The sequence below is a fragment of the Lethenteron reissneri genome, chromosome 5 (assembly GCF_015708825.2).
Source record: "Lethenteron reissneri isolate LAM-NWPU_2019-01 chromosome 5, ASM1570882v1, whole genome shotgun sequence".
In the NCBI taxonomy this organism is placed as follows: Eukaryota; Metazoa; Chordata; class Hyperoartia; order Petromyzontiformes; family Petromyzontidae; genus Lethenteron; species Lethenteron reissneri.
This window is the reverse complement of record NC_083783.1, coordinates 5,015,941-5,088,029: the sequence shown is the minus strand read 5'-3', so window position 1 is coordinate 5,088,029 and position 72,089 is coordinate 5,015,941. Positions and strand designations below refer to the sequence as shown.

The 72,089-nt window shown below is 52.1% G+C and overlaps 1 protein-coding gene across 1 annotated transcript; it reads left to right on the top strand.

The window, feature by feature from the left end:
* The first annotated feature begins 14,012 nt into the window (after positions 1 to 14,012).
* Positions 14,013 to 37,487, top strand: LOC133352882 (DNA-binding protein RFX6-like). The gene is made up of 19 exons (XM_061568872.1): positions 14,013 to 14,236; positions 15,460 to 15,583; positions 16,000 to 16,061; positions 17,455 to 17,532; positions 21,416 to 21,443; positions 22,216 to 22,323; positions 22,977 to 23,054; positions 24,325 to 24,438; positions 25,843 to 25,892; positions 27,409 to 27,568; positions 27,879 to 28,029; positions 28,673 to 28,782; positions 29,801 to 29,918; positions 31,476 to 31,598; positions 31,736 to 32,074; positions 33,075 to 33,154; positions 33,210 to 33,759; positions 34,486 to 34,716; positions 36,496 to 37,487. Exons 1-19 carry the CDS (start codon positions 14,013 to 14,015, stop codon positions 36,675 to 36,677), a joined length of 2,910 nt encoding a protein of 969 aa, XP_061424856.1. The 3' UTR covers positions 36,678 to 37,487.
* Positions 37,488 to 72,089: the final 34,602 nt, after the last annotated feature.

The following is a 72,089-nucleotide window of genomic DNA, read 5'->3' as shown; positions in this document are numbered from 1 at the left end:
ACACATTTATAAATGACCTTACGTGCCCCCTGGGGACATCGCCACGCACCCACAGAGGTCCGTCCCGTCTCCCCCCAAATTGAGAACCACCGCTCTATCCCCACACAAATCTGGGACAGGTGGAAATCCCCCGGCGTTTGTTGATGCACTCTAACGCCTCCTCGTGGCGAGCCAGGCCCCACGGCTCTTCCTCGACTCGCAGCGGGGAACGAGGGGAGAGGGGGGAGTCTCTCAGCATCGGTGCGTTGATCGGCCAACCCTCGCGCGCGCCAGCTCTGTGCTGAACTCCACTCCACAAGCTTCTTGGTTCTTTCGGTAAAGTCACGTAGAAGGGAAGTAATAAAATAATAAAAATAAATTAGATTTTTCGATTTAAAGCTTTCGTGACTGCGGGGATTCATCTTCTTGGTTCTTTCGGTAAAGTCACGTAGAAGGGAAGTAATAAAATAATAAAAATAAAACATAATAAAATTATTCTCACGACGTTTCGGCAACAACGCAAGCAGCCGTCTTCAGGTGGAGAACAGGTCTGTCAAGTAGACAGAGTCTGAATGGCACGCTGCTGGCTTGGAGCGACTATTTATGCTGGGATGGAAGGGGCGAAGAGCGTCTTGACAAAATAATTTGCATATGCCATTCAGACTCTGTCTACTTGACAGAGCTGTTCTTCACCTGAGGACGGCTGCTTGCGTTGTGGCCGAAACGTCGTGAGAATTATTTTATTATGTTTTATTTTTATTATTGTATTATTTCCCTTCTACGTGACTTTACCGAAAGAACCAAGAAGATGAATCTCTGCAGTCACGAATGCTTTAAATCGAAATTCGATCATTACCGGCAACGACTAGCAGCGGTGGCGAGGGTTATCCGAGCCGGTCCTGACTCACCCGCCCAATGCAATCACGCACCACCACTTGCAATTGCAATGCAAATTGGAGGAGCGGTGGCGCAACGGTTAGCGCGCTGCGCTATCGATGCGACTCCAGGCCTCCAGCCGTCCGGGGTTTGCTCCCAGGTTACGGCTAAGCGTGGGTGGTGAGTGATTATCAGTAGCTTCAACTAACTAGCGTGGTGAAGTATGGTCAACCCCCCTCCCCTCCTATACGGATACGTTATGGGGGAGGCCTTCATCCAACAGTGGATACAAGTTACGAAAGAAGACTGATGAATGATGCTCTACTGCCCTCTGCTGTAATTGACTAAGCTCAACACAAGTCGCTCTCTTCCCACATCTGTGGGTCTCCACGTGCAAAAAAAATTGTGTACCATTCATCTTTTGCACGTCTCACTCCCTCGTGTCAAGGCCACACAGTGGCATTGACGGATTTGTCGAGATGTCGTTTTGTCGGCACTCACAGAGGCGACACTGAAATCGTTCGCTATACCAAGCGCGTTTGTTGATGCCTCGCCGCTGCAGAGGGCGCTGTGGTTAAACAGAACGGAGAGCGAACACACCCCGACCTCTAACCCCACCCACACTAGGCAACCTGTCTCTAGCCCTGCCTCTAACCCCACCACACTCACCAATCCGTCTCTAGCCCTGCCTCTAACCTACCCACACTCGCCAACCCGTCTCTAGCCCTGCCTCTAACCCCACCACACTAGGCAACCCGTCTCTAGCCCTACCTCTAACCCCACCACACTCGCCAACCCGTCTCTAGCCCTGCCTCTAACCCCACCACACTAGGCAACCCGTCTCTAGCCTTGCCTCTAACCCCACCACACTAGGCAACCCGTCTCTCGCCCTGCCTCTAACCCCACCACACTCGCCAACCCGTCTCTAGCCCTGCCTCTAACCCCACCACACTCGCCAACCCGTCTCTAGCCCTGCCTCTAACCCCACCACACTCACCAACCCGTCTCTAGCCCTACCTCTAACCCCACCACACTAGCCAACCCGTCTCTAGCCCTGCCTCTAACCCCACCACACTCACCAACCGGTCTCTAGCCCTACCTCTAACCCCACCACATTCGCCAACCCGTCTCTAGCCCTGCCTCTAACCCCACCACACTCACCAACCCGTCTCTAGCCCTACCTCTAACCCCACCACACTCGCCAACCCGTCTCTAGCCCTACCTCTAACCCCACCACACTAGGCAACCCGTCTCTAGCCCTACCTCTAACCCCACCACACTCGCCAACCCGTCTCTAGCCCTGCCTCTAACCCCACCACACTAGGCAACCCGTCTCTAGCCTTGCCTCTAACCCCACCACACTAGGCAACCCGTCTCTCGCCCTGCCTCTAACCCCACCACACTCGCCAACCCGTCTCTAGCCCTGCCTCTAACCCCACCACACTCGCCAACCCGTCTCTAGCCCTGCCTCTAACCCCACCACACTCACCAACCCGTCTCTAGCCCTACCTCTAACCCCACCACACTAGCCAACCCGTCTCTAGCCCTGCCTCTAACCCCACCACACTCACCAACCGGTCTCTAGCCCTACCTCTAACCCCACCACACTCGCCAACCCGTCTCTAGCCCTGCCTCTAACCCCACCACACTCACCAACCCGTCTCTAGCCCTACCTCTAACCCCACCACACTCGCCAACCCGTCTCTAGCCCTACCTCTAACCCCACCACACTAGCCAACCCGTCTCTAGCCCTGCCTCTAACCCCACCACACTCGCCAACCCGTCTCTAGCCCTGCCTCTAACCCCACCACACTCACCAACCCGTCTCTAGCCCTGCCTCTAACCCCAGCACACTAGGCAACCCGTCTCTAGCCCTGCCTCTAACCCCACCACACTCACCAACCCGTCTCTAGCCCTGCCTCTAACCCCAGCACACTAGGCAACCCGTCTCTAGCCCTGCCTCTAACCCCACCACACTCGCCAACCCGTCTCTAGCCCTGCCTCTAACCCCACCACACTAGGCAACCTATCTCTAGCCCTGCCTCTAACCCCACCACACTAGGCAACCCGTCTCTAGCCCTGCCTCTAACCCCACCACACTAGGCAACCCGTCTCTAGCCCTGCCTCTAACCCCTCCACACTCACCAACCCGTCTCTAGCCCTGCCTCTAACCCCACCACACTCATCAACCCGTCTCTAGCCCTGCCTCTAACCCCACCACACTCACCAACCCGTCTCTAGCCCTGCCTCTAACCCCACCACACTCGCCAACCCGTCTCTAGCCCTGCCTCTAACCCCACCACACTCGCCAACCCGTCTCCAGCCCTGCCTCTAACCCCACCACACTCGCCAACCCGTCTCTAGCCCTGCCTCTAACCCCACCACACTAGCCAACCCGTCTCTAGCCCTGCCTCTAACCCCACCACACTCGCCCACCCGTCTCTAGCCCTACCTCTAACCCCACCACACTCGCCCACCCGTCTCTCGCCCTGCCTCTAACCACACCTACACTAGCCAACCCGTCTCTAGTCCTGCCTCTAACCCCACCACACTCGCCAACCCGTCTCTAGCCCTGCCTCTAACCCCACCACACTAGACAACCCATCTCTAGCCCTACCTCTAACCCCACCACACTAGACAACCCATCTCTAGCCCTGCCTCTAACCCCATCACACTAGGCAACCCGTCTCTAGCCCTGCCTCTAACCCCACCACACTAGACAACCCGTCTCTAGCCCTACCTCTAACCCCATCACACTAGGCAACCCGTCTCTAGCCCTGCCTCTAACCCCACCACACTAGACAACCCGTCTCTAGCCCTGCCTCTAACCCCACCACACTCGCCAACCCGTCTCTAGCCCTACCTCTAACCCCACCACACTCGCCAACCCGTCTCTCGCCCTGCCTCTAACCACACCTACACTAGGCAACCCGTCTCTAGCCCTGCCTCTAACCCCACCACACTCGCCAACCCGTATCTCGCCCTGCCTCTAACCCCACCACACTCACCAACCCGTCTCTAGCCCTGCCTCTAACCCCACCACACTCGCCCACCCGTCTCTCGCCCTGCCTCTAACCACACCTACACTAGCCAACCCGTCTCTAGCCCTGCCTCTAACCCCACCACACTAGGCAACCCGTCTTTAGCCCTGCCTCTAACCCCACCACACTCGCCAACCCGTCTCTAGCCCAGCCTCTAACCCCACCACACTAGCCCACCAAACTAGAGCCCTGCCCGACATCATCATTATCCACCGCTTGATGATGAATGTGCTGTAAGCAATCCACCCATTAAAGTTATTTATCAGGCGAATTGTTGCATCGCAGGATGTGTGGCGACAGATTGGGAAGGACGTTGATCCAGCAGTGGACCGAGCATGGCTGCTGATGATTACGACCATATCCTTGAATCCACAAAGCCAAAGGTGCAGCCATATAGCCTGCATGGAGTGCTGGGGTAAGTACTATTAAAGTCATACCTCCTAATGCACAAAGATAAAGCTGCGCCACATAGCCCACATTCACTCATGGGGCAAGTGCTGTTAAGGCCGTAACCCCCAACACACACAGGAGCACTCTAAATGCTCCCAATCGCACACGTGCGCGGCTCTCGTGCGTTCGCTGTCGTCACGCAGAGCTCAAAGTCCCCCCCCCCACGACGTTTCGTCTATTGGAGGGATAAGCAAACACAGCAGTCGCAGGGGCTTGAGAAGCCGTCCACACCGAGACCACGCACTCAGCACGCTACAGCTCACAACAACAAGCTCACCCAGCCACTCACACACTCATTCGCTCACCCAATCGGTCACCCACTCGTCCACTCGCCCACTTATTCGGTCACCCAGCCACTCACCCACTCATTCGCTCACCCAGCCACTCACCCACTCATTCGCTCACCCAATCGGTTACCCACTTGTCCACTCGCCCACTCATTCGCTCACCCAATCGGTCACCCACTCGTCCACTCGCCCACTTATTCGCTCACCCAGCCACTCACCCACTCATTCGCTCACCCAATCGGTCACCCACTCGTCCTCTCGCCCACTCATTCGCTCACCCAATCGGTCACCCACTCGTCCACTCGCCCACTCATTCGGTCACCCAGCCACTCACCCACTCATTCGCTCACCCACCCGCTCGCATACTCATTCGCTCACCCAATCGCTCACCCACTCGTCCTCTCGCCCACTCATTCGCTCACCCAATCGGTCACCCACTCGTCCACTCGCCCACTCATTCGGTCACCCAGCCACTCACCCACTCATTCCCTCACCCATCCGCTCGCATACTCATTCGCTCACCCAATCGGTCACCCACTCGTCCTCTCGCCCCCTCATTCGCTCACCCAATCGGTCACCCACTCGTCCACTCGCCCACTCATTCGCTCACCCAATCGGTCACCCACTCGTCCACTCGCCCACTTATTCGGTCACCCACCCGCTCGCACACTCATTCGCTCACCCACTCGCCCACTCATTCGCTCACCCAATCGGTCACCCACTTGTCCACTCGCCCACTCATTCACTCACCGAATCGGTCACCCACTCGTCCACTCGCCTACTCAGTCGGTCACCCACCCACTCACCCACTCATTCGCTCACCCACTCACCCCACCGGCTCGACCCAATCACCCAATCAGCCACCCGCTCTCTCACCCGCACCCACTCGTCCACTCGCCCACTCGCTCGTTCACTCATTCAGGGTGGCATCAGCTTCGGAGCGTCACGTGTGTATGTTTTTTTCTTTCCACGTTTGTCTGATTTATGGGCCCAGGAGGAGCCGCCTGGCCGCTCGTTAATCATTGACGAGGACACCGAGACGAGGGCTTGTTTTTTTTTCTGTTCGTGGAGCGAACCTCTTTACAGACAAACAGCACGCGAGCGTTGTGACGTCAATGATAAGGTGGGGGGGCTACAGCTGTTTGGGCTGGGGGGGGCCGCCTCGGGCGTGGGGGAAGAAGGAGCCCTACCCCCCTCCTGGGATCGAGCGTTGCCACCTTGCACGCGTGGGCTTTGCCTCTGGTTGCCTCGCCGCAGCGCCGCGCGCAGTGTAAAACAGCGCTCGTGATTTGGCCGAAAACATCTTCACCTGTTACGCCACCTTCATGCGCGTCGTTGATCGAGCGACTTTGCATGATGCGGTTTGCACGAATGGCGCCACTGTGTACAGAGTCAATGTTACGACTGTTTTACTATCGTGAATATGATTATCATTAAGATGGTAGGAGGGAGGTAGGCGAATACGATCAGGAAGGACTAGAGAGAGGTGTGAGAGATGGAGGTGGTAGGAGGGAGGTCGTTGGGGGGGGGGGTTCTAGGGAGGACGGAGGGAGGAGGGATGGAAAAGGGATGGAGGGAGGGAGGAGGGAGTGGAGGGGAGGAGGGAGAGGAGGGTGGAGGGAGGAGGAAGAGGAGGATGGAGGGAGGGGAGGAGTGAGATAGGGTGGAGTGAGGGAGTGTGGTCGAACGAAGGGCAGAGTGGGGGAGGAAGGGGAGGATGGAGAGAGAGAGAGTGGGGAACGGGGGGAGGGATGGGAGGGAGGAGTGATGGAGAGAGGAGGATGGAGGGAGGAGTGGGGGATGCGATGGGAGCTTCAGAATGACTTTGCCAGGCGTTGTGCCGCGTGTGTCTCAGGCGGCGCACTGCGAGTTCGTCAGCGGTTTCCGTTTCGTGTCCACGTCTGCAACAACAAATCTTGTTGAAAATTGAGTGAATTCTACAACAACACCACCATCACCACCATCATCACCACCGCCGCCGCTCGTGCATCAACCACAATCCACCTCTCCGAGTCGAGGCACCACTCGCAATAGCGACGTCACGGCGAATTCGTGAACACTATCAGGAGGCACTTCGTGGGCCACCTGTAGCGTCATCTGTCTCCTATGAAGAAGACACAACTGCCCGCAAAGTAGTCTTCTATAGGATCCATATTCTTTGGTTTTTTCGGTAAAGTCACTTGATACAGCTATCGTGCTGTGACGGTTCCACCTGAAGACGGAAGCTTGTGTTGCCTCCGAAACGTCGTGATTTTTATTTTATTTTTATTTAACTTTTATCAATTATTTTTTTTTACCTACGTGACTTTACCGGAAAAAACCTAAGAATATGAATCCTTGCAGTCACGAAAGCTTCAAATCTAGAATTCTATAGGATCCCTTTCCTCGCGGGGCATTGCTATTGACGAATGCGTGCATTCATCACTTCGTTTGTGCCTGTGCTGTTGCACCACTACCAACTCAGCACCACCACCAGCACCACCACTACCAGCAGCAGCAGCGAATTTTCCTGAGCTTCGCGGAGTACTCGCTCACTCTCATCCGTACGCCACGTGGGTGAGGATCCAACGACTTTCACTCACTCACTCGCCCCCCCCCCCCCCCCATTCTCCCAACCAACTCCCTGAACTGTGCCTAAGACCGGGCGACATGAAGATGCCTTTGAAGAGGCGACGAGGTGAGGACCTGGTGACGCGTCAAGATGATGACGAGGATGAAGCGGCGATAGAAGACGACGACGACGATGATGATGATGATGAGGAGGAGGAAGATGACGAGGAGGCATCGCGCATGGCTTCTGGAAAAGCCCCCGGCTACCAGAATTGCATTAAGTCCGGTAAGTTTGTCTTTCGCGTCTGCGCTGTCTTTTGAACTTCTTTCGCACCGTACGTAGCCAGCCGCGCTAGTCGGATGTGCGGGAGGGAGCAGGGAGTGAGGATATTTAACCCGAACCGACCATCGACTCGTTGTGACGAATACGATAAGCGGGGTTTTGATCCTGTTGAGTAGTTATATTGGAGACTGTTAGTCGCCTGTGGTGCAGACTTTGGTTGCTAGTTCACCAGATGGCAGGATGGCAGTGGATCCTTGAATCTGTCTGTGCGGGGATTTGAACGTTACCAACCTCGCATGAATGAATGAACGCGCGGTGGATCGGGATATCGGGGTTCGCTGGGTTTTCGCCACAATTATCATCCATAATTGATGCGCTGTATTAACGCCCTCCTGATAACGAGTCTTGAGACTCAGCGAGGCTTTTCCTGGGCAAGCGGTGCCTGCCCTGACCCTGTCGGAGGAACGGATCAACGCGAGTGAGTGACTGCGAGCGTTAACGGGTGCTACTCGCTAACAGCACTTGCCCCAAAAAAGTCTGTAAAGGCTACACGGGGATCTTTGTCTCTATGTGAGTGAGTAAATGAGTGTGCGTGAGTTCGATTCCCTCTGACGACCAACACCAGGGACGATGATCACAACCGGTCCTGGGCCTTCCCTAGGTCGACTCGGCCTCAAATGAGTACCTGGTGCGGTGTGTAAACGTCGCCACTAGGGAGACAAAGGCGGCCGGGCGTGGTGTTCGTCACCTACCCCATTTTGTGCCGTGCCGGCCTTCATAGGTGCTGCTCGCTAACAGCACTTGCCCCAACAGTCTGTTAAGGCTACACGGGGGAGCTTTTGTCTGTAGGTGAGTGCGTGAGTCTGTTTTTTCGTGATAGTGTGTGCGTGTGTGCTCGAGTTAATGAGTGAACGTGTATGCGTGTGTGTGCATGAGTTAAGTAAATGTGGTTTGTGTGTGTGTGAGAGAGAGTTAATGAGTATATTCGCGTGTGTGGGGAGCGGTGGCGCAGTGGTCAGCGCGCTGCAATACGAACCCGGCGACTTTAGTTCGATTCCCGACTACGGCTCTCATCAGTGGCGCGTGATATCAAGATCGGGTGTTGGCCTCACCTAGGTCGACGTAGCCAGAAATTTTAACGTGGCTGGTTTAACAAATAACGAGCAGTGGGGGAGACAAATGCGGTCGGTCGTGGTGCACACCACACCGATGCCTCGTGCGACTTTCAGACCTTTCGGAGAATATTTGCATCCGTGTTAGGTGTAGTTTTTGCACGAATTCATCACATTAAATAATGTACATGATCTAGAAACATTCACAAAATATGCACGGTGTGGACATGTTTCGCTTTTCTGTCAATCCACTGCCCTGTCGGTTCGGATGTGGGGGTTGTTTGACCATACTTCACCGCGCTGGTCAGTGCGTGTTTGGTGATGATGGCTCACCGCCGACGTTTGCCGTGACCGAGGATCAATGCTCGCATCGCTGGAGGCGCATTGATAGCGGCAGCGTGCTAACCACTGCGCCACCGCTCCTCCCGTTGGCATGGTCGTGGCGGTGAGGGCGACGGTTGTGGTGAGCGAGCGATGTGAATCGTGGGTCACGCTTTAAGCACTGCCACATCAAGACCCGTCTGTTCAACACGTAGTGGTAGTAGTGGCAGTCTTTTGCGACCAATATTATTCATAATAAAGGTGGGTTTTTTAAGGTTAGATCACGGAAATATATGAATGTGTCGTTAAACCCGCCACCACCCGACGCAGACAATTGTTAAGGTTTGTCGCGGAAACAAAGCGCACCAATTAGTGTACACCGGTGTGTTGGAGAGTAAACCCACAACTCTTTGGTTCTTTCGGTAAAGTCACGTCGAAAGAAATTTAATTCTACTCGATGACGACTGCTTGTGTTGCGATCGAAACGTCGTCTTCTATTTAATTTATTTTCTTTCCACGTGACTTTACCGAAAGAACCAACGAGCAATTACTGCAGTCACGAAAGCTTCAAGTCAAGTTTAAACCCACACCATTAACAAATCGAGCACGACGTTTCTCTGCCTTTTATTGCAATCAACCCATTAACTATCGCGCGTACTTCTGAAAAGAACGCCTATTGTACTGCTGGTCGCTATCTCATCGTGGCTCTGCATTGGATAGCAATCAATCACTCAACCGCACCCAACGGAGCGACACATCCCAGCCTCCCCAAACCCACGGATGGGTGACCGGGTTCAACATGGCCATGCTTTGATGGATTCGGTCTGTAGTCCCTTAGGTGGTGAAGGTGGTAGTGGCTGACGTCCCATCAAAGCACTAAGCAGGCTCAGTGATGCTTAGCTTCCAAGATCTGACCGAGGTCAGTTTCACCAAATGGGTCTCTTGCAGGTTTCATAATGGCCGTGCTCTGGGTCTGGGTGTCTCTCTGAGCATTTGAACCTCATGGTCCCATAAGCCCCCGGCTCTTGCATAAACATTATATTATAATGTAAACATAAACTTTGCTCTTTTTTCACCAATGGGTTTGAAGGATGGTGGAAAGTGTTGTCTTGTTAAACTATGCATTTAAACTGGAAACTACTTACCTGCAGTACGTCTATTTAAATACACTATCGAAAAAATAATTTACAGCCCTCTGTCAATCGTCGCGTTCCTCAGTGTGGATTTGTGAACACACTTTGTAAACAGTACGTAAAAGAGTACGCGTTTTCAATGCGCTGTTCATATTGTAACAGGCGTTCATACCAATGCTACTCTACAGAGTCGTGGGTCGCCGCTCCTCTTATCCGCATCGATACGAGCGGTATGTGGGGACTATGTGTTAACCGCAAAAAAACTATCTGCACAGATGCATACGGACAAGAGAAGTATTATCAAACAGGAGGAATTAACGGTGCAACGCATCTCATCTGTTAAATATCTGCAGGTAATAGGATTGTCATCGATTGTTCCTGGCAGCAGACATTAGTAGGTCACAAATAATAATGAAGATATGAGAGCAATTTCAATGTATTATGCATACCGTTATGACAAATAAAGGACTTAAGTAGTGTAGGCAGTTTGAGCAGCTTTGGATATTACGACTCATGATCCGGTCCATACCCGAGCGTGGAGTGCATTCGCTTGTTCAGCTCTTCTGCGCATTCGTCCTCGCTGCTGCTGCGTTTGGACACCACGTGACAACAGAACGATCCGTGCCAGGCGGGTAGCGGCGTTTGTGTGCGCGGTGGGACGGAGTCGCCAAAAATAAACTAATTAATTACGATTTTGACTTCCGTGCAATCGGGACCCCGGGGTCCCGCCACAAGGTTCATTTGGCTGTTCATCGTGAGACAGGATACCAATAACGCATTAGTTCAAGCCCTGGTTCTGGGTGTCTCTCTTTCTCAGTGGGTTCATAATGGCCATGTCAGGGTCACTGAGCCAACACCGCTGAGAACCAGGGTTTGAGCCCTGGGTATGGGTGTCTCAGTATTTGGCCATTCATCGTGAGAGATGTTGCTAATAATGCATTGCTTCAAGCCCTGCTTCTGGGTGTCTCGCTCTCTCCCTGTCAGGGGGTTCCTAATGTCAGGGCTACAGAGCCAGCACCGCTAAGAACCTGTGTTTGAGCCCTGTGTCTGGGTGTCTCTTTCTCGGTTAGTTCACAATGGCCGTAATACTGCTCACATTCTGAATGTCCCACAAAGCGCTGTCACAGGGCAGCCCGTTCCTGAACGCAACTCTCACGCGTGCTTCTAAAGAGGGCGCCTATTGTGTTTTGGTCGCTATCGCAGTGTGTGGCTCGCATTGCATAGCGATTAATCACAGCACCGCACCCACCGAAGCGACACAAACACTCAACCTCCCTAACCCAGATGAGGTGGTCGGGTGACTCAGAGCATGGCTTAATTGCAGCCGGAGCTGTCCAGGGCTGAACTCCGGAAAAAAATCCCGGCCCTTCTCCGCCCCGCCCTGCCAGTCATCTCAGTCAGTCAACCCGAATCAGAATCTTTTATTGAGACTGGGGGAATCCGATGAGCTATGAAGCTCTAACTCACACATGTCCGGTAGTTTTCACAGATGTATGTGTGTTGAACCTCTTTCGCACCGTACGTAGCCAACCGTGCTGGATGTCCATGGCAAGTGGGTCCGTCCCGTGACCTCCTGCCATTGTCGACACATCACGTGTCCTCTAAGTGCACCTAGCCTGGCACAAGCGCCGCGGTGTTGTCACCGCCACTTGAGTGGCGAATGGCGGCCGTTGTTGTTGTTGATGTTATTCTTGGAAATTTGTCGCCGGTGTTTTTGGTAAAAGAAACTTCTATTGGCAACACTCAATTGGGATTATTACACGGCTGCACATTGCGCAACACACGGGGACAGCTGCCACTGGGGGTGCCCTTTCAAATGTGTTGAGACGAGGTGTTGATGTGACTAGGAGGGCACTCTGTCAAACACTCACCGTAAGTCCTAATTGGCATTACATTATATGGGATAGGGGTTGCATTGCTTTGTTGAGATATATAAAATTAAACGAAATGTCTCGTATTCTTGGCTCTTTCGGTAAAGTCACGTAGAAGGGAAATAATCAAACAATATGAATATAAAACAATAAAAATTCTCACGACGTTTCGACTGCAATACAAGCAATCGTCATCAGGTGTGAAATCCACAGCAAGAAAATTTTAAAAAAGTAGCGGTTTTTTCCTAGCGTCAGCAGTATCTACGTGACTTTACCGAAAGAACCAAGAATATGAATCCCTGCAGCCACGAAAGATTTAAATCGAAATGTCTCGTGTTTGATATTATCTGAGTGTTGGGCATTCATGTAAATCGCGGTTTATGTGAAGCACTCTTATTATGTTTTATTTTTATTATTTTATTACTTCCCTTCTACGTGACTTTACCGAAAGAACCAAGAAAAAGACACTCTGACACTCATTTATTGGTGTGCAGTGCCCTCTGTAAGTGAATATCGCTTAAGCAGCAGATGCAGAGAGACTTAAATAGAGAGAAAAAATACCCGAATCGCATTACGAATAGAATGTGTATGTGGATGATGTCATAGGCTCAGGCGTGTATAGAGAAAACTCTCCCGATTACTGGAGAGGGTCGATGTGGGTGGTTGATCACCTTCTGTTCGGTATTGCCACATTGTCCATCAAACACCGATTAGTCTACCCACCTCGTGTGTGTGTGGGTGCCTCCTTGCAGTGGTGAGATGTTAACTCCCTCGCCTGCTATACAGGAGGGTCGTGGGTTCGATCCCGACCCTGACGCCTGCTGTTTATTTGGAGTTTGCGTGTCTCTCTCTCTCTCCCCACGTGTCGGCGTGGACTTATCTCCGGGTCCTCCGGTTTTTCCTTGCACATTTGTAATCAACATCATGCGTTTCGACTATTTGGCTGCGATACATTTCCACGTGATGACAAAGCCACTTCGTTGAGCTATCATTTGTGGCCAGGTCACTTTTGAAAAAAAGCTACATAGCTCAGTGGGCTTTGCTGGTGAAAAACAAAAAACAGGGTTTTTTAAATAGTTAGTACAACTCATTGTGTCTCTCCTAATGTCCGTGTGTCTCTCTTTGTCTCGCCTCATGTTTCCCTCTGTCTCTCCCCCCGTGTATTTTCCCGCACGTGTGTCCGTGTCTCTCCGCGTCTTCCCTCGTGTGCCATTGTGTCTCCGTGCATCTCAACGAGTGTCTCCCTCTCCACGTGTCCACGTGTGCGTGTCGCTGTCCGCGTCTCCATGCCTCTCTCCGCGTCTCTCCTTGTCCGAGCGAGTACCTCCCCTCGTGTGTCATCGCGTCTCCGTATTCATCTCCGCGTGTCTCCCTTCGTGTCTCCACCGTCTCTCTCCCCACACTCCCTCTGCCTGCTCCTCCTCCTTCTCACCCAGACCTCCCTGCACCAGTGGCGGCTCCTGCAAAATCTCTCAGGGGGGGCAAATGTCTGGATGATTGATAAGGATAAGGTCCACCCATGCAATGGATAAATTAACAGCTTAAGCATGTAAAGTCAACTTCACTTATTCTTTGGTTCTTTCGGTTAAGTCACGTCTAAAAATAAAATAATAAATTTTTAGACGTGACTTAACCGAAAGAACCAAAGAATAATTCCTGCAATCACGAAAGCTCCAAATTAAGATGCAACTTCACTTCTTTAATATTAATGAAAAATAAAGTGACTCTTACAATACATCTTGTTTGTTTCTATACTCACTATTATTACAATCCACTCAGTTTCTTTTATTAAAGATTCCACTAGGTGGCGACAAATAATATTGTTGACTGAAACGTGCTTACGTATGATGACGTAAGCACGTTAGTGCGAGCCCTCCCGGAAGCCATAGAGAATGCATTGGAGCGCCCGCCGTTCGAAAAAAAACATCTTTGAATGTAAGTCTATGGGAACACTCTGGGCGATTCTCAGCCAGAGTGAAATCGCCCAAAAAGAGGCGGTACTCCACAGAACGTGACATGACGCTGATTGGACTATATCCAGAGGCACAGTGACGGCTAGCGTAACTCTGTGGTTGAATGACATTGGTGGTGCGTCGCCCAATCGCCCTAATGAAGAAACCGCCCCTGCCCTGCACCCTTCCCTGGAGCGCAGAAGCGCACCCGACACGACCAGCGGCCCACGCGCGCTGGGACGCGGGCAGGGACAACGGCGGGGAGACAAAGACGGACGGGGAGATGGAGCAGTCCACGGGAGGCGTCGGCCCGGACCCCAGGAGCTCTCTGGCGCAAGCGGGACGGGACAAGAAGAGGCAGAGCCTCCTCACGCTGCACTGGTGCCTGACGCACAAAGGGGCCGTCCATAAATGACGTCACCCACCTGGAGGGAAGGGTGGGGGTCAGACATTTGTGACGATGTGTGACGAGCGGGGGGGGGGGGTTGAGAAATGTGACGTCACATCAAAATGCGCAACTTTAAGTAAATATAGACAACACGTTCTACCTAATTAAATAGACTTTTAAATAAATGTTTTCTCTTCTTGGTTCTTTCGGTAAAATCACGTAGAATAGAAATAATAAAATAATACAAATAAAACATAATAAAATAATTCTCACGACGTTTCGGCCACAATGCAAGCAGCCGTCCTCAGGTGAAGACCAGGTCTGTCGGGGAGACGCTGTTATGTTTATTTTTATTATTTTATTATTTCTCTACTACGTGACTTTACCGAAAGAACCAAGAAGATGAATCCCTGCAGTCACGAAAGCTTTAAATCGAAAAATGTTTTCTGCTACAACATCAGAGTGCAGCGCCACATTAAATAGTTGAAAGCGATTTGAAGCATGTTTTATTTTTGGGGGGGGCAGAGCTTTGTGACGTCATATTTGAGGGGTGGTAAAAAAATCGTCCAAAATCGCGTGACGTCATTTATGGGCGGCCCCAAAGGCAAAGGTCTCCCGCGTAGCCTCCGCCGGGGGGGAGAGCAAGTGCGGTCCAGCGGCTGTCTCTAGAGGGGGGAACTCAACCTGCAGTGAGAGCCCCGAAGTCACGGGGAGGCTGCCGCTTGTGGCGTCGTGCTCAGGGCGTTGAACGTGCCACGTAGAGGGGGGGGGGGGGGGCAGGGGGTTGAGATTACATCTCACGGCAGTTGAAACAATGTGGGCAAGGTTCTTAAACCCCCTCTCCACACCCCCCCCCCCGCCGTACCCACCATACCTCTAGCCATGGAGCAGTGTGAGTGTGGGGAGCGGTAGCGCAACAGGTAGCGCCGCACTGCGAACCCGGCGGCCCCGGTTCGATTCCCGCTCACGGCCAACGCCGGTGACGATAATCTGAACCGATCCTGAGCCTCCCCTTAGGTCGACTCAGCCTATAATTAGTACTTGGTACGGCATCGCCACTAAGGGAGACAAAGGCGGCCGGGCGTGGTGCTAGCCACCCACCCCCTCGCGCGCCGTGCCGGCCTTCGTAGGTGCTACTCGCTGGCGGCACTTGCCCCAACAGTCCGTTAAAGTTATACGGGGGATCTTTGTCTTTGTGGTGTGTGTGTGTGCCAAGGCTGGATGAGAACTACATGGTGTGTGAGGGCGTGTGCCTGCCGCGCTGTATCCTCTACACTCACTACCTCGACTTCTGCCGCAAGGAACACCTGGAGCCCGCCTGCGCCGCCACCTTTGGCAAGGTGAGAGACACCCCACCCCCTCCCCCCTCCCCCCCTCCCCCCCCCCAAAAAGACAAAGATCCCCCGTATAGCCTGAACAAACTGTTGGGGCAAGTGCTGTTAGCTTGCACCTCTCAAGGCCGGCACAGCGCACGAGGGGGTGGGTGGCCAGCACCACGCCCGACCGCCTTTGTCTCCCCAGTGGCGATGTTTACACACCGCACCAGGTACTCATTTGAGGCTGAGTCGACCTAGGGGAGGCTCAGGCTCGGTTGGCAGCGCGGCGTAGTGCTACTCCACCGCTCCCCACATGCTCACGCGCAAAACGCCTTCACTGTGCCTTTGATGACGATGATGGTTATGATGATGATGAAGATTATGATGATGATGATTATGACGACGATGATGATGATGCTGATTAATTTGTTTTGCCCCAGACCATCCGGCAGAAGTTCCCGCACCTCACCACCCGGCGACTGGGCACGCGCGGTCACTCCAAGTAAGATCTCCTGCGGTGCATTCAAACGTGCTCATCGTCATCATCATCTTCTTCTTCTTTCCTGTGGTGGGAGGGAGAGGGGCGGGGGGGGGATGTCCCCATGACCATGCCGAGGTTGGCGAGTGAGCCGCTGGACGGCTTCAGGAGGAGCCTCGTGGTGAACGTGAGAAGCGCTGCCAGCGAATGGTCACAGTGGGCAGTGAGTGGCCTTACCACGTGGGCCATCGTCTGAGGTATAGGCCCACATGCAGGAGATCCATAGACTCACCTAGAGACTCATGGACTCACGTAGACACCCACAGACTCATGTAGACACCCATAGACTCACGTAGACACACACAGACTCACGTAGATTCACATAGACACCCACATACTCACGTAGACACACACAGACTCACGTAGACTCACATAGACTCGCATAGACTCACATAGACAACCATAGACTCACGTAGACACCCATAGACTCACATAGACTCACATAGACACCCATAGACTCACATAGACACCCATAGACTAACACAGACACCCATAGACTCACATAGACTCACATAGACTCACATAGACTCACGTAGACACCCACAGACTCACATAGACACCCATAGACTCATGTAGACACCCATAGACTCACATAGACTCACATAGACACCCATAGACTCACATAGACTCACATAGACTCAAACAGACACCCATAGACTCACATAGACTCACATAGACTCACACAGACTCACGTAGATTCACGTAGACACCCATAGACTCACATAGACACCCATACACTCACATAGACTCACATAGACTCACACAGACACCTATAGACTCACGTAGACACCCATAGATTCACATAGACACCCATCAATTTACATAGACACCCACAGACTCATACACTCACGTAGACACCCAAAGACTTACATAGACACCCATAAACTCACAGAAATTCATAGACTTGCAGAGACACCCATAAACACTCACAGAAACCCACAGACTCACATAGAGACTCAAAGACTGACACAGAGGCCGATAGACCCACGTAGACAAACATCGACAACCCATAGACTCACACAGAGGCCCATAGACTCACATAGAAACCCATAGGTGAAAATAATTAAGTGGGCCGTGGTATTACTATGTGGGACATAGTGTGATCTGTAGACTGACATTGATATTCATAGTCTCTCACAGAGATACATAGATTATTTAGAGACCCTTAGACTCACATAGGGACCCATAGCTTGACATTTATTTAACACACGTCGGGTTAGTTGATCCGCAGGGTCCATATGTTCACATTGAAGTCGGTGCAGGCATTTATCCAGCAAGGCGCCCTGTGGCTGCACATTTCTGAAGTGTCGCGTGCCCGCCCCGATCGTACGGTTACCTGTCTGCGCGACCACCACAGGTACCACTACTACGGGATCGGTATCAAGGAGAGCAGCGAGTACTACCATGCCGTCTACTCGGGGAAGGGCCTCACCCGGTGAGCATCTTGAATCCACAGCGTGGGTTCGTTGTTTCAGTGAATTTCTCCATCCAGCCCGGATATCTTGGTCGACGGATCTCCGATTGCCTGGTGACCATTCCTCAGAACAAGAACTCAGCCTGGTGCCAAGGCCTTGACTTGCACAGCACCCAAGCTAAACTAAAACGAAACATTTTTTTTATTTGACCAGGTAAGGCCCCACTGGGGCTAGGACACCCCACACCCGTTGGGAGGGGTCCCGGGGGATCCCAGGACAGCCCACAGCTCATTTACGCCCCGACAGATGTAATGTTGTCCTGTACATCTATGGTTCACCCGTCTGTGCTCACCCTCACTTCAGCGTGGTGGAGATTACTCGCCCCTTTCACATATTTGTCTCTCGAACCTAAAATATGGAAGTTCTATTTTTGGCACATCCCATCAGCCACACGTCCTCCTTGATTTGTTATTTTAAGCAGCAAACTCTGGACATGATTCGACATTCAGTGTCTCATCAGCTGGTGAACTGCCGGATATTTCTTGACAAGGACCCTCCTTCTGTCAGATAAGGGGCGCCACGGTGGCTAGGAGATGTTAACTACCTCGCCTGGTATACAGGAGGTCGTGGGTTCGATCCCGACCCTGACGCCTGCTGTATATTTGGATTTTGCGTGTCTCTCTCTCTCTCATCATCATCACGGTGGCTAGATGTTAACTACCTCGCCTGGTATACAGGAGGTCGTAGGTTCGATCCCGACCCTGACATCTGCTGCTGTATATTTGGAGTTTGCGTGTCTCTCTCTCATCATCATCATCACGGTGGCTAGGAGATGTTAACTACTTCGCCTGGTATACAGAAGGTCGTGGGTTCGATCCCGACACTGCCGCCTGCTGCTGTATATTTGGAGTTTGCATGTCTCTGTCTCATCATCATCACGGTGGCTAGGAGATGTTAACTACTTCGTCTGGTGTACAGGAGGTGGTGGGTTCGGTCCCGACCCTGACGCCTGCTGTATATTTGGAGTTTGCGTGTCTCTCTCTCATCATCATCACAGTGGCTAGGAGATGTTAACTATTTCGCCTGCTATACAGAAGGTCGTGGGTTCGATCCCGACACTGACCCCTGCTGTATATTTGGAGGTTGCGTGTCTCTCGCTCATCATCATCACGGTGGCTAGGAGATGTTAACTACCTCGCTTGGTATACAGGAGGTCCTGGATTCGATCCCGACCCTGCCGCCTGCTGCTGTATAGTTGGATTTTGCGTGTCTCTCTTTCTCCGTGGTCGCGTGGATTTTTCTCCGGGTCCTCCGGGTTCTCCCCTCCACGTTTCGAATCAACGTCACGCGTTTTCGAGTATTTGGCTGCGAAAGAATGTCCACGTGATTAGCCCACACTTCGTTGAGCTATCATTTGTGGCCAGGTCGCTTCTGAAAGAGAGATGTGTTATAGCTCAGTGGGATAAAGCGTGGTCAAGTGTGGTGAAGAAGTGTGGTGGATTTATGGTGAAGCGTGGTGAATTTTGGTGAAGTGTGGTGAATTTTGGTGAATTGTGGTGAAGCTTGACTAACGGGACAGGCCTCCACGACCCACAAAGGGGCGTGTTGTTGTGGGGGTAGGGGGCAGGAGGCATCCCTCCAGCAGTGAATTGACCAGTTTTGTTGCCAGATAGAAGGGTAAAAAAAACAATTATCATATTTTTTACTGGCAAATGAGGTTCCCATAGAGCTGCCAATCACCATCACTTTCTCCATCTTCAATGAGCCACGGCGGGTTAATGATGCGGAGGTAGCTGTTAGGCTAATCGAGTTGTAAATGAGCTGGGCGGACTCAATCGAGGCAAGCAAGCAGCCTGCTGCTGCCGCTTGCTAATGGCTCCGTGGTTTCTTGTAGTAGCGCCGAGCGGTGGCGGATGTGGGGGGTGGCCGATGTTGGGGCTGGTGGGGGGTGACCGAGCGCCAGGCCAGATGGTGAAGATAACGGGGGGGGGGGCAGGCGAGGGTTGCTGCTGCTTGTTAGGGGCACTCAGTGCAGTGCAGTGTGTGCAGTGTGTGTGTGTGCAGTGTGTGTGTGTGCAGTGTGTGTGTGTGCAGTGTGTGTGTGTGTGCAGTGTGTGTGTGTAGTGTGTGTGTGTGCAGTGTGTGTGTGTAGTGTGTGTGTGTGCAGTGTGTGTGTAGTGTGTGTGTGTGCGCAGTGTGTGTGTGTGTGCAGTGTGTGTGTGTGCGCAGTGTGTGTGTGTGCGCAGTGTGTGTGTGTGTGCAGTGTGTGTGTGTGCGCAGTGTGTGTGTGCACAGTGTGTGTGTGTGCAGTGTGTGTGTGCGCAGTGTGTGTGCAGTGTGTGTGTGTGTGTGCAGTGTGTGTGCAGTGTGTGTGTGTGTGCACTTTGCGTGCAATGTGTATGCGTGTGTGTGAAGTTTGCGTGTGTGTGCAGTTTGCGTAGCTGCAGTGTGTGTGTATCTGTATAAAAAAATAAAGTTGAATTTTTTTTTAATGATAGAAAATAATATTATCATCATTGTGACACAAGTATACCAAGTTTGCAGTCGATACCGCATTGGGAAGTGGGTTAAAATCGAGTTACAAGATTTGAGGATACAACAACAACAGACAGAGTGAGTTCAATGAAAGCGTCTAAAAACATCTTTGGATTAATTCGCGTGAATATAAATGCGTCGTTCAACCCGCCACCACCCGACACAGCCAATCAGTGCGGTCTTGTGACGTTAACAGAACGTGGCCAATTCGTTACTAACTGCAGCACCTCCAGTGTGCTGGAGAGCAAACCCACAGCGTTGACAATCCGAGTCCTGTTGTAATAACAGCCATAGAGGATTCACGTGGGGATTGGCTTGCCTGTCCCGCTTTGTAGCCAATAAGGGATGAGCCAGGGAGCATGGCCTCGGCGTGATCACGGCATGTTAGCAGGGGTGATTGGCCTGGCCAATCGGGGCCTCAGCTAATGGGGAGCCGGATCAGAGGCGTGGTCCCGGGATTGACAGGGAACCTTCTGGAACGTTCAACGCTGTCTATAGAGGATTGGCTGGGGGGTACCACGTGACGAAGGGATTAAGAGAGAGAGAGAGGGAGAGAGAAGTCGGGAGCAGACTTGGAAACGAGCAGAGCGGGAGTCACGCGCGTACGAGGGCTCCGGGTGCCACGTGCGCGGTGGGGACTTGGCGAGAAGTCTGCCCTCTCTCCGTTGTCTGCCAGCAACGGAGAGTGTGTGTGTAAAGTGTAACTGTGAAAGTTGACAATACAAATGACTGATTCCGGAAGCCGTCTCAAGAAGGTTTATTACACTGTGAAGAAAGTTGTGCGTGTGTCGGTCTCGAATATGATGTCGTTACCAATGGCGGAGCCAGGATTTTCAGTTGGGGGGGGGGGGCAACTCTTCCAGCAATGAAACATGATAGAGGAGTTGTTAGTAAGTAAGGAGTTGCCCCTTGCTTTGTATTCGACGCGTGTGCGGCGATGGCGCAGCCATCGATCGAGGGTAGAATTCGAACCGCGTTGTGTGATCGGCATCGCGCTCGCTGAAGGTGAATGCCTTCAGGGAAGTCGTGGACTGTATAGGCGCAACTGCGCACAATTATGTGAGTCACTTACAACTGCTTTGCCGCTACTTATTGCCAATTATGGACTCAGACTATTGTCCTATCATCTCCTAGAGTCCCTGGCGCGTAATAATATACACAGCGGCAGTGGGGGTAGCAAAATGCAGATTTATTACTAATAAACCCCAATGATCTGATCGAGATTAGGGATTTCGATCAGATCATTGGGGGGGGGGGCACGTGCCACCCCCTCCCTCCCGATGTGACATGTTCGGATCAATTTAAGATCACTTCGCCTCCCTGTGCCTTCTCAGCATTGGCTGCTCTGTCCCCTTTTTGTGTTTGCAGGTTTTCTGGGAGCAAGATTAAGAGCGAGGTAAGTTTAGCACGTGGCAAGAGGCTTCACGCGACCAATAACAGCCATACATACGGGTGTTTTTTGTTTGTTGGGTTAGATCGCGTAAGTATATATAAATGTGTCGTTAAACCCGCCGCCACCCGACACAGCCTGTCAGTAAGGTTTGTCACGTTAACAGAACTTGCCAATTCGTTACGAGTACAGCAACACCGCTGATGGATGCCCATTGTAATTTATATTCATTCATTAATCTCCACACAACTTAGCACGTGAAGGGGTCTCAAGTGACGTCCTCACATCTACCCCCTCTATTTAAGGAACGAAACAGGAGGATTTCTCCACAAATCTGGCTGTCTGCCTGATGAAGCTGGTTGTAATTACTGGCGAAACGTCGTGCTCAGAGTGTAAGTGTTGTAGCTTGGCTGTCCAACACACAACCGGTGTTGCTACGTGTCTGTGTGTGTCTGTGTGTATGAGGAGCGGTGGTGTTTTGTTTAAAGCGTTGCGATACAAACCCGGCGACCTGAGTTCGATTCCCGCTCACAGCCAACACCAGTGACGATTATTTGAACAAGTCTTTGGCCTCCCCTAGGTCGACTCGGCCTCAAATGAGCACCTGTTGCGGTGTGTAAGCATCGCGGCTGGGGAGACAAAGGCGGCCGGGTGTGGTTCTGGGCACCCACTCCAATTGTGTGCCGTGCCGGCCTTCACGGGGTGCTACTCGCTAACAGCGCTTGCCCCAACAGTCCGCTGAAGGCTACACGGGGGACCTTTGTCTGTGTGTGCACAGGGAGGCTTCACGCGTAAATACTCGCTGAGCTCCAAAACCGGCACTCTCCTTCCAGAGTTCCCCAGCGCCCGCCAGCTCATCCTACCTGCGTCCGTGTCCAGAGACAAGGTGAGAGACAGGGACACACATAGACACACAGAGACAGAGACACACAGAGACAGAGACACACAGAGACACACAGAGACACACAGAGACAGAGACACACAGAGACAGAGACACACAGAGACAGAGACACACAGAGACACACAGAGACAGAGACACACAGAGACACACAGAGACAGACAGAGATAAGCTGAGAGACAGGGACACACAGAGACACACAGAGACAGAGACACACAGAGACAGAGACACACAGAGACAGAGACAGACAGAGACACACAGAGACAGACAGAGACACACAGAGACAGACAGAGACAAGGTGAGAGACAGGGACACACAGAGACACACAGAGACAGAGACACATAGAGACAGAGCCACACAGAGACACACAGAGACAGAGACACACAGAGACAGACAGAGACAAGGTGAGAGACAGGGACACACAGAGACACACAGAGCAAGCGACACACAGAGACAGACAGAGACAACGGGCGGGGGGGGGCACATTCCGCGTTGTGCGAACATCGTTCCCGAGTACACGAACGGCGTCGTAGCGACAACGCGCTGAGCGGGGGACTCGCCCCCCCTACCCAGTTGAATCCACGGCGCTGTGACGCACGCGGTGACCTCTCGCCCCTCCTGTGCGTGCGTGCGTGGGCCAGGCCGACACGCTGATCACGATGTACAAGACCCACTGCCAGTGCATCCTGGACAATGCCATCAACGGCAACTTTGAGGAGGTGAGCTTAGAGCGTGCATCGTCATTGTCGTCATCATCGTTATTATCATTATTTCACGCACCTCCGATTAGCATGGTTGGCTACGTACGGTGCGAAAGAGGTTCAGCGTACATCATTATCAGCAGCAAGAGCAGCAGCATTATTGTCAAACATCATCATCACGATCTCCAGCACATTCATCATCATCAGCAGCTGCACCAATCATAATCGTTAGCAGCTGCAGCAGCAGGATCAACATCGTCCGTGGCATATTCATCAGATCGCCATAGTCGTTCATTATTGTCACATTCATCATCATGAACCGCACATCCGGTTAGCGCGGTTGGCTACGTATGGCGCAAAAGAAGTGCAACATACTGTACATACATACACGAACGTCGTCAATAACGTCATAATTAAAAACATAGTAAAAATATAAATATAGCAGAAACTATATTTTGCCACTGGTAAAGGAGATCTCATGATTAAAAATACCTTTTCCAAAACCCGATCGTTCAACACATCGGCTGACATCATCACGATCATCACCACCAACACCAACACCATCAACATCACCACCAACACTACCAACAACATCATCATCGCCATCGCCACCGCCAGGGTCACATTGTGGTCACCGTCGCTACCACCACCACCAACATCATCATCATCATCACCACCAGCAACATCATCATCATCATCGCCGTCGCCACCACCACCAACATCATCATCATCATCGCCATCGCCACCGCCACGGTCACATCGTGGTCGCCACCACCAACATCATCATCGCCATCGCCACCACCACCAACATCATCATCATCATCATCGCCATCGCCACTAACATCATCATCATCATCGCCATCGCCACCAACATCATCATCATCATCATCGCCACCACCACCAACATCATCATCATCATCGCCACCACCACCATCATCATCATTGCCATCGCCACCACCACCATTATCATCATCATCATCGCCATCGCCACCACCACCAACATCATTATCATCATCATCGCCATCGACACCACCACCAACATCATCATCGCCACCGCCACCAACATCATCATCGCCATCGCCATTGCCACCACCACCACCAACATCATCATAATCGCCATCGTCACCACCACCAACATCATCATCATTATCGCCACCACCAACATCATCATCGCCACCGCCACCAACATCATCATCATCATCGCCACCGCCACCACCAACATCATCATCGCCACCGCGACGGTCACATCGTGGTTGCCGTCGCTATCGTTTGGCCTCCTCGTCCGCAGATCCAGAACTTCTTGCTGCACTTCTGGCAGGGCATGCCCAGCCACCTGCTGCCCCTCTTGGAGGAGGCCGCCGTGGTGGACGTCGTCTGCGTCTGCGACTCCATCTTGTACAAGGTCCGCCCGGCCGAGACAAGTTTGTTCCGTTGCATCGGTCGAGGGCCGACATTCATCCAGCAGTGGGTAGATCACGGCCGATGTGACGATAACCGTGATGAGACATGATGTGGCCGGGTGGTTACATTTTATTTTTTTACTCTTTTGTTTTATTTTACCAAGTAAGGCTCACTCGAGCAATGTAGCTCTTTTTAACACGCGACCTGGCCACAAATGATAACTCAACGAAGTGGCTTATCACGTGGATATTTATAGCGGACAAATTATCTAAACGCGTGGGGAAAAACTGGAGGATGTGGAGATAATTTCACGTAGCCACGGGGAGCACATGAAAACTCCAATTATATACATTTTGATTTAAAGCTTTCGTGACTGCAGTGATTCATATTCTTGGTTCTTTCGGTAAAGTCACGTAGAAGGGAAATAATAAAATAATATAATAAAATAAAATAATAATATAAAAACACAAGCAATCATCATCAGGTGTGTTGCAGTCGAAACGTCGTGAGAATTTTTATTGTTTTATATTTATATTATTTTATTATTTCCCTTCCAATTATATAGTTTAGCAATGTTGTGGATTTACTCTCCAACACACCGGTGGGCTGAAGTAGTCACTAATTTTGCACATTTTGTTTACGTGACAAACCTTATTAATTGGCTGTATTGGGTGGTGGTGGGTTAACGACACATTTATATATTTACGCGCCTTAACCCAAAAAAAACTTTCATATGAATCCAAATATACAGCAAGCGTCAGGGTCGGGATCGAACCCACGACCTCCCGCATAGCAGGCGAGGTAGTTAACATCTCCTAGCCACCGCGGCACAATTAAATAACCCAGGAAGCTGTGCTTACACGTTCCATGGCGTCGCAGGCTTTTGTCCGAGCGTGTGCCGCTGGACGGGAGGTGGGGGGGGGTGCTTGGCGACGCGGTCGGCACCGTCAGCCTCGTCGCGCTGGGCGTGGCTTGCACGGGGGGGGGGGGGTTTCCCACCTTCGGGAGGCAGCAGCAGCAACAGGTTATAGGGGCGGCCGTTATAGGGGCGGCCGTCAATCCTTTTTGAACGGGGCCACAAAACGCCGACCGCTTGCAGGAGGGGTTTCCCATGTTCGGGAGGCAGCAGCAACAGGTTATAGGGGTGGCCGTTATAGGAGCGACCGTTATAGGGGCGGAGGTTATTGGGGGAGGCCGTTATCGTGGGCGGCCGTTATAAGGGTCGACCGTCAATTTTTTTTTTAACGGGGCCCAAAAACGTCGACCGGCCGAACACACGATTCAATGGTATGAAACCGTCGGGGTTGCGGACTTCCCAGTGGAGCGACGGACTGCACCGAGGGATCGTCCCCCGCACCGACGCCGTTGCCCCCCTCCCCCCCCCCCCCTGTGCCGTCGTCTGCAGGTCCTCACCGATGTCCTCATCCCGGGAACGATGCAGGAAATGCCGGACAGGTTCGTGGAGTTTTCCCACCTCAACATCCATCACCACCCCCACCGCAACCACCACCCCCTTCCCCCGGGCCCCGTCAACCGCACGTTGTCCGACGTTTCGCTCCACACCCTCCGGAGGAGGAGCTGCCGGCACGTGGGGGATAGTTTGCGGCGGGTCTTTGGCACTCTCTACCCTCTTTCTTTCTCTTCCTCTCTCTTCTCCCTCTCTCGCACGCTCCCTAGATCATATCCTGGGTTCACTCGCTCGCATCTCCCGTTACTTGGGAGAGCAGTGCACCCCGGTTATTTTCTGTTCCTTCACTGGCTGTTGTTTCCTGCTGCTGCTGCTGCTGCTGTTAAAACTATATAATAACGGTAGTAATTGTGGGGTCAGATCTTGCCACATTTGTTGCTTTGCTTTAACATAAACGCGCTCAATATTTGACGTCTTGCGTGTCTCTGCGTCTCTTTTCTCTCCCGGGCTGCTGCCCGTGCTGCTGAGCGGCAGAGTAGCGGCGAGCGCTGCGCTGCGCTGCGAACCCGGTGACCCGAGTTCGATTTCCGCTCACGGCCAACATCGGTGACGATTATCTGAACCGGTCCTGGGTGTGGTGTGTAGTAAACATCGCCACTGGGGAGACAAAGGCGGTCAGGCGTGGTTCTCGCCACACACACTCGGTCGGCCTTCATATGTGCTCGCTAACAGCACTTGCCCCAACAGTCCGTTAAGGTTATATGGGGAAGGGGGGGGTCTTTGTCTTTGTGCATGCGTGTGCATGCGTGTGTGTGCATGCATGTAGCAGAGCCGTTGTACGCGTGGTTTTGTGACAATCGCATCGAAAGTTGAGCGGCCACCAGCCCCTCGCAACCGTCCAGAGCCCCCGTTGGCCGCCGCGGCGGCTGCGAGCGTGCCGCGAGGATTACCAGCCGATTGGCATCGTGCAGGGAGGGGCTGGGTGGGGAGGGAGGGGCTGGGTGGGGAGGGGAGGGGAGGGTGGGGAGGGGCTGATCACCCCGTGGTGCCCTTATAAAACTCAACGTTTAACCTACTCACGCCGGCTTGTGCCCGCCCTCACAGTCGGCCATATTTGCGGAATACACCACGCCGCCGTTGACCCTGGCCATTGACCGAGCAACCCAACGTTCCTACCAGCTCCCTCCACAGGAATGTGTTATTGCCGGCGATCTCAGTCGGTCGTCGCACAGCACCTGGGTCTGTTCCCTGACCTCATGCACTTCGCTTGGCACATCAGTTACGCTCGTCTACGTACGGTGCAAAATGAGTTTGATGTGCATACGTGCACACGTGCGTGGCGCGCCTGGTGTGCACCCCCCTGGCCTCGTCCTGTCAGCGGCGAGCCTTCCGCACGTCACGTGACGGCGTCAAGGTGCACCCAGCCTGGCGCAAGCGCCGCCGCCGTCGTCGTCAGCGCCGCTTAGTTTGGCGAACGGCGGCCGCCGTTTGACGTTGCTGTTGTTGTTGATGCCGAGGCAGTTGTTGATGATGCCGTTGTTGTTGTTTTCGTTGTCATCGCAGCCTGCTGGTGGACGTGCGGGGGCTGGCGCGCCACTGGGACCGCTGGGCCAGCTCGTCGCTGGAGACGCTGCCAGCGCTGCTCTCCGAGCGCAAGCTGCCCATCGCCAGACGCTTCTCGGCGTCGCTCAAGCGGCAGACGTCGTTCCTGCACCTGGCGCAGGTGAGGGCAGGAGGGCGGGTAGAGGGATGTGGAGCTGAACCCCCAGGGGGGGTAGAGGGGTGTGGAGCTGAACCCCCAGGGGGGGTAGAGGGATGTGCAGCTGAACCCCTAGGGAGGGTAGAGGGATGTGGAGCTGAACCCCCAGGGAGGGTAGAGGGATGTGGTGCTGATGCGAGGTGTGTGATCGCGCGACGTGGCGTGCCGAAACGCTTCTCCGATACGGTCCAAGCCGCCGTCGTTCCAATCATTTTGCCGCCTCCCCCTCCCATGCCTCTCTGCCCTTCCTTCCCCCCCCGCCGCCACGGGTCAGATCGCGCGGCCGACGCTGTTGGACCAGGCGACGGTGAGCGCTATGGTGCGCGACGTGGAGCGCGTGGACCTCAACTCGCTCGGCTCGCAGGCGCTGCTCATGCCGCCCGGCGGCGCCGCCGACGACCCCGAGTTCGACTCCGACCCCGAGTGTGGGTTGCGGCGTTGCTTCCGCCACACGCGCGACACCCCCCGTGACGATCGTTGACATCGTCGTCATCGTCACGATCCGCAGGCGGACGGCCTGTATGTGTCCGCTGCGCTGTTTCGTAATGACGACGATTTCACGCGTCGTCTTGAAGATGTGTGGAATGCGATGCGGTGACCACCGACTTTGTTCGATGGCCCAGCCGTCCTTTCCCAATGGATGCCGGATAACAGAATTTCTGCTGAAATATGATGATGATGACGGCTATACGGATTTTTTTTTACTGGTAGGAACCTCCTGGTTACACTAGCCCACAGGGGATTATTGTGTCCGTCGTGCAGGGAGGGGCTGGGTGGGGAGGAGAGGGTGGAGAGGGGCTGGGTGGGGAGGGTGGGGCTGGGTGGCGGGTGGGGCTGGGTGGGGAGGGGCTGGTCACCCCGTGGTGCCCTTATAAAACTCAACGTGTAACCTACTCACGCCAGCTTGTGCCCGCCCTCACAGTCGGCCATATTTGCGGAATACACCACGCCGCCGTTGACCCTGGCCATTGACCAAGCAACCCAACGTTCCTACCAGCTCCCTCCGCAGGAGGAATGTGTTATGTGTGTGCGTTACGTGTCTCCCTTTGTGTACCCACGTGTCTACAGATGACTCGGTGGTTGTGTTCCAAGAGTTGAGGGATCTGCTGAAGAGCGGTGCCACGGTGGAGGCGTTCATCGAGTGGCTGGACCAGGTCCTGGAGAACCGGGTGATCAAGGTCCCCTGACGCACACAAAGACAAAGATCCCCCGTATAGCCTCAACATACTTTTGGGGCAAGTTCTGCAAGCGAGTAGCGCCTGTGAAGTCCCGCGCAGGTACGCGAGGGTGGTGGGTGGCCAGCACCGCACCCGACCGCCTTTGTCTCCCCATTGGCGATGTTTATTACACACCGGACCAGGTACTCATTTGAGGCCGAGTTGACCTTGGGGATGCCCAGGACCGGTTAACTGGTGTTGGTGGCCGTGAGCGGGACTCAAACTGGGGTCGCCGGGCTCGTAGCGGAGCGTGACAACCACCACACCACCGCTCCCCGCTGATACACACGCACGCACACACAGTACACACACACACAGTACACACACACAGTAAATGCACACACAGTACACGCACACACACACAATACACGCACACACACACAGTACACGCACATACAGTACACGCACACACACACAGTACACGCACACACACACAGTACATGCACACACACACAGTACACGCACACACACACACCGTACACACACACACACTACACGCACACAAACAGTACACGCACACACACACAGTACACGCACACACAGTACACGCACACACACAGTACACGCACACAATACACGCACACACAGTAAACGCACACACATTCAGTACACGCACACACACACCGTACACACACTACACGCACACACACAGTACACGCACACACACAGTACACGCACGCACACCCACGTGTTTATTTGAGTCCACTCGAAAAAAAAACACAGAGGTCACGTCGAAAACCCATACGGAGCAGGGGGAGAACACACGAACTCCGCACACGGTGTCACGGTCTGCACCGGGACCGCAAACCCAGGCCCCCCTCCTCCCCCCTTCTCGCCGCGCGACACAATCATCACCACCGCCACCCTGGTGCCCCCTCGAGCCTTTCCGCAGCGGGCAAGGCTGGCGACGCGGGTGAGCAGCGGGGGGGGGGGGGGTCACAGCTTTGCCATCGCCCTCGCCTCTGTGTCGTTCGAGCAGCCGAGCAAGCAGAACGGGCGCACGCTGAAGAAGAGGGCTCAGGACTTCCTGCTGCGCTGGAGCTTCTTCGGGGCGCGCGTCATGCACGGCCTCACGCTCAACAACGCCTCCAGCTTCGGTGAGCGCGGGCCCATCGTCGCCGACCCCGGCAGCGAGGCCGGAGGGAGAAGATAGCCGAGCAGGGAGGGAGGTCGGTCGGTCTGTCGCGGTGCCAACGTTGGCGCAGCGTGGTTCAGATCGTTGGACCATAATAGAGGTTTTTTTGGGGGGTTAGATCGCGTAGATATAATAATGTGTGGTTAAACCCGCCACCACTCGACACAGCCAATTTAATGAGGTTGTGTCACGTGAACAGAACGTGGCCAATTCGTCACTAGTACAGCACTAACCGGTTGTGCGTTGGAGAGCCTAGCCACAACATTTACCATCTGAGTACGACGTTTCGCCAGTTATTACGACCGGCTATCACCAGACGACAGCCAGATGGTCGGACCCTACATTTGGCACGCCATTGGCACGCGTTCGCGGCCGCTGGCCTAATGTTGGCCCAAAGTCGCTACGTGGTTTGAGATTGATGGACCTACAGTGGCTCGACGTCGCCCCAACATTCGCCCCAACACGTTACGCGTTCCGCGAGCATCGCGTTCAACCCGCGCCGAGCAGCGTGCCCGAGTGCTTGCGGGGCGAACCTTCATCCGGCAGCGGATCGATAAAAAGGGGAGGGCGAACGTCGCATCCGTCCGACGCGTCGGCGCAGTTCGCTCGTGTCGTGGGCCGCCCAGAGTGTAGGTCGGTGCAACTGCGGCCGCGGCCAACTGGGCTGGAGGGTCCATGGCGCGCCACGTTACCCCACCGGTGTACCCGTGTGCGTACGTGCGGCGGCGGGCAGCGATCGAACGCGACCGCCCGCACCGAACCCGTCCTGGGGCTTCCCCGAGGCAATGCGTCTGCGCGGTGAAGTGGCGGCGATTGTCTGCACCAGACTTGGGCCTCCCCTAGGTCGACTCAGCCGACGAGACATCACGAAGCAGCAGTGCTTGAAGAGCCACCGCATGCGGCTGTGGAGCCGCGGGGTTTGCTGACCTCTGCTGTAGGTAGCCTCAAATGTGTACCTGGTGCGGGATACACCGCAGTCAACCCGTGCGGTTTATACCCCGTGTTCTTGTACAGGGAAATTGAGTTTTCAGGTCCATACGATGTACAGCCGTTTCAATAGGGGCAGCAACATTTTTTTGTCTATTTGTTTGTGTTTCTCCCTCGTGATGGGGACTTCGTAGGATGAATTTATCAAGAAGGAGCAGTCCTTCAAGAGCTGCATGCAGCCGCAGGTTGCTGACCTCTGCCCGAGGTCGACTCAGCCTCAAATGTGTACCTGGTGCTGTAAATAAAACGTCAGCTGTGGGGAGACAAAGGCAGCAGGGTGACGGTGCTGGCCAGCACCCGCACCACGAGCCGCGACCGCTGGCACCAGTTGGTATCGATGTTCTGCACTGGCCTTGCGCCTCCCCTAGGTCGACTCGGCCTCAAACGAGTATGTGGTGCGCAGCTCGTGCGGCCACCCACGCTCCGCGCGTGGCACGCCGGCCTTCGTAGGCGCCGCTAGCTCAGGGCACTGCTAAAGGCTACGCGGGGGGCGGATGGGGTGGGATCGTTACCTCTGTGTGTGTGTTGGCAGGCTCGTTTCACCTGATCCGCATGCTGCTGGACGAGTACATCCTGCTGGCCCTGGAGACTCAGTTCAACAACCACAAGGAGCAGGAGCAGCAGAGCCTGCTCGACAAATACACGCGCAACGGAGGTGTCTGTCTCGCGCTCACACGGACACACGCTGTCTGCCTTCGATGCACATGGACACACGAGTCTGTGATGCAGGCATAACGAATCTGACCCCTGACCTTCCTTGCCACCCCCCTTCTCCCCCCGTGCACCTCCCAGACGCGAGCCGCACTACCCTCAGCGCCACCCCCAGCTCGTGCTTTCTGGCGAGCCGGGCCAAGGCTTGCTTGGCCCTGACCCCAGGGCCCGAGAGGGTCAAACGCGAGACCACCGCTCCGGCTCTGCTGCAACCTTTGCAGCAGCAGCAACAGCAGCATCAGCAGCACGCGTACCACGACCAGCAGAGGCACCACCACCACCACAACCACCACCACCACGAAAGCCAACAGCATCATCATCATCAGCAGCAACAGCAGCATCATCATCATCAGCAGCTGTCACCCATGAGATGCGGCCTCTACTCCTCCATGCTGGGAAGCCACGAAGCGACTCTTGCAGGTGAGGTCCCTTGGAATCATTGTCGTCGTCATCATCGTCGTCATCGTCGTCGTCATCGTCGTCATCGTCGTCATCGTCGTCGTCGTCGTCGTCATCGTCGTCGTCGTCGTCATCGTCGTCGTCATCATCATCGTCATCATTGTCGTCGTCATCATCATAGTTGTCATCGTCGTCTTCGTCGTCGTCGTCATCATCGTCGTCATCATTGTCGTCGTCCTCATCGTCGTCGTCATTGTCGTCGTCATCATCGTCGTCGTCAATGTCGTCATCATCATCATCATCATCGTCGTCGTCATTGTCGTTGTCGTCATCATCGTCGTCATCATCGTCGTCGTCATCGTCGTCGTCATCATCGTCGTCGTCGTCGTGAGCCATGGTCTATCCACTGCTGGATGAAGGGCTCCCCATGCCATCGTGGTGCATTATAAACGTGCATCGTGGATGCAACCTCGGCATCACTCAGCTGTCACGCATTAACGCTCGTCCCGTCCTTACGCCCGTCGCGTACTAACACCTGTCGTGCACTCACGCTAGTCTTGAACTAACCCCCGTCGCGTACCAACGCCGTTGTGTACTAACGCCCATCGTGTACTAACGCTAGTCGCGTACTAACCCCCGTCGCGCACTAATGCTAGTCGCATCCTTACGCTGGTCGCGTACTAACCCCCGTCGCGTACCAACGCCGTTGTGTACTAACGCCCGTTGTGTACTAACGCTATTCATAATCAACGTTTTTGGGTTTAGATCGCGTTATTTATAAATGTGTTGTAACCCTCCACCACCCGACACGGCCAATCAGCAAAAAAGTGTCACGTTCACAAAAGACAAATAGTTCACTGCTTTAGCCCACCGGTGTGTTGAAGCCACAACATTTACAATTTGAGTACGACGTTTCGCTGGTAATTGCATCCAGCATCATCGGGCAATTCGCCAGAATGGTGAGGCTAGTCGCGTACTAACACCCGTCGCGCACTCACGCCCCCATGGTTTCGTCGCCCAGACTACCCGGCAGGTCACCCGGAGCTGTTGCTGAGCCGCGGCAGCGTCATCATGAACCAGCCGCCGCCACCCGCCCGGCCGGCCCGTGGCCCCCTCTGAGCGCGGCGGGGGCCGCTGCGGCCCGGGGCCCCCCCAGGTCGCGCCAGCCGCCCCCCCGCCGGCTCACGGCTACGCCGAGGCGGCCTATGACAACTCCCTCGACTACTATCCCGGCAGCAGCTACGGACGATCCCACCACCACCACCACGAGCAGCAGCAGCTACAGCTGCACCACCACCAGCAGCAACACCACCACCAGCACCACCACCAGCACCAAGACAGCAGCAATGGCAACAACAGCCACCACAATCGTACGGGCAACAGCGTCTGCAGCAACAACATCATCGTCGTCGACAGCAGCAGCAGCAGGAGTCATAACAACACCAACAACAACAGTAGCGGTGGCGGCGGTGGCCGCGAGGCCTCGCAAGGCAACGTCTACGCCACGTCGCCGTTCCGCCAGCGTGGAGGCTACGCGCCGCCGCCGCCATTCCACGCGGGGGCCGCGTACGGCCACGCGGCGTTCGCGACGGGGCCGCGTGGAGGCTGCGGAGTTGACGGCGGCTACGGCTACGGGCTGCCGACGGGCGGCGCGGGGGGCGATGGCGGCGTGGACGCGGGGTTCTCGTGCGCCGCCACGGGCCCAGGTGACCACGCGGAGGGCGCGGTGGTGGGGGCTGGGGGGAGGGGTTAGGCATTGAGGTTCAGGGGGTCACGGGGTTAGAGGCAGAGGCGTAGCTAGGGGGGGGGGGGGGGGCAGGGGGGTACATGTGTCCCCGGGCGCCAAGGTAAAGGGGCGCCAAAATGAGGCTTACGACGTTACATTATAACTTATTGCGGCGGGCGCGGCAGCCTGAAACTACCGCACAAATCTACACCTCAACCTAAAAGTTTATATATCCCGCCACACACTGTCATGTAATTACATTTTGGTTTGTGATTAAACGGGAGGGGGGGGGGTCGCCAATTTTATAGTTTGTCCCCGGGCGCAAAATATCCTAGCTATGTCACTGGTTAGAGGAACACGGGGGTTGTGCGTTAGGGTGGTGAGGGGGTTTGGGGTTCGAGGTGTTGGTGCTTGAGGTGAGTGGTTAAGGGGTGTGCCGTTTGGGTTTACGATTTTAGGTCGACTCGGCCTCAAATGAGTACCCGGGTGCGACGTGTGAACTTTGTCACTGGGGAGACAAAGGCGGCCGGGCGTGGTGTTGGCCACCCAACCCCCTCGTGCGCCGTTCCGGCCTTCATTAGGTGCTGCTCGCTAACAACACTTGCCCCAACAGTCTGCTAAGGCTATACGGGGGTCGGATCTTCGTCTTGCGTGTGCGAATAAAGTAATGGTCGACCCGATGATGCCCCCTCCCCTTCCCGCGCAGGCTTCTACGGCGCTGGCGCTCTAGCCGGCCGTGCCGTGCCGGTCATCAGCTGCCACGGCGCGTCGCGGGCCCCGGAGCGGCCCGACCCTCTGGGGCTGCTCTGCGGCGGAGAACCCCCCGGTTACTACGGCGACGGCAAGCATCACGGTTACTACGGCGACCACAAGGCTGACGACGGTTGCTACGGGGCGAGGAAGGCGGAGGAGGAGTATGGCTGCTGCTCGTCCGCGGGTGAGGAAGGGGTACCAAATGCGGTGGCGACGATCACGATCCGTGTTGCGTGCGCAGGCTGTTGGGGCCTTGACACACACACACAATGGGGCCGTCCATAAATGACGTCACGCACCTAGGGGGGGGGCGGGGTCAGACATTTGTGACGATGTGTGACGAGGGGTGGGGGGTTTGAGAAATGTGACGTCACATCAATATGCGCAACTTTTAAATAAATATAGACAACACGTTCTACTTAATTAAATAAACTTTTTAATAAATGTTTTCTCCTACAACATCAGAGTGCAGCGGCACATTAAATACGCACTATAATGACAATAGTTTAAAGCGATTTGAAGCATATTTTTTTTTTTGGGGGGGGGGGCAGAGCTTTGTGACGTCATATTTGAGGGGGGGGGGTCTGACTTTTTGTGACGCCATGTGACGAGGTGGTGAGGTGGCCAGAACCCACTCCCGACCGCCTTTGTTTCCCCTGTGCTGATGTTTGCACGGCGCACCGGGGGCTCGTTTGGGGCGAGCATCTGAACCAGTGCTGTGCCTCCCCTGGGTAGATTCGAGTCGGCACACACAACACACAAGACAAAGATCCCCCGTGTAGCGTTAATAGACTGTTGGGGTAAGTGCTGTTAACGAGCAGCGCCTGTGAAGGCCGGCACGGCACACGAGGGGGTGGGTGGCCAGCACAATGCCCGGCCGCCTTTGTCTCCCCAGTGGCGATGTTTACACAACGCACCAGGTACTCATTTGAGGCTGAGTTGACCTAGGGGAGGCCCAGGACCGGTTCAGATAATCGTCACTGGTGTTGGCCGTGAGCGGGAATCGAACCCTGGTCGCCAGGTTCATAGCGCAGCGTAGCCCTAACCGCTGCACCACCGCTCCCCCCACGCACATTAACAGACACACAAACATATACCTGGCTACTTTCATCTTTAGGCCCATCTCTTTAAAGTGGCCTTCCCTCTACAGCTTGACCCGTTGCCCCAGGTTCTGTTTTCGTTTCCTGCTTTTCATTCCTTGCGTATTGGGATCTTAGGATGGAATGCGCATTATACATTAGAATTATTGTTATATTATTTTCTAATACGTGTATCTCGGTCACATGACTGCATGTGTCTATCTAACAGGTGCATGTCCATCTAGCGCGTGTGCGTCTATCCAACACGTGCGTGTGCGTTTATCCAACACGTGTGCGTCTACCTAATACGTGAGTGTGCGTGTGCGTCTATGTGTGTACGTTGAACTTCTTTCGCGCTGTACGTAGCCAACTGTGCCAATGGGAAGGATAACATATGTATGTGCATGTCTATCTGACACATACACATATTTGTGTATGTGTCTGTCAAACACTTATGTGTGTATCTATTTTACACTTGGGTGTGTTTGTCTATCATGAATGTGTGTCTCACACGTGTGTGTGTGTGTGTGCATACCACGTGTGCCTGTCGAACATGTGTGTGTGTCTATCTGACACTCGTGTGTATGTGCGCGTGTGTCTCTGGGGAGCGGTGGTGCAGCGGTTAGCGCGCAGCACTACGAACCTGCCCACCCTGGTTCGATTCCCGCTCACGGCTATCACCAGGGACGATTATTTGAACTCGTCCCGGGCCTCCCCTAGGTCGACTCAGCCTCAAATAAGTACCTGGCACGAAGTCTAAACATCACAACTAAGCCTTCATAGGTGCTCGCTAACGGCACTTGCCCCAACAGCCTGCTGAGGCTATACAGGGAATCTTTGTCTTTGTCTATCTAATTCGTGCGTGCGTGTGCGCTGTTCGACAGGCGACGCAGATGCGTCGCTGTCCCAGTGCATGTACGACAGCAGGGCGGCTCTCTACAGCTCCCAGCATGCCCTGCACTACGCCCAGCACGCGTCGTCGCATCCGCAGCAGCAGCAGCCGCAGCAGCCGCCCCTCCCGCCCATCGCCACCGTCTTCATGGACCAGATCACGGGCGAGAGCTGAACCGACCAACGTCTGCCCGGCATGTTCCGAGCGGCTACGGCGATCGTGATGATCTGCAACAGCGGCGGCAACGATCAGCGATCTCTCTTTCGCGCGGCCGACGGTGTCGATGCAGAACACCGGCTACGATTTCACATTCAAAGTTCAAAGTTCATTTATTAGGTATAGCCCTGTGAGCCATTCGGCTCTTGAATCGGGTGCAACCGCAACAAACAAAAAACTAAAACATGAACAAGAAAACATCTTAAAGTGACTGAGTGCAAACAGAAAATCCAAGAAAAAACAGCAAAATATTGCAGAAAAATCACCGTACACCAACCCTGTGCAAATATCCCAGTGGGATGCAAGTCAAACAACAACAACCACAAGACAACTTAGATTAAGGCCATCAGTCTAACTCTGTACTACAACAAACAAATATGGCCAAACCAAAAAACTTTTCGAAAATCACCAAAATAAAGCCAAGACAGACAACAGCGTCAGGAGCAGCGCAGTAGTGGCGTGTCGCCGTGATGTCTCCTTCTTCGTAATTCGTGGATCGGGGGCATTGCGTCGTTACGCGTTGCTACTGCCCGTTCTGGATGACCAACAGTCACGGCACACTGCTACTGGAGAGTTTTTATTTTCATGTTTCCCATTTGTGCATCCGGTATCAGCATCTACTGCTGCCATGGTTTGTGCGGTTGAGGTTGGACCACGAGCGATGTTCAGCGCCGCGTTCCGATCGTCAAAACCAGCAAGATCAGCCTGGGGTTGCCACCCTTCCGTCTGATGGACGTGGCAAACGAAATCTAAGATGCAGCGTGGGGAGAAGAGGAATAATATCTCACGGTCGCGGAAGATGGGGAGGGTGGGGGGGGTGGAGAACCACGTGGGCACGCATCGTCTTGAGTGGTGAATAATCCTTGTTGTTGTTGTTGTGTTTATTATCACGCAACTAACAAACAGCTGCTGCCTCAAATTTCGATTTAAAGCTTTCGTGACTGCAGGGATTCATCTTCTTGGTTCTTTCGGTAAAGTCACGTAGAAGGGAAATAATAAAATAATAAAAATAAAACATAACAAATAATTCTCACGACGTTTCGGCTGCAACGCAAGCAGCCGTCCTCAGGTGAAGAATGAAGCACCACCAAGCTCCAAGCTTTATATTTTTTATATTTTATCATGTTTAATTGTTATTATTTTATTATTTCCCTTCTACGTGACTTTACCGAAAGAACCAAGAAACTGCTGCCTCGTGAACGAGGACGATCCCCGGGGAGAACCGGGACGGTTGGCAACTCCACCGCACCACGGGGGGATCAGCTGTATTTTTTTATTTTGGTTCAAATGTTTTTTTTATTTACTTACCCAGCCCCTTAATTTCTCACCCAGTGTGATGTATCCGGGTCGCTGGTAGACTTGAGTAGGTGGCACGTGACTGTTGTAGCTGAGGCACAGATATATATTTTTTGCCGGTCGCTGGTAGACCAAGCTGAAATTCAGCCCCGCTTCAACAAATACGCAGGCTACAGTACAAAGACAAAGGTCCCCCCCGCTCTGTATAGCCTTAGCAGGCTGATGGGGCAAGTGCCGTCATCTATTAAGGCCGGCACGTCACACGAGAGGATGGGTGGCCAGCACCACGCCGGATAATCATTTAGGGCTGAGTCGACCTAGAGGAGGCCCAGCCATGAGCGGAAATTGAACTCGTGGTCAACGGTTTATAGCACAAAACATGCCATCAAGTCTGCATTAACCACCCATACTTGCGGCATATTTTGCCACAAGTACGCATGGCTAATGCCTTGCATGCCACGATGGCGAGATGTTATCTGCCTCGCCTGGTATGCAGGAGGTCGTGGGTTCGATCCAGACCCTGACGCCTGCTGTATATTTGGAGTTTGCATGTCGCTCTTCCCCGTGGTGGCGTGGATTTTTCTCCGGGTCCTCCGGTGTTCCCCTCAATATTTAGAAACACGCGCTTAGAATATTTGGCTGCTGTACACTTCTACGTGATAAGCCACTTTGTTGAGCTATCATTTGTGGCCAGGACAAAAAATTGGTTATACAGCTTATTGAGCCTTAGCTGGTGAAAGGAAAATGTATTTAGATTGTATCTATGTTGTATTTGAACATCTTTACAGCTCCTGTTATATTGCCACAAACGGTAAAGCCCTACTCATCATTTCAATACCGGCAAAAAAAAATGTCCCATGGATGGTTCGGAGGTCGTGTGTCGCACGTTAACTTCAGTAGCAGAGGTCCCTTGCTTCGTTACGGTCACAGCGGTTCTAAAGTTCTACAGAGAACTGCTTTTTAAATCCTTTATATTAAGTTCGCTTGCTTGCTTGTGACCGTGCAAATCTTTCGGTCGTTTTTTAACCCACTTCCCGTGATCCAATCGAGCTGACATTTTCCACACAGACTCGTTGTGCGTGACAATTAATGTTCGTGAAAATGTTTTTTCCAAAATTTTACACTTTTAAGGACAAAAATATTATATTTAATTACCAATTGCTTAATGGTGGCAGGCAATCATCTGATCCATAGGTGGCAGCCATCTCAAACCAGAGGACAAGAGGACTCTAGCCGCCACGCATATAAAGGATTTATAGTGAAAAACTTTGTTTTTACGGGTTATACATGTTTGTCTTTAGTTTGTTGTGCTCCCATCCCCGCAACGCCGCTTAACACGGTTCGCTACGCACGGTGCGAACGAAGGTCTACACACACGCGCGTATATACAGATCACCTCTGTACTGCGACGCACAACCCATCCAGGAAAATGCTGTGACTGTCAGACGCATCCTTTGTTCATTGTTACGTACAGGGTTATTTGTTTTTCATTGTGTGTCTGTGTGTTTGTGTTTCTCTATAGCGGATGATGGTTTTTGTTTGTTATATATATGAAGTTTGCGCTTAGTCCCTGCATCTGTTTACATCGTTTACTGGAAGAGTAGGATATATATTTTTTATTTTATTCCCTGTAAGAGGAACGGATATTGTATCCAGCTGTGCCATAAGAGGCTACCACCATCGTCATCACCATCATCATCGTCGTCGTCATCATCAGCCATGGTCAATCCACTGCCGGATGAAAGGAAGACACCACCGCCGCAAATTACGATCGCGCACATCAATGAACAATCCACCCAGTGCCCGCACATTTACCGATCGCATCGCTCCGTCTCCATGGCGGACTTACTTTCGGGCGCGTTCCGTCTCATTTGCTGCCACTCCGTTATTATCCTGCTAGCCACGACGCGTCCTACACAACCCAGAGACTCGCGTAGACCTGCATTGAGACCCACAGACTCACATAGATCCGCACAGAGACCCAGAGACTCACATAGACCCGCACAGAGACCCACAGACTGACATAGACCCGCACAGAGACCCACAGACTGACATAGACCCGCACAGAGACCCACAGACTGACATAGACCCGCACAGAGACCCAGAGACTCACATAGACCCGCACAGAGACCCACAGACTGACATAGACCCGCACATAGACCCAGAGACTCACATAGACCCGCATTGAGACCCATAGACTGACATAGACCCACACTGAGACCCAGAGACTCACATAGACCCGCACTGAGACCCAGAGACTCACATAGACCCGCACTGAGACCCAGAGACTCACATAGACCCGCACTGTGACACAGAGACTCACATAGACCCGCACTGAGACCCAGAGACTGACATAGACCCGCACTGAGACCCATATACTCACATAGACCCGCACTGTGACCCAGAGACTCAGATAGACCCGCACTGTGACACAGAGACTCACATAGACCCGCACTGAGACCCAGAGACTGACATAGACCCACACTGAGACCTAGAGACTCACATAGACCCGCATTGAGACCCAGATACTCACATAGACCCGCACCGAGACCCATAGACTCACATAGACCCACACTGAGACCCAGAGACTCACATAGACCCGCATTGAGACCCAGAGACTCACATAGACCCGCACCGAGACACAGAGACTCACATAGACCCACACTGAGACCCAGAGACTCACATAAACCCGCACAGAGACCCATAGACTCACATAGACCCGCATTGAGACCCAGATACTCACATAGACCCGCACTAAGACCCAGAGACTCACATAGACCCGCACTGAGACCCACAGACTCACATAGACCCGCATTGAGACCCAGAGACTCACATAGACCCGCACTGAGACCCAGAGACTTGCATAAACCCGCATAGAGACCCAGAGACTCACATAGACCCACACTAAGACCCAGAGACTCACATAGACCCGCACTGAGACCCAGAGACTCACATAGACCCACATAGAGACCCAGAGACTTGCATAAACCCGCATAGAGACCCAGAGACTCACATAGACCCACACTAAGACCCAGAGACTCACATAGACGTACATAGAGACCCAAAGTGTGTTTAGAGTATTCCAGCTACTTTAAATGTCCACGTGATAAGCCACTTGGTTGAGCTATCATTTGTGGCCAGATCGCTTTTGAAAAAAAACATTTATAACTCAGTGCGCCTTAACCTGGTAAAATAAAAAAATGAACGAATTAGTTTTAATTAAAAAGAGTGGGGATGAAAACGTAACCGTGGAGGAGAGTAAGCGTGATTGGGCACGGCGTGTCGCGAGGAGGAGGGTGCTCGAGACGATCGGTGGAGCCGCCGCCAAGCGGCTCGTCCGCTTGCGGAGACGGAGCGGCGAAATGAGCCCGAAATGCGCAGGAGCCACACGGATCGTCGTATCGCGCCACCGTGGGACATGACGGCTGCGTTGGGGAGGGGAGAGGCGTTCATCCAGCAGTGGAATAACCTATGGCTTATGATGATAACGACGATGATGTACTGGGTGGCGAGTGTTGGGAGTAGCCAACACCTTGTGAATTGGACGCACGTAATACCGGTGCCCGTCCAGCAGTGGATAGATCGTGGCTGATTGATGATGATGACGATGATGGAGGTGGTGGTGGCAGGAAGGACATGAGGACACGAGTCGACGATCTTTTTCGACTTAAAGCTTTCGTGACTGCAGGGATTCATCTTCTTGGTTCTTTCGGTAAAGTCACGTAGAATGGAAAAAAAATAAAATAATTAAAATAAAACATCATAAAATAATTCTCACGACGTTTCGGCCACAACGCAAGCAGCCGTCCTCAGGTGAAGAACAGCGCTGTCGAGAAGACAGAGTCTGAATGTTTATTTTTATTATTTTATTACTTCCTTCTACGTGACTTTACCGAAAGAACCAAGAAGATGAGTCGACGGTCGTTCATCTCCGGGTGTCGCCTGCTGTTGGCCGCCCTGCGAGAGCGTGGAGCGGATTTATTTCGATCTCGATTTGAAGCTTTCGTGACTGCAGGAATCCATCCTCTTTGATTATTACGGTAAAGTCACGAAAGAACCAACGAGTACGGATTCATCATGGGACCTCCTTTGCCAGTACCAAAATATACTAATAGGGTTTTTCCCCTTTTTTCTGGCAACAAAACTGACACCTTTTGCAAGGAATCATGTTTACATTAACCACAATACTTGCAGTCAATGCAAACAAAAAACAATACTCTGGTAATTTATGCATTGTCTTTGGAACTGATTGGTCCACACCAGAGACAGCTTTCTTTGGAGCCTCGTCTCATATGGTGTTCGACCAAAAGTACGGATTCATTTCGTTATTCACGGCGTCGCATTCGGTCGGTTCTCGTCGCGCCGTCGAACGACGGGGCCGAGAGACACGTGGCCGCCCGGGCCTTCGCGGCCCTCCCGGCCTGCCCTCTTCAGCGGTGAAACCTCCCAGCGGCGCGTTGTCCGACGTTTCGCTCCACGTTCCGCGGCAGGAGCTTCTTCGGGAACTCGACGAGCCGCTCGCTTGTTTTTTACCGTGCTCCCCGAACGATTTCGCGCCGCTGGATGCTGCTGCTGCTGCTGCCGCCGCCGGTGATGGCCGGTTCCTGATGGAGGTCGCGCGGCACGTGGAGCGAAACGTCGGACACCGTGGCAAACGACGCACGGCGCGGCGACACGACCCGAATGCTCGTCGGCGGGCAGGAGGCTGCGGCGGTGTTGTTTTGTTTTTGTGTTGCACTGCGAGAAGGGATGGTCTCGCTCTTTATTTAATGACGAGGTTGTATGTTGTTGTGCGTGTGTGTGGGGAGCGGTGGTGCAGCGGTTAGCGCGCTGCGCTACGAACCCGGCGACCCGAGTTCGATTCCCGCTCACGGCCAACACCGGTGACGATTATCTGAACAGATCACGGGCCTCTCCTAGGTCGACTCAGCCTCAAATGAGTACCTGGTGCGTTGTGTAAAAACATCGCGACTGGGGAGACAAAGGCGACCGGGCGTGGTGCTGGCCACCCACCCCCTCGTGTGCCGTGCCGGCCTTCATAGGGGCTCGCTAACAGCCTTTGCCCCAAAAACCTGTTGAGGCTTTTAAGGCAGGATCTTTGAATTGGTTCTTGTTTAACAGTGGGGAGCGGTGGCGCAGTGGTTAGGGCACTGCGGCTACGAAGCCGACGACCAAGAACGCGTGAGCCCAGCGTTGGGCCTCCTCCCCTACTTCGGTCGGTCGACTCAGCCTTAAATGAGTACTGCAACCGGTGCGGTGTGCGAACATCAGCATCGGGGAGACAAAGGTGGCTGGGCGTGGTTTTGGCCACCTGCCACTTCTTGTGCTGTGCCGGCCTTCATAGGTGCTCGCTAACAGCACTTGCCCCAATAGTCTGTTAAAGGCTATACTGGGAATCTTTGTTTTTAGTTGTCCCAGTGTCGGAATTGATTACCCTTGGAGTTTGTTTTCTGAAATTTGTTTTGGGACGAGCGTGATTGAGAGAATTAATTGCGTCGTGAATTTTTAATTAAAATATTTTTTTTCGTACAAGAACTTTGTCGTTCTGCCATGCTGTCTATTTGTCCACAATATTGAATGCTCATTTGCAACAGCTCGCTTACGCTACCGCTGGTAGCAACGGCGGCGGGAGAGGGGGTACCTCCAATCTCTCGAGCCCCTTCTAGTGGAGGGTATTTTTAAATCCTTTATTAAGTTCACTTGCTTGCTTGCGCGCTTACGACCGTGCAAATCTTTCGGTCGTGTTTTAACCCACTTCCCGTGATCCAATCGAGCTGACATTTTGCACACAGACGCGTTGTGCGTGACAATTAATTTTCGTGAAAAATGTTTTCCTCAATTTTCCACTTTTTAGGGAAAAAAATATTATATTTAATTTAAAATACCAATGTGATAAAAATAAAACTCTTTCTCAAGAAAAACAGAAATGAATAATAAAATAAAACCGATGCCACGCATATAAAGGATTTATAGTGAAAAACTTTGTTTTTACGGGTTAATTTTTTGGCCTACTCTTCCACCCTGGCGCAGACGTTTTGTAAAGTGTGGAGTGCCCACACTTTACCCCTCCCCGCGCGACGTTCCGATCATAGACGAACTGTGCACGTGCAGCCACTTTCACTGCTGCTGGGTGGAGGGCGGGCAGAGGCTGTTGGGGGTGGTTTGGGGAGGGGTGAATTTGATCGAAATCGGAATATTGATTTATTCTGGAGGATGAATCCGATGAACTATCAAGCTCTTTTTCACAGATGTCCAGTAGGGGCGGGTAAGAACGTCACAACAACAAACACGACAAATACTCTTAGGTTTTTCGGTAAAGTCACATAGGTAAAAAATAAAAAATAATAAAAATAATAATAGAAATAAAATAATAAATCACGACGTTTCGGAGGCAACACAAGTCTCCGTCATCAGGTGGGACCGTCCCACAGCTAGATTTACTGTATCAAGTGAGGAAAAATTCCAAGAGTCAAGCTCTTAAATACAAGTTTAAGGGGGGAGGGAAGGGGGAGGGGCTTATCTGAATGTGGAAGCCAATGAGTGGAACGTGTTGGGGGGAGTCGGCGGGGCTAAAAGAGAACAGGTGCATCTTGTTGATGTTTTACCCGATGTTGGTTGACAATCCACATACAAAAAAGGAGAGGAGAGATTCTTCTTGGTTCTTTCGGTAAAGTCACGTAGAATGGAAATAATACAATAATAAAATAAAGCATAAAAAATAAAACAGACCTGTTCTTCGCCTGAGGACGGCTGCTTGCGTTGTGGCCGAAACGTCGTGAGAATTATTTTATGATGTTCTATTTTTATTATTTTATTATTTCCCTTCTACGTTGTTTTTGGGTGAGTTCGTGTGAATATATTCACACGAATATTTTTCCGCGGTCGGACCCACAAACCTTCATTGTGGATAATATTGGGTCACGAAAGCCATCTTAACTTAGGACATTTTTTTTTATTACTCGACACTTTGTAGAGTTTGCTTCTGTGTGTTAATAAAGGCGGCTTCCGCTATTGTCACTATCGCTGCCACTTGCAGGATAGAAGATAATTAAGCCAGACAACTGTTGGTCGGTAGCTATCTTCTTAATCCGTTCATCAAAGGAGCACAACGATTGTAAAACGGGTAAACAAATCAACGGACCTGCACACACCCCAATACACGCCCGTGCAATGTCATATATTTGTAAAAACTTGACTGGACATGTATGCACATGTATACACCTGGATACACTTAGACACACCTACATCCATCTACACAAACATACACCTGTGTACACCTTACACACCTACACACACCGGCGAATACCTATATACACCTATACACACACCTGTATCCACCTACACCTGTGCACGCCTGTATGCACCTGCAGACAGGTGGATTTCACGTCGACATAAAACTTCGCGCACACCTGTGTAGATACCTGGGGGGATCGGGAGGCGGGGGAGAAACTCAGGTGCGTGGGCGCTCATGTGTTCACAGGTGCGAGCCACTGGCAGCAATGTTCACATGGAGGGGTGTGGGGCTGGAGGGGGGGGATGGGGGCAGTTGAGGGGGGGGCACTTAAATTCCTTCGAGCGTGGAGGATGAAGGACTGCGCGTGGTGCGTGCCAAGGTGGGGATTGTAAAGTGGCACAATCAGTGTTGACGCGTTGTCGCGCAGGTAATTGTTGGGTGATGACTCTGAAAGAATGGGAGAGGTTGGTGGGGGGGGGTTAATTTTCCGATACGGACTGTAGACTGAGCGCGCATTCGGCGTGACGGTGGAGGTATGAGAATATTTTGAGTTGCCACTCATCCCCAACTCACGTTCTCTCCGCTGTCATCTCACTCTACTCCCCTCCACGCACTCTCCTACCTCTCCCCTCTCATCTCACTCTACTCCCCTCCACGCACTCTCCTACCTCTCCCCTCTCATTTCACTCTAATCCCCTCCACGCACTCTCCTACCTCTCCCACGCATCTCACTCTACTCCCCTCCACGCACTCTCCTACCTCTCCCCACGCATCTCACTGTACTCCCCTCCACGCACTCTCCTACCTCTCCCCTCTCATCTCACTCTACTCCCCTCCACGCACTCTCCTACCTCTCCCCTCTCATCTCACTCTACTCCCCTCCACACACTCTCCCCTCTCATCTCACTCCACTCCCCTCCACGCATTCTCCTACCTCTCCCCTCTCATATCACTCTACTCCCCTCCACGCACTCTCCTACCTCTCCCCTCTCAGCTCACTCTACTCCCCTCCACGCACTCTCCTACCTCTCCCCTCTCATCTCACTCTACTTCCCCTCCACGCACTCTCCTACCTCTCCCCTCTCATCTCACTCTACTCCCCTCCACGCACTCTCCTACCTCTCCCCTCTCATCTCACTCTACTCCCCTCCACGCACTCTCCAACCTCTCCCCTCTCATCTCACTCTACTCCCCTCCACACACTCTCCACCCCCGCCCCTCTCATCTCACTCCACTCCCCTCCACGCATTCTCCTACCTCTCCCCTCTCATATCACTCTACTCCCCTCCACGCACTCTCCTACCTCTCCCCTCACTCCCCTCCACGCACTCTCCTACCTCTCCCCTCTCAGCTCACTCCACTCCCCTCCACGCACTCTCCAACCTCTCCCCTCTCAGCTCACTCTACTCCCCTCCACACACTCTCCCCTCTCATCTCACTCCACTCCCCTCCACGCATTCTCCTACCTCTCCCCTCTCATATCACTCTACTTCCCCTCCACGCACTCTCCTCCCTCTCCCCTCTCAGCTCACTCTACTCCCCTCCACGCACTCTCCTACCTCTCCCCTCTCATCTCACTCTACTCCCCTCCACGCACTCTCCTACCTCTCCCCTCTCATCTCACTACTACTTCCCCTCCACACACTCTCCTACCTCTCCCTCTCATCTCACCTACTTCCCCTCCACACACTCTCCTACCTCTCCCTCTCATCTCACTCTACTCCCCTCCACGCGCTCTCCTACCTCTCCCCTCTCATCTCACTCCACTCCCCTCCACGCACTCTCCTACCTCTCCCCGCGCTCATCTCACTCCACTCACCCTCACGCGCTCTCCTACCTCTCCCCTCTCATCTCACGCTACTCCCCTCCACGCACTCTTCCTACCTCTCCCCTCTCACCTCACTCTAACTCCCCTCCACACACTTTCCTACCTCTCCCTCTCATCTCACTCTACTTCCCCTCCACACACTCTCCTACCTCTCCCTCTCATCTCACGCTACTGGGCCCCTGCCACGCGCTCTCCCTACCTCTCCCCTCTCATCTCACTCTACTCCCTCCACGCACTCTCCTACCTCTCCCCGCTCATCTCACTCCACTCACCCTCCACGCGCTCTTCTACCTCTCCCCTATCATCTCACTCTCTCTCCCCTCCACGCACTCTCCTACCTCTCCCTCTCATCTCACTCCACTCACCTCCCCTAATCCCTCCTCACGCCACGGCGCTCTCCTACCTCTCCCCTCTCATCTCACTCTACTCCCCTCCACGCACGTCCTACCTACCAGTCTCCCCTCTCAGCGCACTCTACTCCCTCCACGCACTCGCCTACCTCTCCACTCTCATCTCACTACTACTACTCCCCTCCACGCACTCTCCTACCTCTCCCTCTCATCTCTACTAAATCTACTCCCCTCCAGCCCGCACTCTCCTACCATCTCCCCGCTCACGCATCCTAACTCTACTCCCCTCCACACAATCTCCTACCTCTCCCTCTCATCTCACTCGACTCCCCGTCCACACACTCGCCTACCTCTCCGCTCTCATCTCATCTACTCACTCCCCTCCCGCGCTCTCCTACCTCTCCCCTCTCATCTCACTTCACTCCCCTCCACGCACTCTCCTACCTCTCCCCGCTCATCTCACTCCACTCACCCTCCACGCATCTCCTACCTCTCCCCTCTCATCTCACTCTACTCCCCTCCACACACTTCCTACCTCCCTCCCCGCTCATCTCACTCCACTCCCCTCCACGCTCTCCTACCTCTCCCCTCTCATCTCACTCTACTCCCCTCCACGCACTCTCCTACCTCTCCCCTCTCATCTCACTCTACTCCCCCCCACACTCTCCCCTCTCATCTCACTCTACTCCCCTCCACGCACTCTCCTACCTCTCCCCTCTCATCTCACTCTACTCCCCCACGCACTCTCCTACCTCTCCCCTCTCATCTCACTCTACCCCCCTCCACGCACTCTCCTACCTCTCCCTCTCATCTCACTCTACTCCCCTCCACGCACTCTCCTACCTCTCCCCTCTCATCTCACTCTACCCCCTCCACACACTCTCCCTCCCCTCTCATCTCACTCCACCCCCCTCCACGCACTCTCCTACCTCTCCCCTCTCATCTCACTCTACTCCCCTCCACGCACTCTCCTACCTCTCCCCTCTCATCTCACTCTACTCCCCTCCACGCACTCTCCTACCTCTCCCCTCTCATCTCACTCTACCCCCCTCCACGCACACTCTCCTACCTCTCCCTCTCTCACTCTACTCCCCTCCACGCACTCTCTCCTCTCCCCTCTCATCTCACTCTACTCCCCTCCACGCATCTCCTACCTCTCTCCCTCTCATCTCACTCTACTCCCCTCCACGCACTCTCCTACCTCTCCCCTCTCATCTCACTCTACCCCCTCCACGCACTCTCCTACCTCTCCCCTCTCATCTCACTCTACCCCCCTCCACGCACTCCCTACCTCTCCCTCTCATCTCACTCTACTCCCCTCCACGCACTCTCCTACCTCTCCCCTCTCATCTCACTCTACTCCCCTCCACACTCTCCTACCTCTCCCCTCTCATCTCACTCTACTCCCCTCCACGCACTCTCCTACCTCTCCCCTCTCATCTCACTCTACTCCCCTCCACGCACTCTCCTACCTCTCCCTCTCATCTCACTCTACTCCCCTCCACGCACTCTCCTACCTCTCCCCTCTCATCTCACTCTACTCCCCTCCACGCACTCTCCTACCTCTCCCCTCTCATCTCACTCTACCCCCCTCCACGCACTCTCCTACCTCTCCCCTCTCATCTCACTCTACTCCCCTCCACGCACTCTCCTACCTCTCCCCTCTCATCTCACTCTACCCCCTCCACCACTCTCCTACCTCTCCCCTCTCATCTCACTCTACTCCCCCCACGCACTCTCCTACCTCTCCCCTCCATCTCACTCTACTCCCCTCCACGCACTCTCCTACCTCTCCCCTCTCATCTCACTCTACTCCCCTCCACGCACTCTCCTACCTCTCCCCCTCATCTCACTCTCCACTCACCCTCCACTCTCCCTACCTCTCCCCTCTCATCTCACTCTACCCCCTCCACGCACTCTCCTACCTCTCCCCTCTCATCTCACTCTACTCCCCTCCACGCACTCTCCTACCTCTCCCCTCTCATCTCACTCTACCCCCCTCCACGCACTCTCCTACCTCTCCCCTCTCATCTCACTCTCCCCCCTCCACGCACTCTCCTACCTCTCCCCTCTCATCTCACTCCCTCCCTCCCACGCCTCTCCTACCTCTACTCTCCCCTCTCATCTCACTCCACTCCCCTCCACGCACTCTCCTACCTCTCCCCTCTCATCTCACTCTCCCTCCCCTCCACGCATCTCCTACCTCTCCCCTCTCATCTCACTCTACTCCCCTCCACGCGCTCTCCTACCTCTCCTCTCATCTCACTCCCTCACCCTCCACGCACTCTCCTACCTCTCCCCCTCATCTCACTCCACTCCCCTCCACGCTCTCCTACCTCTCCCCTCTCATCTCACTCACTCCCCTCCACGCGCTCTCCTACCTCTCCCCTCTCATCTCACTCTACTCCCCTCCACCGCACTCTCCTACCTCTCCCCTCTCATCTCACTCTCACTCCCCTCCACGCATCTCCTACCTCTCCCCTCTCATCTCACTCTACTCCCCTCCACGCACTCTCCTACCTCTCCCCTCTCATCTCACTCTCTACCCCCTCCACGCACTCTCCTACCTCTCCCCTCTCATCTCACTCTACCTCCCCTCCACGCTCTCCTACCTCTCCCCCTCATCTCACTCTACTCCCCTCCACGCGCTCTCCTACCTCTCCCCTCTCACTCCTCTACTCCCCTCCACGCACTCTCCTACCTCTCCCCCTCATCTCACTCTACTCCCCTCCACACACTCTCCTACCTCTCCCCTCTCTCACTCTACTCCCTCCACACACTCTCCTACCTCTCCCTCTCATCTCACTCTACTCCCCTCCACGCACTCTCCTACCTCTCCCTCGCTCATCTCACTCCCTCCCCTCCACGCACTCTCCTACCTCTCCCCTCTCATCTCACTCCACTCCCTCCACGCACTCTCCTACCTCTCCCCGCTCATCTCACTCTACTCCCCTCCACGCACTCTCCTACCTCTCCCCTCATCTCACTCCACTCCCCTCCACGCCTCTCCTACCTCTCCCCTCTCATCTCACTCTACTCCCCTCCACGCACTCCCTACCTCTCCCCGCTCATCTCACTCCACTCACCCCTCCACGCGCTCTCCTACCTCTCCCCTCTCATCTCACTCCACTCCCCTCCACGCACTCTCCTACCTCTCCCCGCTCATCTCACTCTACTCCCCTCCACGCACTCTCCTACCTCTCCCCGCTCATCTCACTCCACTCACCCTCCACGCGCTCTCCTACCTCTCCCCTCTCATCTCACTCTACTCCCCTCCACGCACTCTCCTACCTCTCCCCTCTCATCTCACTCTACTCCCCTCCACGCGCTCTCCTACCTCTCCCCTCTCATCTCACTGTTCTTCTCTCCACGTTCTCTCCGCTCCAGTAATCGAGGCTTTCTGCCAAAAACAAACTCCTCGCCAATTCTCCACCGCTGCTCCCACAGTGTGAAACTCTCTTTCCCAGCCCCTGCGGCCCGTGCTACCGACTTCCTGCCCCTGTTCAAGTCCAGGATCTCGGCATCTTCACGCATTACGACGTCTCCTCGCTCCCCCGGTGGCTGACTTCCAAAGCGCCTTGAGATTCGGCCGATGCACCGATGTTCTCGCCCATGAGCAGTTACCATCATCACACGAACTCCGCTCATCCTAGAAGCAGCAGCAGCAGCTTTTGCCTCGCGGCCGTCTGGAACGCTCTTCCTTCTGATACTAGGAAGCCACTGGAGCTTATTCACTTTTAAATCATCATTCAGATTGACAAACTCATTTCTTTAGAACTGCTTCTCGTCTTTCGTTTGTTGTCCTTCCCCCGGCACCTCCGATTAGCGCGGTTGGCCACGGACTGTGCGAAATAAGTTCAACATACGTACGGACATCATGGGACCTCCCTTGCCAGTATCACAATATGAGAACCACATTGTGGCTAATGCAGACATGATTCCTTGCAAAAGGTTTCTGTTTGGTGTTTTTACATCTTGACACAACTGTTTTATTGCCAGACAGGGTAAAAACCTCTTATTTTATACGTATGGAAATTGCGAGATTTCCGCAAACGCATTCCTTATCTCGCCGCGACAGCCCCCCGATAACAGAGTTGATAAGATTCGAAACATTACAATGCTGTGTGAAGTTGATCGCAATTCTCACGCTCACGCGACATAGGAGAAACAATACAAACGAGACAATACAAACGAGGCAATACAAACAGACAATGCAAACGAGACAATACAAACGAAACAATACAAACGAGACAATACAAATAAGACAATACAAACGAGACAATACAAATGAGACAATAGAAACGAGACAATACAAACGAGACCATACAAACGAGACCATACAAACGAGAGACAATAGAAACGAGACAATACAAAAGAGACAATACAAACGAGACAATACAAACGAGACAATACAAACGAGACAATACAAACGAGATAGTACATAAAATACAAACAGTTGAGTTGATTGAATGATGTAAATGAGACGAAAAAAAATCAATTAATCAAATCGCCCCGCAGAAAACACGAGAGACAAAGACCCCCCGTATAGCCTTGAGTATGTATTTGGGACAAGTGCTGGTAGCGAGCGCCTATGAAAGTCGGCACGGCACACGAGGGGGTAGCGATGTTTACACACCGCACCAGGTACTAATTTGAGGCTGAGTCGACCTACGGGAGGCCTCAGGACTGGTTCCAAAATATTCGTCAACAGTCTTGGCCGTGAACGGGAATCAAGCTCGGGTCGCCAGGTTCGTATTGCAGCGCGTACACACTTATATACACACACACACATGCACACACACACGCACACACACATGCATACACACACACACGCGCATGCACACACGCATGCACACATTCACATGTACACACACACAAACAAACATACACGCACACACACGCATGCACACACGCACATGCCCCCACACACAACAACAACCGCCATTCGCCACTAAATGGCGGTGACGTCACCACGACGCTTGTGCCAGGCCATGTGCACCTTGAGGCCACGTGAAGTGTCGAGCGCCCGCTGGCAGGAGGTCACGGGGCAGACCCAGGTGCCACGGGTCGACTGACTGAGATGACACGAACACATGCACACACACGCATGCACACACACACACGCTCACACACATGCACACATAAAAGACAACGATCCCCCGTGTAGCCTTAACAGACTGTAGGGGCAAGTGCTGTTAGCGGGCACCTATAAGGTCGGCACGGCACACGAGGGGGTAGGTGGCCAACACCACGCCCGGCCGCCTTTGTCTCCCCAGTGGCGATGTTTTACACACCGCACCAGGTACTCATTTGAGGCCGAGTCGAACTAGGGGAGGCCCAGGACCGGTTCAGATAATCGTCACCGGTGTTGACGACCCGGGTCGCTGGGTTCGTAGCGCAGCGCGCTAACCACTACACTACCGCTCCCCACACACACAGACACACACACAGACACACACACAGAGTCCAGAGTTCGCTCGGATTGAGAAACGCGTTCTCGTTATCTTCCTTAAACATTTAAAATATAAAAAATCCCGATTTCGCCCTGCAAGCTGCAGGTGCTGTCATTTCCCAAGCCTCAATTGCCTCGACTCTTTATCTCTTTATGACGGGGGGGGGGGGGGGTCTTGGCATGGGGGTATGAGAAGGGAGAGGGGGGTTAGGGGGTAAGGGAAGGGGTCACGCACGGGTCGCCGGCTCTCTGTCATTCCACGTTAGCCTCAAATGAGTACCTGACGCGGTGCGTCAAACATCGCCACTGGGGAGACAAAGGCGGCCGGGCGTGGTGTTGGCCACCCACCCCCTAGTGTGCCGTTCTGGCCTTCATAGGTGCTGCTCGCTAACAGCACTTGCCACAACAGTATGTTAAGGCTATACGGGGGACCTTTGTCTTTGTGTGATTTGAGAGTGGGCACAGACGTTGTGGTCAACACGAGGCGTTGTAGAACACCCTGCAGGTTCACTCTCGGTCGGTGCGGTAGTAGATGTAGTAGTATATCCGTTCCAAAAAATAAAGTGGTGCAAGAAAGTGAGACCGCACAGTACACACACGGTACACACACAATAAACACAGTACACACACAATACACACAGTACACAAACAGTACACATAGTACACACACAATAAACAGCACACATAGTACACACACAAGTACACAAACAGTACACACAGTACACACACAATACACACACACAGTACACACACAATACACGCACACAGTACACACACGGTACATACGTACACACACAGCACACACACAGTACACACACACATGGACGACAGCTCCCAGTGCACCAGCATTGGCTTCAAGCGAGCCAGGCTCTACTGCTGATGAGACGCTACATGCCGAAACCGGTCCAGAGTGGCCGCTGAAATAATGGACTCGGTGATTGGGCAAGATTGGAGGCGCATTGTGCATTGATTGAATGTACGTGAAGTTCATAATAGCTCCAAATTAAGTTTCAAAATACGGGTTTTCCCCTTTTTTCTGGCAACAAAACTGAAACCTTTTTACAAGGAATCATGTCTGCATTCACCACAACACTTGTGGTCAAAATGCAAACAAAAAACACACTCTGATAATATATGCATTGTCCTTGAAACTGATTGGTCCACACCAGAGACGGCTTTCTTTTGAGCCTCGTCTCAATTGATGCTAGACCAGAGGACGCCAAAAGGCGTACACAGCCCAAAGACAATGCACTATCAGAGTAATGAGTGCTCGGGGTGAGCATCTACATCATTAGACATCCTGTTTCAGTTTTGTTGCCAGAAAAAAGGGGAAAAACCCTATTATTATATTTTGGTACTGGAAAAGAAGGTCTAATAATGTACGTAACGTTGCAATGGCATTCAGGCTGAATATATTGTGTGCACTCATTATACATCTATAATATATACTTTATAAATATATAATGATAACGCTCACACACACACGAATGATGTTGTATGTATGAGTATGTGCGGTCGTGTCGCGGTTCGCGCGCTGCGCTATGAACTCGGCGATCAGGGTTAGATTCCCGTTCACGGCCAACACCGGTGGCGATTATCTGGACCGGTCCTGTGCCTCCCCTAGGTCGACTCAGCCTCAAATGAGTAGCTGGTGCGGTGTGTAATCATCGCCACTGGGGAGACAAAGGCGGTCGGGCGTGGTGCTGGCCACCCATCCCTTCGTGTACCGTTCCGGCCTTCATATGTGCTCGCTAACAGCACTTGCCCCGACAGTCTGTTGAGGCTATACTGGGGATCTTTGTCTTGTTCCTGTCTATGGACGTGTATAATTCATGAGATAAGTTTCGGAAATATTGTATGTTTTGTATTATCATTGTATGCGGGTGTGTGTAAATATAGAGTTATTATGGGGAGTGGTGGCGCAGTGGTTAGCGCACTGCTCGACAAACCCAGACATCCGGAGTCGTCTCCTGGTCACGGCTAACATCAGTGGCAATTGCTGAGCCTCCCCTAGGTCGACTCAGTGTGTAATCGTACATCAGTAATCGAGAGACAAAGGCGGTCGATTGTGTATTACATGCATGGTGTGTCGTGCGGGCCTTAATAGGTGCTCGCAAACAGCACCTGCCCCAGCAGCCTGCTTCGGCTACGGCGGGGTTGTGTTGATCTTCGTGATAGTTTGTGTGCGGTCTCCATAGCCACGAGCAATTAAACCTTTTCGCCAACACCATGACCAGCGATTGTTTAATCTGCGATTGTAATGTGCTGCTGCATGCTGCTGCCGCGCGGTGCCTTTGGCGCAATGGACTTGCCATCAGTGCCGGATTATCCTCAGTAGCACAAGTAGCTACAAGTGCAGCAGCTACACGTGCAGCAGCTACTTGTGCTACTGAGGATAATCCGGCACTGGTGGCAAGTCCATTGCTGTCTTTCCGACAGACCTGTTCTTCACCTGAGGACGGCTGCTTGCGTTGTGGCCGAACCGTCGTGAGAATTGTATTTTATTATCTTTTATTTTTAATATTTTATTATTTCCCTTCTACGTGACTTTACCGAAAGAACCAAGAAGATGAATCCCTGCAGTCACGAAAGCTTTAAATCGAAAAAAATTCGTGTTTTCATATTTACGTGTTTTTTTTATTCATTTAGGGCCCCTTTATAACATCATGCTACAGGCCCCGAACTAACTTAGTTCTTCACTGCTCGCCACCTGGAGGTAGCGATCGCGGTTCGACCTCCCAGCGCTGCAGTTGAAGCCACCGGGAACCTCAAAATACAAAGACACAGATCACCCCTCTCTATAGCCTTCACAGACTGTTGGGGCAAGTGCTGCTCGCGAGTGGCACCTATGAAGGCCGTCACGGCACACGAGGGGGGTGGGTGGCCAGCACCACGCCCGACCGCCTTTGTCTCCCCAGCGGCGATGTTTACACGCCGCACCGGGTACTCATTTGAGGCCGAGTCGACCTAGGGGGAGGCCCAGGACCGGTTCAGATCGTGAGCGGGAATCGAACTCGGGTCGCCGGGTTCGCAAGCGCAGCACGCTAACCGCTGCACCCACCGGCACACGCAGTGACACGCGCGGTGACACGCGGAGTGAGCTACTTCGCTGACAGCACTTGCCCCAACAGTCTGCTTAAGGCTACACGGGGGAGCTTTGCTTTGTGGCGGCTGTGGTGGCTGTGGGTCGGGTGCACGCCTAACGGAGGCCCAAGACTCCTCGCCGACGCAAAGGGGTCCCTGCTGACGTTGCGATGTTTGAGCGATTCTGAGATTTGTAGAAGTGACGTTGATTCAAGTTTCAAGTTTTCAAGTTCATGTATTAGGTATAGCCCTGTGATCCATTCGGCTCTTGAATCGGGTGCAACCGCAACAAACAGAAAACAAAAACATTAACAAGAAAACATCTTAAAGTGATCTTCTTGGTTCTTTCGGTAAAGTCACGTAGAATGGAAATAATAAAATAATAAAATAAAACATAATAAGATAATTCTCACGACGTTTCGGCCACAACGCAAGCAGCCGTCCTCTCCCCGACAGACCTGGTTTTCACCTGAGGACGGCTGCTTGCGTTGTGGCCGAAACGTCGTGATAATTATTTTATTATGTTTTATTTTATTATTTCCATTCTACGTGACTTTACCGAAAGAACCAAGAAGATGAATCCCTGCAGTCACGAAAGCTTTAAATCGAAAAAAAGAAATCTGAAAGTGACTATGTGCAAACAGAAAATCCAAGAAAATACAGGAAAATATTGCAGAAAAAGCACCGTACACCAACACTGTGCAAATATCCCAGTGGGATGCAAGTCAAACAACAACCACAAGACATAACAGTAGGTTTTTACCCTTTTAACTGGTACAAAACTGACACCTTTATTCAAGGCATCATGTTTGCAATGACCACAACACAAGTAGTCAAAAAAGCAAAGAAAAAGAAGCAACTCTGATAAGGATGATAATATGCACTGTCCTTGAAGTTGATTGGCCCACACCCGAGACGGCTTTTGTACCAGTTAAAAGGGTAAAAACCTACTGTTATATTTTCCACTGGTAAAAGAGATCTCATAGTGTAACCACAAGACAACTTAGATTAAGGCCATCAGTCTAACTCTGTACTACAAACAAAAAATCCTTGTGGGATGCAAGTCAATAATGAAGTTGGGTTGGAGTGGAGGGTCGCGGGGGGCGGGGGGGTTGAGTTGAAGGGGAGGGGGGGGGATGGTCGGAGGGATGGGGGAAGGGGGGGGCAGAGGTGGGGGCGGGGGGGTCGAGGGGGCGAAGGGGGGGAGGGGTCGAGGGGACGGAGGGGAGGGGTCGAGGGGGCGCGCTCTTTCTGTCGCGATAATCGGAGCCGTTCTGCGTTTCCCACGATCTGACGTTTATCGCTGACCTGCACACGCAATTAAAGATAAATCACGCCACCATCGTAGCCGGCCCAACTCCGGCCCCCACCCACCCAGCAGGGACGTGCGGTCAGGGGAGGCAGAGCCTTACCTGTCATACTCCAATGAAAATAGCTGTTACGAAAAGTAGAAAAAAAGATTCTAGATTTGAAGCTTTCGTGACTGCAAGGATTCATACTCTTAGATTTTTTTCGGTAAAGTCACGTAGAAAAAAGAGAATCAAATAAAATACATGTTAAGATTTTTCCACTGATCTGTGTTAGAAATGTAATTTCTGTACGATTCCAATCATTTTTATAGTCAAAATCGCCAAATTTGCGGAGCTCCGCTGCAAATACAGGAAGAGACAAGAGGTGAGGCAGCGGCGAGCTCTGCCTCCTCTCTGATTGCGCAACTCCTCAGTAACTGGATGGAGTGCGGGCAATCAGCGCGTGCCTGTTACTATCTCAGTATGTCACCAATGTAATGTTTGTAGACCCCTTCATTTCATGTTCTCGCCTTCCATACTCCAGGTAACTTATTTCACGTATGTGTATCAAGATATTTAGGCTCGCTGGTCTCGTCATGAAACTGCAATGAAAAAGCACCAGGGGAGGCAGCTATCACATCTGCCTCACCGAGGGGGAGGTGTCTAACACGCCCCCTCAATGAGACCACGCCCCCCTCAGTGTGTGACTCTGGCTCTGACACTAGCCAGTGCCTAAATTTAATTTGGAGCTTTCGTGACTGCAGGAATTATTCTTTGGTTCTTTCGGTAAAGTCACGTATAAAGATAAAATAATAAATTAAATTAAATACTAGCATACGACGTTTCGTTTGCAACACAAGCAATCATCATCAGGTATAAATAAAGTAGAAACGCAAATCAAGTATACTTAGAAATGTAATTTAATACAACAGAGAGTCGGATAACATAACAGTCAACATTCGACCTGGTTGATTACGTTCTTCCTAAGAATGCTAAATTTAAGAGAGAGATAAAACACAGAACCAGAGACATATAGACAGACATATAAGCAGACAGATATCACAAAGATACATAGAGAGAGAACACACATAGGCACACAGAGAAATTTAGCATTCTTAGGGAGAACGTAATCAACCAGGTAGGGTGTTGACTGTTATGTTATCCGACTCTCTGTTGTAATACATTACATTTCTAAGCATACTAGATTGGCGTTTCTATTTAATTTATACCTGATGATGATTGCTTGTGTTGCAATCGAAACGTCGTATGCTAGTATTTAATTTAATTTATAATTTTATCTTTATACGTGACTTTACCGAAAGAACCAAATAATAGCCAGTGCCTCCCCCAGCCATTGACCTCACCACACGTCATTGCCACCCACCCACTTCGCTCCCATCGCGGCCACCGATGCACCGGTTACGCAGCCCTTTAGGGTCGATCCACTGCTGGATGAAGGCACCCTTCCCCACGTCGTTAATGGTCGTGGTGCCGGGGGGGGTGGGGAGGGTAAATAAGTCTTCGCTCTTAACATCACCGACGAACGGCGTGCGGCTTTGAGTCGCGGTTCTTTGGTCGATCCACTGCTGGATGAGAGCGGGGAGTTTGTTTTGTTTGACCGCACTTCATCCACTCTGGCCAGGGCGGTTGGGCGAGGCTGGGGTGGTATTTACGTGCGGACAGGTACAATACAACAACAATACAACAACAATGCACAGGTACGATACAACAACAATATAACAATACAACAACAATACAACAGGTACGATACAACAACAATATAACAACAATGCAACAACAATACAACATGTACAATACAACAGGTACAATACAACAACAATACAACAACAATACAACAACAATGCAACAAGTACGGTACAACAACAATACAACAATGCAACAACAATACAACAGGTACGATACAACAACAATACAATGCAACAACAATGCAACAGGTACGATACAACAACAATACAACAACAATACAACAACAATACAACAGGTACGATACAACAACAATACAATGCAACAACAATGCAACAGGTACGATACAACAACAATACAACAACAATACAACAACAATACAACAGGTACGATACAACAACAATACAACAATGCAACAACAATACAACAGGTACGATACAGGAACAATGAAACAACAATACAACGACAATACAACAACAATACAACAACAATACAACAGGTACAATACCACAACAATACAACAGGTACAATACCACAACAATACAACAATACAACAACAATACAACAGGTACGATACAACAACAATACAACAATACCACTACAATACAACAGGTACGATACAACAACAATACAACAACAATACAACAGGTACGATACAACAACAATACAACAATACCACAACAATACAACAGGTACGATACAACAACAATACAACAACAATACAACAGGTACGATACAACAACAATGGATTTCGACTCGATGCTCTACCCCATGCTGGAGCCCGTAACGGCTTTGTCGTGATGTTGCTACCCATTGGCTGGATTCGGCTCATGCACATCGGCACAACACGATATCATCCACGTCTCAGAAGCTAAGCAGGCTTTGAGCATGGCGAACGCTTGGATGGGTAACCACCATGCACGGTGGCTATGAGATGTTAACCACCTCGCCCGGTGTACAGGAGGTCGTGGGTTCGATCCCGACCCTTGACGCCTGCTGTATATTTGGAGTTTGCGTGTCTCTCTCTCATCATCATCACGGTGGCTATGAAATGTTAACTACCTCGCCCGGTGTACAGGAGGTTGTGGGTTGTTTATTTGAAGTTTTCGTGTCTCTCATCATAATCACGGTGACTATGAGATGTTAACTACCTCGCCCGGTGTACAGGAGGTCGTGGGTTCGATCCCGACCCTGACGCCTGCTGCTGTATATTTGGAGTTTGCGTGTCTCTCTCTCTCTCCCTTGTGGTCGAGTGGATTTTTCTCCGGGTCCTCCGGGTTTTCCCTCCACATGTAGAAACATCACGCGTTTAGGCTGCTATACATTTCCACACGATGATGATGATGAGCCACTTCGTTGAGCTATCATTTGTGATAACCAGGTCGCTTCTGAAAAAGGAAGCTTCACATCTCAGTAAGGCCTTACCTGGTGAAATGACAAAATAGATACTCTTAGTTCTTTCGGTAAAGTCACGTAGGTAAAAAATGAAATTAAAATTAATTAAAATAAAATAAGTATTTAATATTTTATTGTTATTATTTTTTACCGAAAGAACTAAGAGTATGAATCCTTGCAGTCACGAAAGTTTCAATTCTAGGACAAAATAGATATATAGTGCGGCGAAATCCATTTATAGTGCCGCATTCTTTATACTGCTGCCACATCTGTGCTCCCCGCCTTCACCAGCCCCGCACTGACCAGCGAGGTGAAGTATGGTCAAAGAAGCCCACGCGGAAGCGCACTCCGCAGGGAGGCTTGGAGCTGTGGATTGACAACAGCAGCCGTGCACGTACCATGCACTGCACACGCACGCTCACAACAACGAGCAGTGGCGGGCGGATAAATCACTGCGCCGGGTGGTACGGGGGGGGGCATCTGCCGGGCATCGCATTCACAACACGTATGGCTTGCATGTGACCTCGAAGTGCACCTAGCCTGGAACCAGCACATTTGGGCGTGGTAACTGCCACTTAGCGGCGAATAGCTGCTGATTGAGTGGGGGAGTTGTAAGCGGTGAGCGACGCTACGCCACGGACCCGTCCTACCCGATTTCGAGCCCCGCTCACGGCCAACATCGGCGAACGAACGATGCCATGCGGTCGTGAGCCTCGCCTAGGTCCACTCAGCCGTGTGCGAGTACCTGGCGCGGCTCGTAAACATTCACCGCTGGGGACGACCAAAGCGGCCTGATGACCCCCATCAGCTCGTCGCGTTGCGTAAATGGCCTCGATAAGGACGCTCGCTGTTCGCTTAACGGCACCAGTCTCTTGCAGGCTTCACGGTGGGATCTCTGCCTGCGTCTTCGCAGCACGCCGGCCAGGTCATGTGCACTTGAGCACACCGCGCGTTATAGCATCGGCTCTGCAAACAGCCCTAATGGACAATGTAGGGAGCGGGTCGGTGGGCGCAGCTGTTGCTGATTTGCTCTGCGCGTGCCTGCGTTGGTGCGCGCGCGCGCGCGTACGCCGAGTGGGGGTGGCGCGCGGCTCCGGAGACGAAAGCGGCTCTTTAAGGACAGCAGTGCGGTTCTTATTGTTGTTGTGGTTTGCCGATCCCCCGTGTAACGGTGTGATGTGTCTGTGTGTATCTGTGTTCGTGTGTCTGCGCGTGTCTGTGTGCGAGTGTTGTGGCGGGGGGTCATGTAGCGGTTAGCGCGCTGCGCTACGAACCCGGCGACCCGAGTTCGATTCCCGCTCACGGCCACGAACACCAGTGACGATTATCTGAACCGGTCCTGGGCCTCCCCTAGGTCGACTCGGCCTCAACTGAGTACCTGGTGCGGTGTGAAAATATCGCCATTGGGGAAACAAAGGCGGCCGGGCGTGGTGTTGGCCACCCACCCCCTCGTGTGCCGTGCCGGCCTTCACAGGTGCTCGCTAACAGCACTTGCCCCAACAGTCTGTTAAGGCTATACCGGGGATTTTTATCTGTGTGTAAGTGTATGTGTGGTGGGAGTGTAGTGGGGAGCGGTAGTGTAGCGATTAGTGCGCTGCACTACGAACTTGGCGACCTGGGTTCGATTCCCGCTCACGGCAAACACCAGTGACGATAATCTGAACCGGTCCTGGGCCTCCCCTAGGTCGACTCAGCCTCAAATGAGTACCTGGTGCGGTGTGTAAACATCGCCGCTAGGGAGACAAAGGCGGCCGGGCGTGGTGCTGGCCACCCACCCCCTCGTGTACCGTTTCGGCCTTCATAGGTGCTCGCTAACAGCACTTGCCCCTACAGTCTGTCAAGGCTATACGGGGGAGCTTTGTCTTTATCTTTGTGTGGTGTAGCGGTTAGCGCGCTGTGCTACGATCCCGGCCATCCGAGTTCGATTCCCACTCAAGGTCAACACCAGTGACGTGTTTGATAACAGCACTTTCCCCAAACAATCGATTCAGGCTATACGGGTGATCTTTGCATTTGTATTCTAAAATATTATTCAACCAAACTCCAGCTGTCTGTTATGACAAAGGTCCATTGCCTGAAACGTTGCGTCCAACGTGCTGGAGTTATGTTGTTGTGAGCGCGCCCCGCTGCCTATTGAAGCATCCACGCGTTGTGTCGTCACGCCTGGCCCACGTGATCCCTTTCATTTGATTTTTCGATTTAAAGCTTTCGTGACTGCAGGGATTCATCTTCTTGGTTCTTTCGGTAAAGTCACGTAGAAGGGAAGTAATAAAATAATAAAAAGAAAACATAATAAAATAATTCTCACGACGGCTACTTGCGTTGTGGCCGAAACGTCGTGAGAATTATTTTATTATGTTTTATTTTTATTATTTTATTACTTCCCTTCTACGTGACTTTACCGAAAGAACCAAGAAGATGAACCCTTTAATTTGATCATCTTACGTCGGGTGGTGGAGGCCCTTACACCGCACAGAAATCAGACACATTTTGTTTTTATTCCGGAGGAATCCGATGAGCTCTAAAGCTCTCCGATCTCCAGTAGACCACGGAAGATTTTTTGCCAAGATCCTTAACGATGCCGAATCGGAAAAAAATAAAACAGCAGCGCCATGCGACATCAATGGGGCATCTGTAAACAGATCGCCATGTACACGCGCTTACCCACACTGCCACACAATTGCATTTAGAAACAATAAAAACAAGCTTGTATAAATATATTGCTTTACATACATACACGTTTATATACTTTTATTTTACTTAACAGCAAAGGGTAAACATTTACGCCATCGCTTTAGCTGCCTTGACGCCGTCCATCAACTCGAATTGCTCCCTCCCCCCCCTATCAAGACGTGCCCTATCACGCCGTGCTATTGCCGTTAAGATTCTCAAACACTCACTGATAATACACGGGACGGGGGGGGGGGTCATAGGTCAGAGCTACGGTACCCCCACCGACCCCCCCGCTCAGGTTCCATTCTCGCGGTGCTCAGCCATCGTCCTGTGGAATTGGCCACTCGCTTGAGGGAGGCTCCTTCATCCAGCGGTGGATCGAACCTTCGCTGACGGGAGCCGCGTCCCATCGAATACAAGTTGGGATTCGTCCATCGCCAGGGGTAGGCGACTCTTCAAAGAAGAAGAATAGTCTTTGTTTGTTTTCTTGGTTCTTTCGGTAAAGTGACGTAAAATGGAAATAATAAAATAATAAAACAATCACAATAAAGTAATTATTATGTTTTATTTTTATTATTTTATTATTTCCTAAATGGAAATAATAATAATAATAATAAAACATAGTAAAATATTTTTTATATTTTATTTTCATTATTTTATTATTTCCCTTCTACGTGACTTTACCGAAAGAACCAAGAAGATGAATCCGTGCAGTCACGAAAGCTTTAAATCGAAATGTAATCGTCTTTGTTGTTGTTGTTCTTGTTGTTCGTGTATTTGTATTTGATCAACAATAACATCGTTTCTAGATCCGCATCACGCGCACAAAGACAAAGATCCCCCGTATAGCCTTAACAGACTGTAGGGGCAAGTGCTGTTAGCGAGCACGCGCACAGCCACTTGTACACAAACACAGCAGCAGGTATCATGGGACCTGTTTTTTTGGAAACATCAATGAATTAATAATTATACGAATAGCTTTTTCCAGTGTTAAGACGTTCAAACACCAATTATATACATTTTACCAGGAACCACTTGCGGTGAACATTCGAACAAAAAGCATCCTCTAATAATTAATTATAATTCTATATAAGAATTGTCTTTGAAACTGAATGCATATGTTATCATCAGAGCATTTTGTGTTTGTATTTTCACCACAAGTACGAGCGGTTAATACGGTCTTGCCTCCTTGTAAAAGCTTTCTACTTGATGTTTGAACATCTTAACACCGTGTTTATTGCCAGAAAGGGTAAAACCTCTTCTCATTACAGGAGCAGGCGTACTGCAGATGACAACACGCATTCTGACTTAAATCAACAATGCAGGTAATGGAATAAACTCCGTCTATGAAGTGTTTGCCCCCAAACTAATTATTCTTTAACTCCACACTTTGACTGTTGTACATTTTGTTGTCACCGAGACATTCCACAGTGACCCATTCGCTGCCATATTTAATACGCTATATTTTACGCCGAATTGCGTACAAAAACATTAAAGCCGCAAGGGTGGAAAACCGGGTTGCCGACCCCCTGGGCGATCGCGAGCACGTCACTGGTGGCTGAGCACGCATCGTGATCTGTCTCTCTCTCTGTCTCGGTGTGTATCGCACGAGGGACGAGCGCCTCTCCATCTCCTCGATTCAGAAAGTCAAAAAATAATCATCAGAGATGTCCCGAGCGCCCCTTGGGGTCGCAGAGGAGCTGAGAAGGCGCGCGCTGAGATCGTGCGTTTGAAATCCGAGATTCAGCCATACCATGAATAAAACTATCGATTATAAATGAAAATACTCAATACTCTGATATTGCACTGTGTTTGAGTTGTACGCCTTCTGGTGTCATCTGGTCCAACACCAATGGGGACTAGGCTCTAAAGAAAGCCGTCTCGGGTGTGGACCAATCAACTTCAAGGACAGTGCATATTATTATCATTATCAGAGTTGCTTCTTTTTGTTTGCTTTTTTGACTACTTGTGTTGTGGTTATTGCAAACATGATGCCTTGAATAAAGGTGTCAGTTTTGTACCAGTTTAAAAGGGTAAAAACCTACTACTATAAATGAAAACTTTTAAAATGCTCCCAACGATGGAAGCGTTGAGAAGGGTGGTCTGAGTTGTGCGACAGAGGGCATGCGCTGCCCACCACAGAATGAGTCGATTTAGCGGACATGGTCTAACTCTCGAACTATTTTCAGTTTGACCAGGTAAGGCCCACTGAGCCATATCGCTCTTTTTTCAGCAGCGACCTGGCTATCACAAATTATAGTCCAACGAAGTGGCTTATCACGTGGGAATTTATAGCCGTCAAATAAACGTAAACGCGCGACGTTGTTTCTAAACGCGGAGAGGAAAAACCGGAGGACCCGGAGAGAAATCCACGCGACCACGGGGGAGAGAAAAGGAGAGAGAGAGAGAAGAAACACACAAACTCCAAATAATCAACAGGCGTCAGAGTTCGGCATCGAACCCACGAGTTCTCGGGGTAGGTTAACATCTCGCCACTTTGGCTTCTGATTTGAGGCCCGGGTTCGGGTCGGCTGGGTCACGAGCGGAGGGCCTTGGCAATAAAATAAAAATGCGCCGCTCTGGGTTATCGGCCGTGCGATTGCTCGGCTTCTGGGCGCACGTGATTTTATTGCCAGAGCTTTGGCAAGTCCCCACTAGCACGCCGCGAACTTTACGGCCCCCTACCCCCTCCAATCCCCCGCACACTTCCCCCAGTAAACTCGAATGTGCACCTGGCACAGGCTGAGTTGTCTAGGAAGCGATTTGTTGTTGATGACGGTGATAATGGTGATGATGGTGATGGTGATGTCGCGACACGTTCGCGTTGGTTTGCGTGTTGACGCATTCTCCGACATGTTGCGCGTTGCTCTACGGGCAATAACCCGATCCCTGACTCGAACTCTAATATTATTTCTGACCCAGGAAAGCCTCACTGAGTCTCGGGGGGGGGGGGTGAGTGCTGCTCTATAGATTAAGAGTGAGCAATTTTTGCGGTATTGATTTTTTTAAAAATTGGCAATTCTGGACCAAGACTCCGGCACGCGACGGCCTAACCTTGCGAACGACGCCACGAGATCTTTAACGTCCACTTAGAAGCAGACCGGGGGGGGGGGGGGGGTAGTATATTTATTATCATCATTAACCAGGGAAGGCCGCTGGATTCGAACCGCAAACCCCCTACAACGTTTAGCAACTCGCAACGCGCGCGGCTTTCGCTCACTCACCGAGACGCAGAGAAGGAGATTGAATGATTCGGGAGCGTGGGAAGGCCGTCAGAACGGCTCCCAAGAATTGCCCGAGGTTTGTAGTCCTATACTCTATTGTCACACAAGGCCAACTCGTTGCATGAGCGTTTAACGTATGACGCATACAACGGCATGCGATTCCGAAACACGGTCATTAACATGAAAAAAAGTATATAATTGTAAACACAATTGTAATATTTGAAGGAGGTTTTGAAGGACGAGGTGACCACGGTAGTAGCGCTAGAAGAGTGATAAGGAGGCGTGTGAACACCTCTCTGCGTCGATGTATGTGCGGTCGTGCCCGCCGTGGACGAGAGCAAGTACACGGGTTAGAAACGTCATCGCAGTGATCATCGTTGCAACAGTGCAGGGTGATGATTACACACTGTGATTTGACGGATAAGAGGAATTCAACTAGCAAACGGATGCAAACCCGTATTTGCTTTTGTGTGAAACATAAACTGTAATTCATCCCTGTGATTCATTTTATCCACAATTTTGCGGATAATGAATATCTTCGGGGATTTTTTTTTATTCACATCTTTGTAATATAATGCTTATTATTTATATATATATATACTGGAAGGCCACACTTAATTGTACCACTTTTCTCAAGAGGGTCCTGCTTTGCGTGTTTTTCCCTTTCTATCCACGACTCACGATAAACTGCAGAATCGACATTCGTATAATGCAATGTTATGGAAAATGTAATGTTCAATTATAATATATGAAATGCAATTTCATTCGTTTAAATGTTGCTTGTTAAAAATGTTCTATAGAGGGGTGGCGAGATGTTAACTCTCTCGCCTGGTATGCAGGTGGTCGTGGGTTCAATCCAGACCCTGACGCCTGCTGCTGTATATTTGCATTTTCTCCCCGTGGTCGCGTGGATTTTCTCCAGGTCCTCCGGTTTTTCTCTTCCACGTTTAGAAGCAACATGCATTTAAAGTATTTGGCCGCTATAGATTTCTACGTGATAAGCCGCTTCGTTGAGCTGTCGTTTGTGGCCAAGTCGTTTCTGAAAAAGTAACCGTAAAAACAAAGTTTTTCACAATAAATCCTTTATATGCGTAGCATCGGTTTTATTTTATTATTCATTTCTGTTTTTCTTGAGTAAGAGTTTCATTTTTATCACATTGGTATTTTAAATTAAATATAAGGAAAGTCGTATATAAGGATTATAAGGCTTTCAGTTTTTGTATGATTGTTTATATTGTACATTTTTGTTCTTTTCTTGAATAATTTTCTGTGTTTTAGAAAAATAAATGATTGTGTTAGTGAAATTTTTTTTTTCCTAAAAAGTGGAAAATTTGTGAAAAAAAAATTCACGAAAATAAATTGTCACGCACAACGAGTCTGTGTGCAAAATGTCAGTTCGATTGGATCACGGGAAGTTGGTTAAAAAACGACCGAAAGATTTGCATGGTCGTAAGCGCGCAAGCAAGCAAGTGAACTTAATATAAAGGATTTTTAAAAAAAGAGCCACAATATAGCTCAGTGGGCCTTACCCGGTACCATGAAAATTGGATGGGAATGTGCTGCTCCCCAGTGGAGATTGATGTCACTTCACGGAGTTTTCTGAAGCAGTTCTGTGATTTCTCATTCGCAAGACCGTTCCTTAAACACGAGGTGACGTGGGTGCACGCTGTTCTGCGAGGGTTCTGAACGGGCCTTTTATTCATCTGCACGAGATGACACCGCAGCAGCTTGGAGAGGTCTTCATCCAGCAGTGGATTGCCCATCGCCGATGACGATGACTGCATCATACCGAATCCAATTGGTGCTAACGTGGAATAACAAATAAGTATAACCCGTAAAAAAAAGTTTTTCACTCTAAATCCTTTATATGCGTGGCGGCTAGAGTCCTCTCGTCCTCTGGCTTGAGATGGCTGCCACCTATGGGTCAGATGATTGTCTGCAGTATTAAACAATTGGTAATTAAATATTTAATTTGTTTTCCCTAAACAGTGTAAAATTTTGGAAAAAAATTTTCACGAACATTAATTGTCTCGCACAACGAGTCTGTGTGCAAAATGTCAGCTCGATTGGATCACGGGAAGTGGGTTAAAAAACGACCGAAAGGTTTGCACGGTCGTATGCAAGCAAACAAGCGAACTTAATATAAAGGATTTAAAAACAACAGCCAGTGGTGTTTAACATTCTACCAAATTTGTTTTACTCGACCACAGGATAAAAATCTATGGGGGAAAAATAGTTGCGCTGGGTGGGACACTTTGCTGGCAGGGGGTAGGATAGAGAAATACACGTGGAGGTTTGGAAGAGGACACAGCATGTGAGTGCGTGCACGATGGGTTGGTCCGAAGCATTTGGAGTGGACTCCACAAGCCCGGCCACTCCAAGGGGAAGAGAAGACCTAAGACCAGAGAGTGGGAGGCTGTGAGGGTTGATATATGGGCCTCCGTGCGTCTCTATGTGAGTCTATGGGTCTCTGTGTGAGTCTTTGGGGCTGTGTGTGTGTCTATAGGCCTCTGTGTGAGTCTATGGGTCTCTATGTTAATCTATAGGCCTCTGTGTTAGTCTATGAGTCTCTATGTGAGTATGTGTGTCTCTGTGTGAGTCTATATGTGGGTCTGTGTGTGAGTCTATGGGTCTCTGTGTGAGTCTATGGGTCTCCATGTGAGTCTATGCGTCTCTGTGTGAGTCTTTGGGGCTGTGTGTGTGTCTATAGGCATCTGTGTGAGTCTATGGGTCTCTATGTGAATCGATGGGTCTCTATGTGAGTCTATGGGCCTCTGTGTGAGTATGTGGGTCTGTGTGTGAGTCTATGGGTCTCTGTGTGAGTCTATGCGTCTCCATGTGAGTCTATGGGTCTCTGTGTGAGTCTCTATGTAAGTATGTGGGTCTCTGTGTGAGTCTATGGGTCTCTGTGTGCGTCTATGGGTCTCTATGTGAGTCTATGGGCCTCTGTGCTCGATACCTATTCACCAACCCCCCCTCCCCGCGTCTCTCCGGGGCTGCGTGCGTCTCCCTGGCCAGGCGTGGCGCGAGAATTGAGCGCGAGGGCGGGAGCGTTGAGATGCATGGTCTGGGTTGAGATGCGTGGTCTGGGTTGACATGCGTGGCCTGGGTTGAGATGCGTGGTCTGAGTTGAGATGCATGGCCTGAGTTGAGATGCGTGGCCTGAGTTGAGATGCGTGGCCTGAGTTGAGATGCGTGGCCTGGGTTGAAATGCGTGGCCTGAGTTGAGATGCGTGGCCTGGGTTGAGATGCGTGGCCTGGGTTGAGATGCGTGGCCTGGGTTGAGATGCGTGGCCTGGGTTGAGATGCGTGGTCTGGGTTGAGATGCGTGGCCTGGGTTGAGATGCGTGGCCTGGGTTGAGATGCGTGGTCTGGGTTGAGATGCGTGACCTGGGTTGAGATGCGTGTTCTGGGTTGAGATGCGTGTTCTGGGTTGAGATGCGTGGTCTGGGTTGAGATGCGTGGTCTGGGTTGAGATGCGTGGCCTGGGTTGAGATGCGTGGTCTGGGTTGAGATGCGTGGTCTGGGTTGAGATGCGTGGCCTGGGTTGAGATGCGTGGTCTGGGTTGAGATGCGTGGCCTGGGTTGAGATGCGTGGCCTGGGTTGAGATGCGTGGTCTGGGTTGAGATGCGTGGCCTGGGTTGAGATGCGTGGCCTGGGTTGAGATGCGTGGTCTGGGTTGAGATGCGTGGTCTGGGTTGAGATGCGTGGCCTGGGTTGAGATGCGTGGTCTGGGTTGAGATGCGTGGCCTGGGTTGAGATGCGTGGCCTGGGTTGAGATGCGAGGTCTGGGTTGAGATGCGTGGCCTGGGTTGAGATGCGTGTTCTGGGTTGAGATGCGTGGTCTGGGTTGAGATGCGTGGCCTGGGTTGAGATGCGTGGTCTGGGTTGAGATGCGTGGCCTGGGTTGAGATGCGTGGTCTGGGTTGAGATGCGTGGCCTGGGTTGAGATGCGTGTTCTGGGTTGAGATGCGTGGTCTGGGTTGAGATGCGTGGCCTGAGTTGAGATGCGTGGTCTGGGTTGAGATGCGTGGCCTGAGTTGAGATGCGTGGCCTGAGTTGAGATGCGTGGCCTGGGTTGAGATGCGTGGTCTGGGTTGAGATGCGTGGCCTGAGTTGACCAACAGGGGGCATGCGCTGCCCACCACGGAACAAGTCGATTCAGCGGGCGGGGGACGGGGTCACACAGCGGCAGAGAGCGAACATAATTTTTTTGTTTTTACTTTACGAGCAAAGTGGAGTGAAAGATGACAAGCAGCCTTCGCGCGGCCCCACTCTGTTGCAGTGAGAAATCGGGACGATGGCCATTCGACGCGGCGATCGAACATCCGCTCATCGATCTCCCCGGGTCTCCAGCGCAACAGCGACGACGACGACCACGACGATGACGACCCAAGAGGCCCCCAACGATGCGAGTTGAAACCCCAGCGGACGAGCCAACGGCTGTACCCCTCCCACGGCTCACCACGTGGAGGGGAGCGGAGTCACCGAGGCAATGGATGGGGAAGAGAGAAGGGAACGGGAGAGGGAGAAGAGGGAGAGTGAGGAATGAGAAGACAAGGATGGAGAAGGGGCGGAGAGAGACTAGGGAGACAAAGGCGGCCGGGCGTGGTGCCTTGCCGCCCACCCCCTTGTGCCGAGCGGGCCTAGATAGGTGCTTGTTGACAGCACTTGCCCCTACAGCCTGGTTAAAGGCTCTACGGAGGGGTGAGGGGGGGGGATCTTTGCCTTTTGTCCGTAAGCATGAGTCTGTGTTATCGTTCCCCCCGCTCCCCCCCCCCGCCTCGTTCCACTCGCGATATCCGAGCTGCGGGTCTCCGCTCCGCTGGCGTGGTGCGATGGGGGCTTCCCCTCGTCCGTTCCTCGCCCACTTCCTCTGCAACATCGTGTCGCTCACAGCGCGCGGTGAACACGCGGTTCGAATGCAGCAGGCGCACGCCTGTGTGTGTCCACGTGTGTGTGTGTCCACGTGTGTGTCTACGTGTGTGTGTGTCCACGTGTGTGTGTGTGTCCACGTGTGTGTGTGTGAGTGTGTATGGGGAGCGGTAGTGTAGCGGTTAGCGCGCTGCGCTATGAACCTGGCGACCTGGGTTCGATTCCCGCTCACGGCTAACACCTGTGACGATTATCTGAACCAGTCCTGGGCCTCCCCTAGGTCAACTCAGCCTTAAATGAGTACCTGGTGCGGTGTGTAAACATCGTCACTGGGGAGACAAAGGCGGTCGGGCGTGGTGCTGGCCACCCACCCCCTTATTCGTGTACCGTTCCGGCCTTCATAGGTGCTCGCTAACAGCACTTGCCCCTACAGTCTGTTAAGGCTATACAGGGGATCTTTGTGTGTGTATGGGGAGCGGTGGTGTATCGGTTAGCGCGCTGCGCTACGAAGCCGGCGACACGGGTTCGATTCCCGCTCACGGACAACACCGGTGACGATTATCTGAGCTGGTCCTGGGCCTCCCCTAGGTCGACTCAGCCTCAAATGAGTTAATGATGTTGAGAAATGTAACTATTTGCAATGAGAAAACGGGCGAATTTTCTTTTCGTTCACATAAAGCCATAAAAAAAAACATATAAATAAAAAAAAACATGTATTTATACTAAAGTAATTCAAAAATTACTACAATTGTTTATATTATTAAGGCCGTTTTAGCGCAACAGGACGTAGCACGACGCCCACGCCCGGCCGCCTTTGTCTTCCCGGCACTGACGTACACCATCACACGCATTCCCTGGCCTAAGAACGCTTTGCCAATAAACCACCGTCTCCTGTGGTGATGGCGATGATGATGATGATGAAGAAGTCTCACGATCACCCTCTCGCTCTCTCGCCACCTCTCCGC

What these genes read in the sequence shown, in the direction of transcription:
- LOC133352882 (XM_061568872.1), top strand. Translation starts at nt 14,013, where the DNA reads ATGAAGAAACCGCCCCTGCCCTGCACCCTTCCCTGGAGCGCAGAAGCG. An exon ending in GGCACGCGCGGTCACTCCAA is followed by an intron (nt 16,062 to 17,454) that starts GTAAGATCTCCT and finishes CGACCACCACAG; the next exon opens with GTACCACTACTACGGGATCG. An exon ending in CCACGAAGCGACTCTTGCAG is followed by an intron (nt 32,075 to 33,074) that starts GTGAGGTCCCTT and finishes TTCGTCGCCCAG; the next exon opens with ACTACCCGGCAGGTCACCCG.